The sequence below is a fragment of the Gorilla gorilla genome, chromosome 3 (genome assembly GCF_029281585.2).
Source record: "Gorilla gorilla gorilla isolate KB3781 chromosome 3, NHGRI_mGorGor1-v2.1_pri, whole genome shotgun sequence".
Taxonomy (NCBI): Eukaryota; Metazoa; Chordata; class Mammalia; order Primates; family Hominidae; genus Gorilla; species Gorilla gorilla.
In genome coordinates, this window is record NC_073227.2 from 199,511,921 (window position 1) to 199,584,009 (window position 72,089).

Here is a 72,089-nt window from a genome sequence, read left to right on the forward strand (position 1 = left end):
ATATTATAATATATATAATATTCTATACATATATAACACTAAAACATAAGTAAAATGTGGTAGTTGCAAGAATATAAAGTTTGAAAAAATAAAGTAAAAATGTAACAAATTCAAATCAGTGTCATATAAAGAAGTTAAATAAAAAACCAGAAGCTAAAAGAAAAATTAAAATGGGTAATGTACCTCCAACCCTAAACCAAACTAATTACCAAACATGTTAAAAATTAAATTTAAATAATATAATCATAAAACAATTAGAATAAAAACAGGCAATTAATGACTTTATCAAATTGGGAGAAACGTTCCAAGCAGAAGAGTGTAAAAATGGAAAAAGAAAAAAAAATAAACGCTTCTAAAACTCTTCTATATGAGAAGTAAAGGACTATATCTGAAAGGATAATGACTGACTTGCAAAAATATTAAGCTAAAATTCAATTATCCTAGCTCAAAAAAGAACCTGCAAATAAATAACATGACAAATATTAATAATAAGCTGGTAAGGCAATGAAAAAAAGATAATTGCAGGTTATTCACCAAATAGGAAAGCTACTAGTTAGTAGATTTAAAAATAAATTTAACTTACCAGAAATAGGATATTCAAATTAAAGAATAAATGAGATTCTATATGTGCTCCTATCAAATTAGAAAATAATTTATTATTATAATACTAAATATTGTTCAGGGTGGACTGAAATAACTACTCTCATAAACAGAATATGAACATTGAACACCCCTTTATTGGGGCAATTTGGATATAACTAACAAGTTATTTTAAATGTTCATATATTTAAGCTCTCAAAATATATCTTAAGAAAATTACCGTCTGTGAGGTTATAATGAAAAATAACTTGTAGCTTAAAACACAGAACATTATTGTCCCAAAATATGAAAAATGGTTGTATAAATGTTAATCTATCTTTAAATACGGTAGCATACAAGTCTAAAGTCATGTATTATAAGCATTTCAAGATATGCAAAATACATGATATTGGAATTAATGAGAAAATAACATATTCATAACTAATATAATTATAATTTTGTAAAGAAATATAAAGAACAAAAATTAGAAGGCAAAACACAGCAGTCTTATGAGTACCTATCTATTGGTGGCCATTTTAAGAATAATTTTGATTATGTATTTATAATTATTTTTCAATGAAAAATGAAGTTTGCATGTAATCATTCAAAGCTACACCATTTTGAACACAACCAGAAATAAGGATATATCCTATAATTAACTGAATGAAATGAATTTGTATCAGTATCAAGTCAATACACAGGGAAATATCTTGAAATGTAATGTTAAATGATGTTATTAAAGATGACATGTTACATATTCTGAAGTGGAAATTAGCCCTGTGCAAGCACCATTCAGTAAGGCTTTCTTTGCTACCTATTCTGGATATTAAAATTTCAAGGTTACCATCAGTTAAGATCACTCAGTTTGGGTTTCTTTATTAGTAATAGGAAAGATTATTTTAATACCCTACAACAAGAGCAGCATTAGCTGCTCACCAGTTGTTTAATGAGAATTGAACCCATGCTATGGAATCAAGAATGTTAGGATGAAAATTATTTAACATGACATGTAGTGCACTCGTATCAAACTACAAACTACAGTATATTTTGTCTGTTAATTATCAATTTTTCTGCTGAAAGAAACTACTAAGACATTTACCCAGGTGCAGGAAACTTTTTTTTTTCCTGGCCTTTTCTAATCTTTTTACACAACATTTTTCTGTACTACTTCCTAATCTTTTACAGCATCCCACCTCAGCAAAAGACCCCGCTGATCGATCTAAACCACTTTGACATTGAATAGGTCACTTTCTGTGTCAGGACTGATTGATACTAATTGCAGAGAAGCATCTGTCTCAGTCTGCTCTTTTTTAAAGTTAAGATTTTAAAGAAACAAGCACATCAATTGAATTGCTCTAGTTTTAGTTGTTTTGTTTTTAATTATTGGTGTGTAGATCCCTGTGTATGTAGGACCCTGAAGATAGGAAGTTCTTTAATAGGCAAAACAATGGCTTTCAAAGCCTCAAAGTCTCTTTTCTCCATCTGAATTGCTGCATCTGGAGGAATTTTATCAATTTTTCTGACATTTAAAGAAAAATAAAAACTCCTGATCAGAGTTCTCCAGACAGTGTCTCTTCAAATCCTGCAATGCCCTTTAGACTGCAATTACTTCTTTGTGATTCTTTCAAATGTCTCCTAATAGCAGCAGGTCTGGTTGAAACTGTCCACTTTTGGCTCACTGGGTTTTTAATTTTTAACTGCAAATGTGGTATAAAATCAGAAGAAAAGTGAATGTGCATTGATTGCAGTTATCTAAATACGTTTGTTTAGGCCTTTTTTGCCATGTGGTCAGCAATACCTGATATGGCTTCCTCCAACTTCCAACTATGATATCTATAAAATGAAAATAAATAAAATGTTAGAAAATAATTATGAAAGTCTAGCACCTTTGGGGAAATAAATTATATGGCCTCATGGGAATCTTTGCTAACTTCCTATCTAGTAAAATTAGATTAAGAGTAAACTATTTGGGCTTTCTGATATGAAATTCCCAGGCTTCCTCTCATGAAAGGGGATTCCTAAAGCAGAAAATCAAAACAGGTAAGACAGTGATTCTTGCATTCCTCAGAATATGTCTCCTGACTCTAAATGGTTGTGTACCTTTTGGAAATAGCTGCCTTTCACTTCTGTATTAAAATGCTTTCTCCCTTTCTCTCCTCTCCCCTTCTTTCTCTCTCTGTATCTGTCTTCCTTCTTTTTGGTCTTAACAGTGTAGAGTGACATGAGGTGCAGCACTTCTCCAAAAAATATTCACCCATTAATTCTGCTATTTTTCTCCATCCAAATCTAAGTGTAAATTACCAGGAAAGAGTGGTCTAAAACTGACGATGGTAGTGAAAGGTTGTATCTAAAAAAAAGTTAGATGAATAAAGTTAGATTAATAGAGCAATGTATATAAACATGGAAAACATAGAGAAGAAGAAACTATAGCAGATAATTATTCCATTCGCTTAATACTTATTAATTGAGATTTACTATCTGCAGGCAGTACTCCAGGCACTTGGAATACATCAATTAAAAAAAAAAAGATCTCTACCTCCTTGGGGCATATTTGGAAGACAGGCAATAAATAATTCACCTTTACAAAAACTAAATTATATAGTGCATTAGAAAAGGCAGTAATGGAAATGAAAAAGTAAATCAGCAAAGAGAATCAGTTGAGCTGTTATAATCGTAGAGGTCAGAGTAGACAATATCGAAAAAATGAAATGTGTCACAGTTGGGGAATATAGCCATAGGAATTAGTGGTAGAAGAGTATTATTCTAGACAGAAGGAACAACTGCAACAACGACTCTATGTTATGTGTGTTCCTACTGTGTTTCAGTAGCAACAAGCAGGCAAATGTAGCAGAGCAGAGTGAATAGGGAAAAATGTTAGAAAAGGATATCAGAAGAGTAAGGTCGGACCAAATAAGGATGTCTTGGAGGCTATTTAGGGACATTGATTCTTTATTTGGTAAAAAAAAAAAAGAGGAAAAAAAAAAGGCAAGGCATTTGTATTAGTCAGTGTTATCCAGAGAAACAGAACCAATAGAGTATATATTGCCACATAAGAGGAAATTTATTATGAGAATTGGCTCACACAGTTATGGAGGTTGGAAGTCCCATAATCTTCAAGTTGAAGAGCAAGGAAAACTTGTGGTGCAACCAGGCTGAGTCCAAAAGGCCTGAGAACTGGAGGTGGTGGGTGGCTAGTATAAGTCCCAGAGTCCAAATGCCCCCAAACCAGGAGCTCCAACATCCAAGGGCAGAAAAAGATAGATGTCTATCTCAAGAAAAGAGAGAAAGTTTTCTTTTCCTCCACTTTTTTTGTTCTTTTGTGCCCTGAATGGATTGGATAATGGCCACCTACGTTGATGAGAGCAGATATTCTTTATTTAGTCTACTGGTTCAAATGCTAGTCTCTTCTGGAAACAAACACTCTCACAGGCATACACAGAATAATGTTTCACCAGGTGCCTGGATATCCCTTAGACCACCCAAGCTGACACATAAAATTAACCATCACAGCATTATAAAGTTTTGAATGGAATACTAACACTGTTTGTCTTACGTTTATAATGATCTCTGTAAATGCACTGTTGAGAATAGACTGTTAAGGCTACAGAGGGTCAGGTTAGAGGCAATGATAGTAATGAGCAATGGACTAATAATGACGTAGAGATATTAGCTGCAATGAACATACAAATATCAGATAAAATAGACCTAAAAAAACAGCAGAGAGAGAGACAGAAAACAAACAATTTATAATTTAAGCACACATGTGCCAAATATAGAGAGAGCAAAAACAGGCACCAAACATATGGAGAGCAAACACTTATAGTAATAAAGGGAGAAATAAATAATTAATCAGTGATAAGTAGAGACTTTTGTATTAGTTTCTTAGGATTGCCATAAAATTACCTCAAACTCTGATGGTTTAACTTCCTTGCCTACTCTAGTTTCTGGTGATTTGGGGGAATTCATGGCATCCAATCTCTATCTTCACATGGTCTTTCCTCCCTTGTGTCTGCCTGTTTGTCTTCACGTGGTCTTCTTATAGATCACTAGTCATTGGATTTAGGTTTCATTCTATTTCAGTAAGACCTCATCTTCTTAAATTACAACTGCAAAGATGCTATTTATAAGTTAGGTAAAATTAGGAGGTTATGGGCATTCATGAATTTTGAAGGGACACTACTCAACTGAATAGAGTTTATTCTCTGCCCACCCTCTACCAAATTTATACCTATGTGTAGAATGCTTTCATGCAATCCTGACATTCTCCAAAGTCTTAACTCATGGCATCATTAATTCTAAGTCCCATATTTTATCTAGATTCAGACTCAAAAACTTCCAAATCTCATCATCCAAATTATCTAAATCAAATAGGGGCAAGACTTTGGGTACAATCTATCCTGAGAAAAATTTCTTTTCATCTGTGGATAAGCCAAACTAAAAAACAAATTACACGATTCCAAAATATAATGGTGAGACAGGTGCAGAATAGACATTCCCATTCCACAATGCAGAAACTGGAAGGAAAAAAAGGGGTTACAGATCAAGAAAGTCCAAAATCAAAAAGGTAAAATTCCATTAGATTTTAATGCCTTCGAATAATACTCGTTGGTTGGAGGTGGCACACTCTGGTCCTACACAGGCCACATGAGCCCCAGTATCTCAGCCCGTGAAGGTCTCATTGCCTTGACCTGTGGCTGTAATGGCCCTGCTCTCAGTTTCCTGCATATAGAATCCTAGAAGTCTGATAGCTTTTCTTAATTTTATTCTGTCTACCCTCTTCAATCTAAGATGGCAGTGTTTTTGCTGATACAATGTTCTCAAAACTCTTGTCAGTCTTCTGTGGAAGTCAAGGAGATCCATGACATGACAAAAGAAGGTTTTCCACAGATCCTTCTTGAATAACCCATCGCTATTATTGGCTTCTACCTAGATAATTCCTTGGACTCATAAATTACACATTCAATCTACTCAGAAAAAGTATTTTCCAACTATACTTGTGGCCCTGTTTACAAGCACACCATTAGGATAGGCTGATAATTTTCTAAATCAACTAGTGCTGCTTCCTTTGTGCTCAGCAGTTCCTTCACCAATTTATCTTTTTTTCTTTTTTTTTACATTTTACCATAAGTGGCAAGGAAACCCAGATCACACCTTTTGCATTTTGCTTAGAAATCTTCTCGCTAAATATTCAAGTTTGTCACTTACAACTTCTACTTTCCATCTAATAACAGAATATAATCCAGCCTGGTGTTTTGCCTTTATAAAAAGGATTGCCTTTCCTTCGGTGTTCAGCAACACGTTCCTCACTTCCATCTAAGACCTCCACAGAAGCACCTTAAATGTTCATGTTGTAGCAACATTCTCTTCATGTTGATATATGAATCATCTTAGAAGATAGAACCCTTCTCTATGCTCTCCTCACTTCTTTCTGAGCCCACAACAGAATCGCCTTTAACATTTATGTTTCTACCAACAATCTCTTCAAGAAAATCTAGATTTTTTTTCTCTTGTGCATCTCGGAATAATACTAGCCTCTATTTATCATCCAATTCCAAAGCCTATTTTAATGTGTAGTTATTTGTTAAAAGAGCACCCCATTTCCCAGCACCAAAATCCATCTTAGTTTTCTAGCAGTACTGTAACAAATTACCCCAAAGTTGGATGACTTAAAAAACAGACAATTATTTTCTCACATTTCTGGAAGATAGAGGTCTGAAGTCAAGGTGTTGGCAGAGCCCTGCCTCCTTTAAAGGCATGAGGAAAGGACCCTTCTTTGCTTCTCTTATCTTCCGGTGGTAGTTAGCTATCATTGGCCTTATTTGGCCCATGGCAGCATGACTCCAATCTCTGCCACTGTCTTCAAATAGGTCTTTTCCTTGTGCGTCTATGTGTCTTCACACAACCTTCTTATAAAAGTGGACATGGAGAGTGACCCTACATAAATAAAGCTTTATATAAGCATATTATGAATAGTTGTACACCATAAAGTTAGATAACTTAAAGTGAAAAAATTCCTATGAATATGTAAACCAGTGAAATGAACTCAGGAAGAAACTGCCAATTTGAATAGATGAAAAACAAGTGAAGAGATGGAAATAGAATTAAAAATACTATCCACGCACACACACACAAAAAAAAAAAAAAGAAAAGAAAAAGAAAAAAAAAAACCCTCAGGCCCAGATGGCTTCACTGCTGAATTCTACCAAACATTTAAAGAAAAATTAATACCAATTCTTCACAAAATCTTCCAAAATATAAAGGAAAGAACTCTTCTCAATTCATTCTATGATGTCAGTATTACTCTATCAATAGAATAAAACAAACTACATGATTATCTCACTATACATATAAAAAACATTTGAAAAATTCAACACATTTATACGATAAAAACACTCAACAAATTAGGATGAAAGAGAAATTTATCAGTCTGATAAACGCATCTATGGAAAACCCACAGCTAGCATCATACTTAAAGGTAAAATACTGAATGCTTTTCGCCAGAAGATTAGGAACAAGACAACGTATCCATTCGCACCAATTCTATTTAAAATTTCACTGTGAGTTCTAGCAAGGAAAAGTAAGAAAATAAAATAAGAAAAAAAAAAGAAAAGAATATCAATGTAAGATTCAAAAATATTGTACAGTAAATAATTCAACCCTGCTCAAAAAGTGCTCCGGCCGTTGCCCAAGGACACTAGGAGGTAATCTTCACATTCTTGGAATGTCAAGATAGGAGCACTTTTGCTTACCTGAGGTCCTTGAGCTAGCCACGTAGTAACAATGTGACTCTGGATGGGGCTTTAGGTGAGTCATATGATATCAGCTCAACCTCCTAAAGGGCTAGAGCTAAGATTGGTCATGGAGGCAGACAACTGTGCCCAAGGTATACTCTGAATATCAGAGATTGGGTAAGCTTCCCTGTTTGGAAATATTCTGTATATATTGTTACTTGTTGATAACAGGACAGTAATGCTGTCCTGACTCCACTGTGATGGAACAATTTGAAGCTCTATGTTTCAGGCCTTCCTGGACTTTGCCCTAATTCCTTCTCCTCTTGGTTGATTTTAATCTGTATCATGTAGTTATAATGAACCATAACCATGATTATAACAGCTTTCAGTGCATCCTGTGAGGTCTTGAGCATAATTTTTGGAACCACCCAAACTTAAAATTGGTTTCAGAACTAAGGGCAATCAGTAGACTTTTCCTTAACTTTGCCATTGGCTAACCTTCACAACTATAAAGCTATTGGAAGTAAATCTTTATAACCTTGGATTTTGGTAATGGATTCTTAGAAATGATGCCAAAAGTATGAACAGCAACAAAAACAAATTAGACAAATTTGACATCAACATGATTAAAACAATAAAGAATGACCTCTTTGTTTCAAAGGATGCTGTCAATTTAAAAAAAAGACAACCCATAAAATGGATGAAAACATTTGTGAATCATATATCTGATAAGGGATTTTATAATGAATATATAAAGCTCTGTTAAAATTCAAAAGTAAAAAGACAAAAATTGCAAATGAAAATTTAGCAAACGACCTGAGTAGACATTTTTTCAAAGACAATACACAAATATTTGTTAAGCAAGTACAATTGTACAGCCGCTTTAGAAAACAGTCTGGCAGTTCCTCAAATGGCTACAGAGATACTTACCATATGACTCAGCAATCTACTCTTTGTTATATACCCAAGAGTAATAGAATAATCATACATATATCTTCATGCAAAACTTGTATATGAATGCTCAGAGCAGCATTATTTATAATGTCCAAAAGTTAGAAACAACACAAATGTCTATCAACTGAATAATGGATGAACAAAATGAGGGATTTATATACAATAAAATATCATTTAGCCTTATAAAAGAATGAAGTACCCGTATATGCTCTAACATGAATGAACTTTAAAAACACTATGCTAAGGGAAAGAAGCCAGTCACAAAAGACCTTACTACATTTTTCCATTTATATTAAATATTCCGAATGGCAAGTCCATAGAGACAGAAATTAGATTAGTGGTTGCTTAGGGTTGATTGGGAAATTAGGGGGGTAATATCTGAAAGATATGAGGCTTCTTCTTGAGGTAATGAAAATGTTCTAAAATTAAATATGGTGGAGGTTGCATACATCTGTCAGTATGATAAAAACTGTTGAGTTCCACACTTCACATGTGTGAATTGCATGGTATGTGAGCTATATCTCAATGACATTGTTTAAGATTTTTAAAAATATATAAGTAGGCTTAGAACTTACACAGAATGGAACCTACAACTTCCTGCCCAGTCACCAGCTTGACAAATAGGACACAAGTCCCAAGAGCTGGGAGTGAAACACAAATATTTGTAGGCAGGCTAACAGCTAGCTGCATAAATACAATACAAATTCCACTGTAAGAAGACAGAGCCAGAACAACTGGTGATTTATACACATTCTTATATCCAGTCAGTGACAGATCAGGAAGAAGAGCCCCAATACCCAAAATCCAGCTCAGGGTGCTGCCAAACAAGCAAGTGAATATAGAAGCCTGCCTTTCTAAATTTGTTGTCTGGCTGCCCTCCTTCCAGGGAAGGGTTTTCCATAGAAAAATACACTTTTTAAAATGAAACAACAATGTATATAATCAATCAAAATATTAATTCATAGTATATATAGTATAGAATAAAGAAAAGACTGGAAGGATATGCACCAGATTAACAGTAAATACCTCTGATAGAGGGAATTGGAAAGGGGGAATAGAGTCATTTTTCTTTTCATTTTCTTATAAATTTGACTTTGCTAAAACAAGTCAATATTACTTTGTCATTTAAACATATATTTAAATAGTTTTAAAAAATATTTAAAGAGGACAATGAAGCTGAGTTTTGAAGGCATAATGATATTTTACAGTAATACTATTTCCATCCAAGTTATTTTTCACATCTAAAGTAGACATAAAGAAATTTTCAGGTATCCAAGCCTTCCAGAATTATATACCCACATCTTGAAATGTTTTCCTAGAAAATATAATCCAAGTAACCTAAAATAAAATTTAAGAGTTTACATTTATGAGTTTAAGAATAGAACAACTTTTATGAGAAGACAATGGTCAGCATTGATAACCATTAAATATTAATTGAAATAATTTCTATACTACTAGTCTCACTTGAATATTTCATAGATATCACAAGCTTTTCAAGTAATTTTTATCTTCACACACACACACACACACACTACAAAATACAGTATATTATTCTATTAACCTAAGCCTCACAATTGCTCAACCAGTGATCTAGGAGTCATTGCTTTTATGACTTGAAAGTTTTACACATTATGGGAGAGAGAAGGCAAAGTGTACAACGTTTTCTTTAACTTTTGATATTAAATCTATCAGGAACAGGACAGAGCACAAAAGATAGGCTGGCCTGTGTTATATCCAATACTAACTCAGATGAACTAAAATACTCAAATGTCTCTTAACCTCTACGTTACTCTGGCTTCCCAGGGACATGACAGTATTTTAGAGGCACCTGCTAGCATCAACATTAAAGTTATGTAGTTATGTTTTTCTTTTCTTTTTTTAAATTTATATATATATATATATTTATTATATTTTAAGTTCTAGGGTACATGTGCACAATGTGCAAATTTGTTACATATGTATACATGTGCCATGTTGGTGTGCTGCACCCATTAACTAGTCATTTACATTAGGTATACCTCCTAATGCTATCCCACCCCCCTCCCCCAACCCCACAACAGGCCCTGGTGTGTGATGTTCCCCTTCCTGTGTCCAAGTGTTCTCATTGTTCAATTCCCACCTATGAGTGAGAACGTGCGGTGTTTGGTTTTTTTGTCCTTGTGATAGTTTGCTGAGAATGATGGTTTCCAGCTTCATCCATGTCCCTATAAAGGACATGTACTCATTATTTTTTATGAGTGTATAGTATTCGATGGTGTATATGTGCCACATTTTCTTAATCCAGTCTATCATTGTTGGACATTTGGGTTGGTTCCAAGTCTTTGCTATTGTGAATAATGCCGCAATAAACATACGTGTGCATGTGCCTTTATAGCAGCATGATTTATAATCCTTTGGGTATATACCCAGTAATGGGATGGCTGGCTCAAATGGTATTTCTAGTTCTAGATCCCTGAGGAATCGCCACACTGTCTTCCCCAATGGTTGAACTAGTTTACAGTCCCACCAACAGTGTAAAAGTGTTCCTGTTTCTCCACATCCTCTCCAGCACCTGTTGTTTCTTGACTTTTTAATGATCGCCATTCTAACTGGTGTGAGATGGTATCTCACTGTGGTTTTGGTTTGCATTTCTCTGATGGCCAGTGATGATAAGCATTTTTTCATGTGTCTTTTGGCTGCATAAATGTCTTCTTTTGAGAAGTGTCTGTTCATATCCTTCACCCACTTGTTGATGGGGTTGTTTGTTTTTTTCTTGTAAATTTGTTTGAATTTGTTTTAGATTCCGGATATTAGCCCTTTGTCAGATGAGTAGATTGCAACAATTTTCTCCCATTCTGTAGGTTGCCTGTTCACTCTGATGGCAGTTTCTTTTGCTGTGCAGAAACTCTTTAGTTTAGTTAGATCCCATTTGTCAATTTTGGCTTTTGTTGCCATTGCTTTTGGTGTTTTAGACATGAAGCCCTTGCCCATGCCTATGTCCTGAATGGTAATGCCTAGGTTTTCTTCTAGGGTTTTAATGGTTTTAGGTCTAACATTTAAGTCTTTAATCCATCTTGAATTAATTTTTGTATAATGTGTAGGGAAGTTCAGCTTTCTACGTATGGCTAGCCAGTTTTCCCAGCACCATTTGTTAAATAGGGAATTCTTTCCCCATTTCTTGTTTTTGTCAGGTTTGTCAAAGATCAGATAGTTGTAGATGTGTGGTATTATTTCTGAGGGCTCTGTTCTGTTCCATTGGTCTATATCTCTGTTTTGGTACCATTACCATGCTGTTTTGGTTACTGCAGCCCTGTAGTAGAATTTGAAGTCAGGTAGCATGATGCCTCCAGCTTTGTTCTTTTGGCTTATGATTGACTTGGCAATGCAGGCTCTTTTTTTGGTTCCATATGAACTTTAAAGTAGTTTTTTCCAATTCTGTGAAGAAAGTCATTGGTAGCTTGATGGGGATGGCATTGAAACTGTAAATTACCTTGGGCAGTATGGCCATTTTCATGATATTGATTCTTCCTATCCATGAGCATGGAATGTTCTTCCATTTGTTTGTATCCTCTTTTATTTCGTTGAGCAGTGGTTTGTAATTCTCCTTGAAGAGGTCCTTCACATCCCTTGTAAGTTGGATTCCTAGGTATTCTATTCTCTTTGGAGCAACTGTGAATGGGAGTTCACTCATGATTTGGCTCTCTGTTTGTCTGTTATTGGTATATAAGAATGCTTGTGATTTTTGCACATTGATTTTGTATCCTGAGACTTTGCGGAAGTTGCTTATCAGACTAAGGAGATTTTGGGATGAGACAATGGGGTTTTCTAGATATACAATCATGTCATCTGCAAACAGGGACAATTTGACTTCGTCTTTCCTAATTGAATACCCTTTATTTCCTTCTCCTGCCTGATTGCCCTGGCCAGAACTTCCAACACTATGTTGAATAGGAGTGGTGAGAGAGGGCATCCCTGTCTTGTGCCAATTTTCAAATGGAATGCTTCCAGTTTTTGCCCATTCAGTATGGTATTGGCTGTGGGTTTGTCATAAATAGCTCTTATTATTTTGAGATACGTCCCATCAATACCTAATTTATTGAGAATTTTTAGCATGAAGGGCTGTTGAATTTTGTCAAAGGCCTTTTCTCCATCTATTGAGATAATCATGTGGTTTTTGTCTTTGGTTCTGTTTATATGCTGGATTACATTTATTGATTTGCATATGTTGAACGAGCCTTGCATCCCAGGGATGAAGCCCACTTGATTATGGTGGATAAGCTTTTTGATGTGCTGCTAGATTCGGTTTGCCAGTATTTTATTGGGGATTTTTGTATTGATATTCAGCAGGGATATTGGTCTAAAATTCTCTTTTTTCATTGTGTTTCTGCCAGGCTTTGGTATCAGGATGATGCTGGCCTCATAAAATGAGTTAGGGAGGATTCCCTCTTTTTCTATTGATTGGAATAGTTTCAGAAGGAATGGTATCAGCTCCTCCTTGTACCTCTGGTAGAATTGGGCTGTGAATCCGTCTGGTCCTGGACTTTTTTTGGTTGGTAAGCTATTAATTATTGCCTCAATTTCAGAGCCTGTAATTGTTCTATTCAGAGATTTAACTTCTTCCTGGTTTAGTCTTGGGAGGGAGTATGTGTCGAGGAATTTATCCATTTACTCTTGATTTTCTAGTTTATTTGAATAGAGGTGTTTATAGTATTCTCTGATGGTAGTTTGTATTTCTGTGGGATCAGTGGTGATATCCCCTTTATCATTTTTTTCTTGCATCTATTTGATTCTTCTCTCTTTTCTTCCTTATTAGTCTTGCTAGTGGTCTATCAATTTTGTTGATATTTTCAAAAAACCAGCTCCTGGATTCATTGATTTTTTGAAGGGTTTTTTTGTGTCTCTTTCTGCTTCAGTTCTGGCCTAATGTTAGTTATTTCTTGCCTTCTACTAGCTTTTGAATGTGTTTGCTCTTGCTTCTCTGGTTCTTTTATTGTGATGTTAGGGTGTCAATTTTAGATCTTTCCTGCTTTCTCTTGTGGGCATTTAGTGCTATAAATTTCCCTCTACACACTGCTTTGAATGTGTCCCAGAGATTCTGGTATGTTATGTCTTTGTTCTCGTTGGTTTCAAAGAACACCTTTATTTCTGCCTTCATTTCGTTATGTACCCAGTAGTCATTCAGGAGCAGGTTGTTCAGTTTCCATGTAGTTGAGTGGTTTTGAGGGAGTTTCTTAATCCTGAGTTCTAGTTTGATTGCACTGTGGTCTGAGAGACAGTTTGTTATAATTTCTGTTCTTGTACATTTGCTGAGGAGTGCTTTACTTCCAAGTATGTGGTCAATTTTGGAATAAATGTGGTGTAGTCCTGAGAAGAATGTATATTTTGTTGATTTGGGGTGGAGAGTTCTGTAGATGTCTATTAGGTCTGCTTGCTGCAGAGCTGAGTTCAATTCCTGGATATCTTTGTTAATTTTCTGTCTCATTGATCTGTCCAATGTTGACAGTGGGGTGTAAACTTTCCCATTATTATTGTGTGGGAGTCTAAGTCTCTTTGGAAGTCTCTAAGGACTTGCTTTATGAATCTGGGTGCTCCTGTATTGGGTGCATGTATATTTAGGGTAGTTAGCTCTTCTTGTTGAACTGATCCCTTTACCATTGTGTAATGGCCTTCTTTGTCTCTTTTGATCTTTGTTCGTTTAAAATCCGTTTTATCAGTGACTAGGATTGTAACCCCTGCCTTTTTGTTTTCCATTTGCTTGATAGATCTTCCTCCATCCCTTTATTTTGAGCCTATGTGTGTCTCTGCACGTGACATGGGTTTCCTGAATACAGCACGCTGATGGGTCTTGACTCTTTATCCAATTTGCCAGTCTGTGTCTTTTAATTGGAGCATTTAGCCCATTCACATTTAAGGTTAATATTGTTATGTGTGAATTTGATCTGTCATTATGATGTTAGCTGGTTATTTTGCTTGTTAGTTGATGCAGTTTCTTCCTAGCATCGATGGTCTTTACAATTTGGCATGTTTTTGCAGTGGCTGGTACTGGTTGTTCCTTTCCATGTTCAGTGCTTCCTTCAGGAGCTCTTGTAGGGCAGGCCTGGTGGTGAGAAAATCTCTCAGCATTTGCTTGTCTGTAAAGGATTTTATTTCTCCTTCACTTATGAAGCTTAGTTTGGCTGGTTATGAAATTCTGGTTTGAAAATTCTTTTCTTTAAGAATGTTGAATATTGGCCCCCACTCTCTTCTGGCTTGTAGAGTTTCTGCAGAGAGATCCGCTGTTAGTCTGATGGGCTTCCCTTTGTGGGTAACCCGACCTTTGTCTCTGGCTGCCCTTAACATTTTTTCCTTCATTTCAACTTTGGTGAATCTGACAATTATGTGTCTTGGAGTTGCTCTTCTCGAGGAGTATCTTTGTGGCGTTCTCTGTATTTCCTGAATTTGAATGTTAGCCTGCCTTGCTAGTTATGTTTTTCACTTCCATTTTAATACTTATCTTGAAATTACATTTTATGCTAGTGTATATTCATATGTATATATGGTTACATAAACATACCCACTTATATGTTATATATCCACATGAACTGTGGATATATACAATTTGGGGTATAGTTTTGAAAATTACATTGAAATAATAAAAATGCCGACATTAAAATAAAAGATGAGAAAAATAGATTAATAGAGAAAATTGCAAATATAAAATATAGATATATATTTTTCACATATAAAATATATGGCAACATTACAATTGATATTCATAAATTAAATTTTTTTAATTAAATGTGTTATTTGGGAAACATATTTTTTGCTTTTAAAGAACTATTTAAGCACTATTCTGGAAATATAAATTATACTACCGTTAATTTAATCTCTGGTATAAGTTGAAATCCTCGTGCACTTATCTAAGACTATAGATAACTAATGTATTGAAAATTCATTATATAAGATATTATTACCTATGATTTACCTATTACATTATACACAGGATAGTAAATCTCAAAATTGTATAGTAAAATTTAATGATACAAATAGTTATAAATTTGCATATAAATATTTAATGGATTTACTATGCATAATAGGAATAAATTAATTTTCAGCAGTAATGTTCATCTATATCTAACATCAACCTACAAGTAAACTGGATATATTCCTCAAGTCTTTAAAGCATTAATTTAAAATTTTCCAAAATACATGTTACATTTTAGTTTCTTAGATTTAGACAGTACAGAATATTTCCTAGGATAATTTTATGCAATGAATCTAATGATTGTTATCTAGAAGAAGTTACTTGAAACGTCCATATTAATGTTGATAGATATTTTCATCAGCAGATATCGTATAAAATCAGTTTTGTAGAAAATAGCCAAGAATGATCAATGTTATATTCTTACACATGTGTAAAATGTGAAATAGTAAAACTCTCCATTTTAAACACTTGTTCACAGAACATATATAAAATAACATGTGTTTCTCAGATAAAGTCCTACTCCATTAAAATACTCTTCCTGAATAAAGATTACTTAACTATATCTTCGAGTAGGGCAAATGTGTCCTTTTACAGATCTGGTTTCTTTCAATCAGTCCTAGAATTAAAATGCATTAAATTCTCTTCCTAAGAATCTATATATTAGTTTCCCACTATTACTTTAGTGTTCTCCTACTGAAAATTGGAATACATAGGACAATGTCCTCAAATTCTCTGAAATGTACTAATTGCTCTACGCATCCTCCACTGAAGACAGAGTTACATGCTAAACACCTAGTAATGTGGGTTCCTAGGGCCCTTCTAGTCACTAATGTGAAACAGTAACTGTATTTATTTTCAAATACTTCTTTATACACTTTATCCATTATTAAATTGGTATAGATGTACATAATTATAGAACTGTAGTTTAGAGGAGACTTTATAAATTATTCTAATTCATTTTCTGTACTGGGAATTGTTTCAGTTGCAGATGAAGAATGTAAAAACAGCATTTCATTTATAAATGCCTCTGTTGGAAAATTCTTTCTTAAAGCAGACTAAACTATAACTTCCTAGTATTTTATAACCATATATTCTAGTTCTGCTTTCTGTTACACATAATAAACATATTCTTTTTGGCAAAGCACAGCTCTTAGATATTTAAAAAGAATGATCACAAATGCATGTCTTCTCTTGCCGTGTTAAATAATGTGGGCTTCTTCTGGAACTCCTTATGCTACTACTTTATTTTCTAGCTTTTTTGGCTTTTGGTGACCCTTTCCTAGCCCCACTTCACCCTGTCAACTTCCTTTCCATCATAGGTAAAGAATACAGAGTTCAATTTAATTATTTCCTTTATTTGAAAATGGAACTGTATCTTGAATAACAGGCAGTACCCTTCAATTACAACTGATTTGTAATCAATTAAAAATTTCATGTAAAAACATTAATTTTAACACCTAATTTTCTTTTCAACATATATGTAAGCATTTAGGATTTCACAAATAAATTCACTATTCTAAATTTTTAAAAATAAGTTGTGAGCATCAATACACTAAAAGGTGTGGAAGTAAAATTTATAAGTAAACCTTAAGATACCATATTCAATTTGGCATTATAATAACTTTAATTTTAGTGAACAATAGAGAAGAAAAGAGTGGATATAAGTTTATATTTTTAGTTTGAATTAGAGGAGTTTGTCATTAGTTTGTTTATGAAGCGAAGTGCAGGGAACAGGTTTGTGGAAGAGTGGAGTTTAATTCTGAACGCACTGAGCTTGAGTTCCCTGCAGGGTTTCCAGGCAAAGAGGTGAAACATATAGTTGAAGAAAAGATCAGACAGAAAATGGAGAAAAGATCGGACAGGGCTCAAAAGTAGACAGAAGAGAATGGAGGGATTTCTGCTTTGAGAGAAATCATACTCATCAATGCATATGATTTGTAAGTTATCTACACAAGATTTTGTGAACTGATTAATTTTGTCCTGTTAAAATAAGCAAACTATACTACTTTCTGTTCTTCCAGGTATGTTCAAAATTATCCAGTGTAAATTTTAAACATATCTACATTATCTGCATAGATGTGCTATTTGAAGATATAAGTAGGAATGTGCTTTCTAAGAAAGAGTGTAAAAAGAGAAGACTGCGAAGATGAATTCAGAAAAACTTTTATCGTGTATTTAATAAAATGAGAAGGATCCATAGGAGAGGCTGAAGAGTATCCGAGGAATTAGCTGGATGCTCAGAAAGCTTATTTCTATTATTCCCAAACACTCCACCAGCAGACATTTTCCAGCTACCTGGTAGTTATATTTAGTCGTGTTACTGATTTCCGGATAATTGAGAGTTTTATGGAAATGAAAAAAGTCAGTATCTGACTTCCACACATCATCTTCACTGTTTCATTTTTCTAGTTTCTGGTAAAGGTGCTAAAGGAAAATGAAAGGACCTTCGATCACTGGATAACATCCTAGAAGGGAGTTTCCCAGTGTAGCTGTCTAACCTGGAGCATCCACAAAATGAGAACTATATTTTTATATTGCCTTATTATTTTGTTACATCAGTGCATACAGAGAAAATTATTTTCTGTTAGACTACCACCCAGATTATTTGCTTTAATTTCACTAGCTACATGTTTTTTAGACTTTGTGTGACATTTTTCCACTTCTTTGTATGTCCAAGGATTTTTTATTTAATACTAGACATTAAGAATATTGCACTGTAGAGATTCTGGTTTGGAGACACACTGAAAGGAGTTGAAGAGCTATAAATAATTTTTAAAAGTAGATAAAGGAAACCTAAATTCTTCAGAGACCTTTGGAACCTAAAGGAAGAAGAGATATAGAAAGTAACCTATGGAAAATATAATTTTTTAAATCTAGCTAACTTATTTGCTTTAAACAAGGCTCGGCCACAGAAAATAAAATAGGGAAATTAGAGAATGAACATGGAAGAAAAGGAAGAATAACTACATATTTCTGGAAAAAGCAGAAAATGTTTACAATAAGAGTACAAGTAATTAATATGCATTTTGGTAATACATCTTCAAAGGTAAAATGCTGTGGTCTGCTGATAATTGACACATTAAGAATCATCATGTTTTGAGTATGATCGATGAAAGGCATAAATATTCCTAGCTAAAACATATATATGTCATAATTTTTCAGTATTAGCTATAATGGTATTATAAGGCATTTAAAAAATTTGGCTAAAGTTGACCTACACTATTATAGTAATCATAGTAATTGAACGTTAAGGCAGCCTGCCATGACTTGTTTAGTGAACACGTATTTATTTCTATTATTCTTTCTGAATTTAATTTTCTGGCCTTTCAAAATTAATCAAGCATATTCGTTTTAAGAAATTGTGCCATTGGGATCAGAATATCTATCCACTTATCTGCTTGTGTATGTGTGTGTGTATGTGTATTTGAATTTCCTGAAACCTGCACATTTAAAATCTGTCAAATATCTGTCTAGAGTCCAACACCCCTTTTATTTGATGCTACTAAATCTAACATGGTATTAGAAAATAGGCAGAAAAATAAGAGAGACAAAATTCCCAGTCAGGTGTCATATAGAATTTTGAAATTTTTGAGATAGGATGATAACAGTGTGTTGTGTGTGGAATACACTTGGGTTGAATAATTGAGGGTATTAGCGGGCACCATGGAAAAGAGGAGATAACCAAATACACATTTCACCTATTTAATGAAGTGTTGCAATGTCAATTCTGTTTGTTGTTATGAGGACTGTCATTATTCAGATTTCTACCAGTGTTTTCCAAGCCTCAAGATAGATGATGATATATGTGAAATCATTATAATATCCTGTGTTAAAGAAAGGTATTTCAGGGTGCCACAAACATAGCTTTAAAATATATGACTTTCTTTCTTTCTCTTTCAGTTGGATTTATATTTTCACCTATTTTCCTACACTTCTGTGTAGGAAAACCCAAAGGAAATACACTTATTTTTTAAATCAGTGGTTTTTCAGCTCTGATTCAACATTTTTCACAAGACCAAGCCTATTTTTTTGAAATGCACAAAGAATTATAAAGCATTACAGCACTTTGCTGCTAGCGTGCAACTGATTGAAAGTTATATCTTTTAATATGTAGTCCAGAAGACTGTTTTCCTAGATGTCCTAGAAACTTGACCAATCAGAGAAGATCCTAAACAGCATTTTATGTCAATTATGTGCAAAACCCTGCCAATTATCTTCTCATATAATCCCCATCAATAACCGAGAAGCACAAAAGATATAAACTCAAACCATCTGCTCTCACTACAGTAGGCAACTGAGAGCTTAGACAATAACTCACACAGTAAAATACTCCAGTACATTTATCTGGGATCATGCTGTTTAGGTGGGATTTGTGATAAAAAATATTACCACTTTGGCCTATCCACTATTAGAAAATATGTTTTCCCTTTTTAGGAAAAGCACTGTCATTTCTGTTTTATTACAATAGTAAATTAAGAGAACTACTGCCAGCCATCTATAAAGAACAAAAACTGCACTTCCAGTTTACGCTTCACTGTAATTCTTTTTCCTGTTGATGTTAACAATACCCAGGCTCTTAAAAAAAAAGAAAAGGAAAAAAATAGCCTCCAGAAATTCATTGCTTTGACACCTGTGTAATTTTTGAACCATGCTAAATGCCAAAATAAAGCTGTATCAAAATATAAAATGTTAACCGAAAGTGCCTATATGACCTAAGAAAAGGAAGTATTTAAAGATAACAGTCACCTAAGATGGCTGATATTTAAAGATAACATAGTGTGACTTTTTCTAAGCGTTTGAGGCACAGAACTGGCAGTTGGCAAAAATAGATATGATTCTAAACGCTGTTGCAATAAGAGTACAGAAGACAGACAATTCCCTCCTGTTTTCCATCAGTGTCCTTATCTTACATTATACCATATTCGACCTGTCAAGATATTTCAATATTTCCCACATTAACAACAAAGATATGTAAATGACAATATTACACTGTCAAATCCCCTAAACATCCCTGTGTTTCATTTACAAATTCTCGAGTCAGTTTGCCGATGAATTAACATTTACAATTATAATTCCTATGCATCTTACAGAAACTATATTTTACTTATTCCCAGACTTCAATAATATAATTTTGCAATCATGGTTTGAAAATTATACTGCTTGACATATTTTGCCAATTGATGAAGCATTACTTTAGAGTGGATTTTCTTCACTCTGTTACCAATTGAATTTACATTTTAATTAGAATAAAAAATTATACCCTTGATGATAGATTGGGGGATGAAGAAATATAGTAGCTTAAATATTCAGAAAAGCTATGTATTGTGCCATTTCACAATAAGATATTCACAAGTGTTTGAAAAGCAAGGCAAGATTCTTATGGTTTGTGCATGAGCACTGTCTTATTTGGCTACCAGTATGTACATATAATTATGATATCATACAGTTTAGTATTCTCTTTTACACATGAGGAAACTGACAAAAAATAAGTGAGGAGGTGAGCTTGGATCAGATGCACACATTTAAAACAGAAATGTAATTACAAAAATCTTTTTAGTTATAAGGTACTATGAACAATGTAAAAAATTCTGTCAAGCAATATTTCAATTCCCTCAAATTGAGGTTTTTAAAAATTGAGGTTGGAAATAAATGAAGAAATTATGTTTTCTGACTATTGTTTCTAAAGCAGTCTCTTTTTTTGCTGAAGTCAGAAATACATTTCATTTTTAAATTTTTTAATTTTAATTTTTATTTTTCCATAGGTTATTGGGGTACTGGTGGTATTTGGTTACATGAGTAAGTTCTTTAGTGGTGATTTGTGAGATTTTGGTGCACTCATCACCCGAGCAGTATACATTGCACCCCATTTGTAGTCTTTTATGCCTTGCCCCCCTCCCACCCTTCCCCCCAAGTCCCGAAAGTCCATTGTATAATTTTTCTGTCTTTGCATCCTCATAGCTTAGATCCCACATATCAGTGAGAACATACGATGTTTGGTTTTCCATTCCTGAGTTACTTCACTTAGAATAATAGTCTCTAATCTCATCCAGGACGGATTACTACATTTTCTATGCTATTTAAAAAAAAAAAAGTGATCATGCAAAAATACCTTCCACAGCAATGGATGATAATAATTAACAAAATTATAAAAACTGTTTCAGATGTTTGAATGTATTAAGCTACTAGCAACAAGAAGGTTTAAAGGTATCCCTCAAGACTCCCACCCTCTGGTGTATATGCTCTGTATAATCAACTCTCCTTGACTGTGGGTATGAACTGTAAGTATGACGGGGTAGCCGCTCCCACTGCATAACTAAGTTCTATTATACAGCGCAGGAGACTTTAAGAAATGGAGATTACCCTGGTGTGTTGATCTGATCAAGTTAGGCCTTTGAAATAAGAAGCACGTTGATTCTTGCTGGTGAAAGAGATACAAACCCTGAGAAGACTTGAAGCCCCAGAGAGTTTCCAAGGCTGGTTTGAAGATGTGGGAGGCCATGTGAGGCCATTGAGAGTAACCTGCAGCCAGTGGCCGGAGAGGAACTGTATTCTTTCACCAATCTCAATCAGCTCGGAAGAGGACCTTGTGCTGCCACTGAGAATGCAGCAGGTCAACACCCGATTTCAGCCTTGTGAGTACATGAGCAGAAAACACATCAACTTTCCAAATTTCCGACCTCCAAAACTATGAGCCAATAAGCAGCTGTTGTTTTAAACTGCTAAATTTGTGGTAATTTGTTTTATATACAGCAATAGTAAACTAATAAACCGCTTAAAACTGTGTAAAACCCAAATTACAGTCTACAGTGGAATATGTTGTTATGACTCCATCTTAAAGAATCCTAAATTAGTTTTGAACAATCCAAAGTGACATTGATATAGATTTCTTAAAACAAAATACCAGTGTCCAGAAATGTTCTCCATTCAACAAATATTTGTTGAGCAGCTTCAACAACGGTTTCTCGATGTGTGGGTTCTAGCAGCGAAGAGTACAGACATAGTCTCACCTCTCATTGCCTCTCCTGAGAGGCCCAGAGACATATTCTTTCTTCTGGAAACTGAGGCAGAAGTATGCTTGTCATTGTCATATTTATTAAAGTATGAGCATTATTGGAACATGTCTTCATTAGAATGATTTGTTTCCCTACACAAAAATAGGGAAGCAAATTATTATTATTTATTATTTATTCCCTAAACTATTTTTATGGCCAAAACAGACAAGGCAAGCTAAGCAATTGCCAAACTTCTTAATTACAGTATAAAGCAAATTTTCTTTTTAACAGAAGTATGAGTTTACTAATTCTGTTTAACTAAGAAGTTGTCTACCAAAAAATAATAATAATGCCCCGTATCAATTTTGATGATGCTAGGAGTAAAGAAGAAATTAGAAGCTGATAACAGAGTTTTACTATACACGAGTCTACAAAAAGAGGTAAAATGAACTTTGGTTTGATAAGGAAATTTGGAATACAAAAAAATAAGAAATAAAAGAATACATTGTCTATAATGAAAAACCATTTATTGCTTAAAGCACACCCATCCAAAATATGTGATTCTCAATTTTTATTGGTTTTGAGCTATTTTAACAGTTCTGTAAATTGTAACTAAGAGCAATGCACATAATTATTGTTTATAGATAGGCAAATATATTCTTTCTAGTGAATGTTCAATTGACGTCCTCCTATTCAGTTTACAAAACTAGTTCCACACTCATTTATAATTTATTTAATGTTCTTTTACTTCATATAAATTTGTGGTTCTTTATAATTTATTTAATGTTCTTTTACTTCATATAAATTTGTGGTTCTTTGAGTTCTCAATTGAGTTGGACAACAATCTTCCAGTTTCCTCATTAATAATGAGTTAATTCAAATCTTTAATACATGTTCATTTTATATTCACATGAGAATCATTATTTTATATTTTTTTCTTTTGAAAATAATTATTTAGTTCTGTGAGGAGACAGCCAAAATTATGAGACTTCCAAAAACATTAATTTTGTATTTTAATGATATTCACAGTAAGTCATAATTTCTTCTCAGTTAATCCTCTTAGATTTTCATGGTTTTGCCAAGATTGAGGAACTTCTTCAATGTACCTAATTTCTAATTCTGTAATTCAGAATTTTCAATTTAGAAATAAGAATACCATTCGTAAGATGAAGAATTCCACCAAATAGACACCCAATATTAATCCATCTCCTCTGCCCTTCTTTTTGAGATTTATTTTTGAACATTATTTTCTATCTGCAGTAGGCTGAATTAGTAGTTCCCCAAAAATATCCACATCCTAATTCCCAGAATATGTGAATACATTACCCAATATAATCCCCGGGTCCCGTGAATACGCTATTTTGCTTTGCCAGTATATGAAGGATTATGAGAAGGGAATATTATTCTAGATTATCTGGGTAAATTCTGTGTAATCACAAGTATCCTTCTGAGAGGGAGGCAAGAGAGTGAGAGTCAAAAAAGGCAACTTGATGATGGAAGCAGATGGAGAGAAGGAGACTGGAAGATGGGAACAGGTCACAGAAAAAGACAGTCAGATATGATGATGTCACAACTGCTAGCCTTTAGGATGGAGAAAGGGACCCGCAGTCAAGGAATGCAGGAAACCTCTAGAAGCTGGAAAAAGAAGGGAAGAAGATAGTCCTATAGAACTTACAGAAGGAACTCAGCCTTGCCAACCTATTAGAGATTTCTGACAATTTTTAAAACTGTAATACCTTTTCATTGCTTTAAACCACTAAAGGTGTGGTAACTTATTACAGCAGCATCAATAAACTAATACTCCATCTAAAATGACTGTGAGCACAGTTGCCATAGAAGCCTCTTTTACACTAAGGTTTTCATGGTGGCATCAAAACTTAATATCTAAGAAGTTCAATGGTGTAGGTAATTATAGTTAAAGATCTTTATCAAGTTTTGAACATTTTAAAGGGTATCGTTTTACACATCGATCCATTTATACAGCAGTGTGTCAAATATTACAACAGTACTTAATTATCTTTATAGAAAATACTTTCACACGCAGGATTTACTAAGTACACATGGGGTACACGGCTTTTCAGTAACTTACGACATGCTGACACTGCACCAATGCTTCACGGATACTGGGATATTTATGGTTCTAAATTTTTTTTTTTGAAGAAAGAGCCAGTTTGGTTTTTGCTAATTTATTTAACTTTCAATCAGTAGTTTATACAATTTAATTCCCAAGTAAAATATCATCTAAAGACTGATTGTTTCTTTTGTATTTCTGTCCTCACTCAGAATCATGAGTAATGTTCAAAGACAGCAATGGTATTTAATAAATGCTCATTTGTGTGTGTATGTATATACACACAAGTGTGTGTGTGTGCGTGTGTGTGTGTGTATACATATATATGTATATGCACACATTTTTAGAAACAGGGTCTCACTGTAACACCCAGACTGGAATGCGGTGTCTCTATCATAGCTCACAGCAGCCTTGAATCAGGGTCTCAGTATGTCACCCTGGCCGGAGTGCAGTGTCTCTATTATAGCTCACTGCAGCCTTGAATTCATGGGCTGAAGTGGTCCTCTTGCCACAGACTTCAAAAGTGTTGACATTACAGGTGGGAGCCACCACACCTGGCAGCTCTTGCATATTTGAGTATTTCCAAAAAATGCAACTGAGACATATGAAAAGAGCATCCTATTTTTTGGCCTTCTCCAATCATATGGCATGCATTATATTTTTAAGTGAATACATATAACCTTTTATGCCCTGATCATTCATTGTAGAGAAGGAAAACAAGGAACACAAAACAGTAGGCATATTTATGTTGGCTACAACTGAAGTTGGCCAGAAAATAAAACAGCCAAGAGTTTCAATCCTAATCCCATAAAAAATGTGACTTTTATTATCTCCAATATCATGCACCTCATTGAGCACTCAAAACATCTTCAGAACCTAAAAATCAACGCATTTCTAAGTCAAAGCTTTCCAAAAATAAACATTTCTCTACAAATTTAATTTAGTTTACATATGCAGATTTATGTGAGTGAGACTATAAATATATTACCTGTATGTTAGAAATGATATCATAAATTAATTCTGATATCATGAGATTTGGAAAAATCACGTAAGTATTGAAATATTAATTGTATAGTATATATGTATGTGTTTATATACCTACTTGCATGTAAGGTTGTGTATCAAAAGGTTTTGTGTAACAAACACTTTTATAAATCAAAAGCTAGCTGCATCTATGTCAATGTGTTCCTGCAGTTGAATAACCAGATTGGTCTGTGTGACATAGAATCTGGTTCTCAGCTGGAAACTTAGGTCTCCTAAAATGAGGAGTCCCTCTAGTATTAGGTATGTGGAACAATTCTTAAATAATGGCACTGTGAGGATTCCACCTCATTATTATTTAAATAAGTTCATAAATGTTTTACTTAGAATTCAAGAATGGAAGCTTTACATCTTGCTACACTAGTGGTATGGCTTCCCATTTAATTTGTTGTTGTTGTTTTAACAGATGTAGAGTTACCATACTATCATAAAATATGGTAAAAGTAGAGCAATATCCTAGAAAAAATGCTGAGGCTAATATTATAATGTATAAAACCAATCATCTCAACACATTCCCAATCCTTTGTACTCAGTTTTACCGTGGTGAATCCATGAACAGATAGGAAGGAGAAAAAGAACTGGGTGACTATAACTGTAGATTGGAACCTTCTAATAGTAAAATGTTATTAATTTAAGACATGCATAAACAAAACTTGGTAAACTAAGGCTGTCCTAGGAATGTTAACTTATCCTCATTTAATATATATAACATGTGGTATTTTAAATTACCAGTTAGGTTTCTAAATACATACTTTATTGTGCAGGCAGTATAATGCTGATGATATAATGTTACCATGAGAACTGTAACTTTTCTGTTCTGACATATATGTTCAAATTTGTAACCTTGTTGTCACATTAGCCTTGAATTGCATTTCAGATATATTTCTTGTGGTTCTGAAAGAGAAAGTGAAGAAAAAAATCATTTCAAAAAACACACTGAATTGTGGAAATACACATACTAAACAACAATGCTGAATTTAACAAATCTATAATCAATAGCACTTCAAAAGATGACAACCATATTGAAAATTAAATAATATGCCATATTGAGATAAAATTTCACTTTCTGCCTTTTAATTTATTACCATAGAAATAAATATTTTGAAATTTATATCCTTTCTTCCTATTTATATTTTAATTCTTTAACTTTCAATGTCCCTTGACATGTGCACAAACTAGTATTTATCATCTGTACTTTTGAATTAATGTATTTAAGTGTTAGATTCTATTAATGCACTTTAACACTAACTGTTTTTGCCTCAACAAATATTATTTAAACCAAATATAATGCAGAAACATTGATTAAAACATTTCTTAGATAATTCTTTTAATTTACACACATTTTAAATATACAGCAGAAAAAAATAGGAGGTAGGATTTACCATACGCTCTGATTTCACTTAAAAGACAGTTAGGATTGGGTAATTTTTAATGTTAAGTACATTGATGATATTTATTTGTTTTGAGAGTTGATAATGAAAACAAATTTGGATTTTTGATCCTTTGTGAAGCTGAAAAGTCTCAAGTGTGCACTGCTGTATAAAATAATATTTTATAAACATTTGCAAACCAAGACAAGTTGAAAATCATTTACATATTTAAAAATAATAATACTTCAGTTCAAAGGCTTCTAAGGAAAGTCATCTGTCCTCTGGTTGTGTTTCATCTCAAAACAAACAAATATAAAATCAATAGATACTGAACAAGAGAATTAAAGCTCAGAGCAATTTTATTTACCAAATTACAAAATAGTCACTGAGTTTAAATGTAACAGTGCATGGGGAAGAATGGAAGAGGCAAAAAAAGTTATCATACTCAACTCCCAAATACTTGATTTGTGCTTAGAAAAACAATACAGGTTGTCATTATCATTAAAATTATTGATACCTTTTTGTGAGTACTGCACTATATACCAAGTTAAAATAACTGAGAGAAGAGCCTGTGTGACTCTGTTGTTTTGCTAGGGTAACCTGCTGTATAACTGAAATGACCATAAGAAATAGATGCCAAGTCACTCGGAGAGTGCCTGTATGAGCATTTCTTGAAAATTCAACATGGAAACTATTACCTCTCAAGAGATGAATAGACAGGCTTCTTGGGGATGAGTATGTTTCACATGTGAGCTCTCAACTGGGGGAGGGAATATTATGGTGAAATTTTTTAGGTAGAACACTAGAATGTGGTATATTGACTAAAACTAGGATGGTTAGTTCTTAACTCAGGAAACCATGTAAAGTTAAAATTGGATGAGCTTATGCAGAAGAAAATAAAATGAAATATCTGTTGTCATTGTAATACTAATGTGGCTACTGGTAAATTTATTTTTTTCATTCCTCTTGTTTTCAAAAACTCAGTGTGGGAGATTAACATGTCAATAGATCTATTGCAATATAATGTGACAGGGACTTAATAATATGAAACGATGCCATCAGGATTGGGTTCTTTCAACTACAAATCTGTTCTACATAGTACAAAGACAATTGACATAAGTCACTGAGTTGAGTTTTTTTGTGTGCGTGTGTGTGTGTGTGTGTGTGCAGTTGTGTGTCTCCATGTATATTTGCAGTACAGTAAAAAATAAAATAAAGCAAAAGAAAATAACAATGTAGAATAAAAACTTGTGTTTTGGGCTCCTGATTGAAAAGAAGGCAGCTACTGATAAAAAAAATTTTTCATACTACAGGAATATAATGGGCATTATTTATTGAGAATGTTATTGCTTTAAATGTATATTTTATTTAAAATAATGTGTTCTGTGATTTTAAAAAGCAGATGCTATAGGAATTATAAACAGTATAACTATTTCTCCAGATATTTACTTTTTGGAATATTTTACAAATACTCAACGAATGCTTAAGTTACATGTTAAAAGAAAAACATTAAACCTGGATTATTTCATATGCACATAATTTCTACTAATTTCCCATTTTTTACATTCTGTGTCTTATTTATCCACAGTTTTACTTTCTTTCATTTTATCTCCCCATTAAAGGCATCAATAATATTGCACCATCCCTTAACTCTCACTGTAACACCGTAGCAATGTACCACTAAGTCAAGCTCACTGCTTCTACATGGAAAGCGGCAGTATAGCATAAGCATTACGAGATGTGTGGAGCTAGACTTTCTCTGTGACTGGACATTCTTTCTAGATAATTTAAATTATATTTTAACCAGTGCTATTAGATAATATTAAATAAGCTGATAGAAACAACATACCTGGAACAAATTCAGCAATACAAAAAAATTAAATAAATTTTATTATGATTATTATTCCTGTTATTTCATTTCAACTTCTAGTACATATCATTGTAGCCTATTACTATAGTTTTGAAATAATGGAAGAGGATTACTGAGGAAGTCTAGGAGTTTGGCAGAATTCACTTAGAAATTAAACTGTTTTGTCTTGATTAGATTAAATACCTGAAGTAAATATTTGGTTGTGAAATGTATCGTGCCGTAGAACATGGGCTAGCAGAGGAGTACAGGAAAAGACAATTAACTCGTTCTCAATATGAAAGTAGATACAAGTGATATTATCTACAGGAATTAAAGAGTATATAAAAGAGTAGGAGACACTATGATGATAAATAAGGAGAGTTACCTAAAGAATACGACGACAGCATAGAAACTATGAACAATGTTTCCTGGATAATAACATCTATACAACTACATTCACTATTGTAGGATATAGGAAAGATTTGAAATGGAATAAATGTTCTCCATATAAATAACCTCACTAAACTGGTTGTATTTATGTACAATATTATTATAAATGTAACCTCAAGAGTTATTATTTAATAATTTCTTGTATCTGTACAACATTATCCTATCCAAATACTTTGGGCTATGTCTTTATTTTTCATCTAAAGCAAGCACATTTTACTTCAAGGAAATTTGAATTTATAAGGCAAACAGCAATCTGTCTTTAAGCTTTGCCAAATCCTTGGCCTCGTAATTATTATAATTCAGAAAAAATAGAATTGCATGTATATGGGGTCTACATTTACAGGAAACTTGAGCAGTAAGTGAAATTCACTTAGATTAAAAAAAAAGAAAAACTTTAAAAATCACTTGAATCACCCATTAAGTTTACCCTGTGTAACATTGCATATGTAACCCTATAAAGAAATATGTATAAATGTATACTTCAGAATAAGCAATGAGGTCATAAAAATAAATGCTACATACCACATTTATTAGTCTCTTCCTTAGCCTGACAACATTAAATTGTGTTTAATTTTTCAGAATACGTAATTTGCATTAGCAAAATTTATTAAAGAGAATATGATGCAATTTCAAAGAATAATGTTTAATTTCAATATGAGCTTCTATGCTTATAATATCTTTAGCTTACATGAGTATTGTTGATAAATAATAATTAAGGAAATTATTATTACAAAATATCAAGTTTAAGAGCAAAATAAACTACACATTGTTCCAAAATAACTATGTATGTGTAATATACTAAGCCATAATTAAAACAGTAATGTATGGTTTTAAGTATAACTAAAATATAAATGTAGAATAGTATCAAAATCTTAATCCATACAGTAGAGTGGAAATGACAACTGGTTCATTCATTCATTTATTTAATTTTATATATAATTGAATAAATAATACATAGCCTACTGTTTGCCACCCCTGGAGATGGAATGGGAAATGGCAGAAAAATCTCTGTCTTCAGAGAGCTTGCATCAAAGTAACCAGAGGCAGCACTGAAAAAACAAATAATTGTATGACATATTTTCAACTAACAAAGAATATTGTAAATAAAGTTTCAAGGGATAATTGTACTCAATAGTGACAGTGACTTTGACTTTGATAATGACTACCTTACTTTAAATAAGGTAGTTAGAGAGGGAAGACTTCGTAAATCTATAAAGATTTTGAGATGGTTAGAGAAAATTGTTTTGGCCAAGACAGGACTCAAATGAATCAAATGTTTATTAAGATGGTCTCACTAGGGCAGCTCGCCAAGGCTCATACTGGTAGTCCTCTCTATTTGGGAAGCTGAGATGGGAAAATCACTTGAGCCCAAGAGGCAGAGGTTGTGGTAAGTGGTGATGGTGCTACTCTACCTCCAGCCGCCTGGGTGACAGAGTGAGACTCTGTCCCAAAAACAAACAAACAAACAAATAAATAAAACCCAGAGATGGTCTCACTAGAAAAAGTAAATAAACTGGAACAATATGCAGAGTAGCCTATTTAAAATGGAAATGTTGGGGATGGTGAAATAATGAATGGTGTCAAAATCTAGGATCTGATTCTATATGTTAAGAGATAAGAGGGTGATAAGGTCAAAGATTACTAAGGGGAAAATTTTCTAATTTCAAATCATAGGCAAGAGTTTCAGGTGAAACGCTTGCATCCATCTGTCATTAAGCATGAATGCTAGTAGCAATGCAGGGAAATCTATTTGGCTTTTTTCTGAAAACTTACAATACAGTAGAATTAGCCTGAAGATACTTTAAGTGATCACAACAAAAGGTGTTTGAAGGAAAAGTGATAAAATTTGGAAGCAGCAGCTACAGTGGGGGAGTAAGAAAATACCTAGCCCACCAGCAAACCTGTGCTTTAGGGTACCTTGGAAGGAAAAAGCAAACCAAACCAAATGATTCAAAAAACATTTCTTGCAAGGGGCAACAAAATCAGTCACGAAAGCTGTGGAAAACAAGGTTCAGTTAAATGAGAAACGTAGGGACTCTTCCAAGCTAAACACGACGGTGATTTGCTGATATCAGAGCGTGACTTCAGAGAGTAGAAGTTTGGGAAGTTGGAAAGGGTGAAATGTTGGATGGGATGAGATCCTATGGGTTAAGATCCTGGCAAGGATACATAAGCTTGGAGCTTAAATATTTGTCGGAACAGAGGAAAACAAGGCTGAGACCTTGCTGTATTCATTTGCAAGGTTACCTAGAGGAATGTGGAAATTCAGTCCAAATTATAACCTTCTTTCCTAGGAAAGATATGGGGACTTAGATTCTAGTACTTTCTCTCCCAGTAATTAACTGTACAAGATACATGAAATTTTTCTAAGCATCACTGTTTTTTTTGTAAAATCAGAAGGTGTGTGTGGGGTGTGTGTGTGTGTGTGTATGTGTGTGTGTGTGTGTGTAGTGGTGAGGGAACGGGAAACAGAGAGAGAGAATGAGTCATCCACCTTTTTTTTTTTTTTTTTTTGAGACTGAGTCTCGTTCTGTCGCTGAGGCTGGAGTACACTGGTACGATCTCAGCTCACTGCAACCTCCGACTCCTGGGTTCAAGTGATTCTCCTGCCTCAGCCTCCTGAGTAGCTGGGATTATGGGCACATGCCACCACACCCTGCTAATTTTTGTATTTTTAGTAGAGACGAGGTTTGACCATGTTTGTCAGGCTGGTCTCGTACTCCTGACTTTGTGATCTGTCCACCTCAGCCTCCCAAAGTGCTGGGATCACAGGCATGAGCCACTGCGCCCAGCCCCATCCATCTTTTAAATGTAAATTAACATTACAAATAGGGATGAACATATTTGATTACCACATGTTAACTCCCATGGTGTTCTTTATTTTCTTCCTATAAAATGCACTTAAATGGTACAAGAACACGTTTTTCTTTTCACCATAAAATTTTAAAAAATATCAAGTGCCTCCTTTGGAAATAAGTATGGCATATAATTATCAATGAAAGCCAAAATCATATAATTGTATAATTTTCACTTATTTTATTCTACATGTATTTATTGGATATTTAATCTGTAAATTTACAAATTGTTTCTAAGTAAGATTTTTAACATACTGTATTATCCTAACTTATAGAAAGCTGTAGGAGGTAGTTTTCATAAATGCTTAATCAGACATAATTTGTTATGTATTAGATTGCTATATGATATAATCTGTGCTAAGTATTACTTTTAGTAGACTTAAAAACATAGATTTTTTTCTGGGTATACAGAAATGTGAGTTGTTTTATTTAAGTTTCCTCATGGCAGTAAGATTTATATCTATTCCCTGAAGCTAACATGAATAAGATCTATAGATTTCTGTTTACTTTTAACTTCATATATTCTAGAAAAATTTTGACATTTAAAATATTTGTGTGGATGTATTTTATCAGTTTCACATTGACATAAATACATAAACAAGAAGCTTTGCCACCATAATTAAAGCTCTCTTTAGTCCTAATGTCTAAACGTATTGAAAATTATATGCTTTCCAACATCTCAAAATAATCCTAGGAATAAAACGTTTTAAAAAGGACTGGGACGTGAGCAGAGTAACCACGAAAGACAGCAATGTCAGGGTAGACACTCAGTGGCCTATTATGGTAGGTACAGGTACTTTTAGTATACTGTACTGCAATATTTTTCATGAATAAATACTTCTAAGCCTACATAGAAGAGCCATTTCTGAAAGATTTTTATAAAGGTTCTTAACGGAGAATTTAATGTCAAATTCAAGTGTGGGCCACCAATAAAAATGCTGAAAACACTAGCTACATTCTTTTTTCCATTATGACTAACTTTTTAAACATCTCCTGTTTTTAAAGCAGCACTCAAATTACTGATAACATTACAAGAGGCTGAGGGAAAGAAATTCAAGTTTAGCTCTCATTTAACTTGAGGTAGAATAGTGGCTGCACTACTGTAACTGATGAAGTGCGATTCAGGTTCTCTTTGAATACAAAAGAGAAGGCTGGTCACCCAGTGATTTATTTCATTTCACAAATTATTATATAGTACTTCTGTTTTAAGACATAAAGCATCCCTTTTCAAAGTACTTTATGGATTGATGGGTATGAGGTAAACATTTCCAAGTAATACTTAGTGTTGAGCCAAAAATATTTTTCTACTTCTAAATTACTGCCATGCAGACAGAGAAAAGTAACTAAATGCAGAGGAAAGTCAGTCTTGCTGATAGCTAAGAGGGCTTTTTGTTGTTGTTCTGTAAAACTTTCTATAGAACTTGAAAGAAAAGGAAAGAATAATTCTAAAAGCTTTCTTGCTTGTATTATAGGAGAAAAGGAAAACTGCATTATCAGCTCTCAACTTTGTTATGAAAATGTACCATGTAAATGATATAAATTAGCACTGACTACTTTAAGAAAAATATTTTAAAAATGTTGACCCATGAAGCTGTATTTCCCCATGTAATATCTTGCATATATTTACATAACGTAATACATAATTTTCTATGTAAAAATGCCTTTAAATATTCAAAGTGTAATTACCAGTTTTTTTCCATGGGTTGCTTTTAAGCTGTTTTATTTCTAATTATTCTGACATTTATTTACTTGTTCTTATTCCTTTGCTGCTCCATAGTCATCTTTTTGCTCACCACATTGTGAGAATATCAAGAAAAAAATGTATGTGTAGATTTCCTTATCTCTTATTTTCCTCTGATTTGAAAATTCATCAATGGTTGCTGCAGAAGCTGCCTGAGGCCTTTGGGAACATAAAAAAGTTTCAAAGTTGCTTGTGGAATGATCTAGATGAGAGGAAATGATAACACTTAAATTGATTTCCTATTCCGTAAAACGAGCATTCTGTTAGAAAGATATTCCACATAAGACTGAATGAATTTTGTCCTCTAATAGTTTGACAAAGACAGATTCAACATATCAACTAGTTATATGCCAAAGTCAGAAATCCCTCCTCTTCTCATTTGTTCTCATTATTTTCAACATATGCCTTCCACCTCTGTGACCTATTGATGCCTGGAAGTGTAACCAAAAGTGATTAGTTAATGATGAGAAACAATTTCCATTAAATGGGTATCACTAATTTGTTAACACTTCAGAAATGTAACTTGGCCTATTGAGGCCAAAAACATATTTTATTCAGCTTTCTGGATACGATCTGTAAAAAGAAAGAAGTTAGAATCACAAATTATCTCACAAAAAAGTGATGTTTGTCCATGAAAATGGTTGAGTGTGGTTTTAGGGAGTTTGGTGAATCTCACCCTCAGAAATGCAAGTGAATTATTGAAATTTCCATTATTTTCTGTTTATTATTCTGATAGGAAAGTCAAAGTTGCAGACAAGCATCATATAACTCTATAATCTTTTTAAGTTACCTTTGTTTGTAACTCACTCATGAATTGTCCAATTAGCCCCCAAATCACTACTGACAGTGAGCTTCATTTGCTTGTCATGAGGACTGCAAAGAGTAGGGAGAAGTGGTGTAGACTACTTCTGCTCAACAGTCTCAGGCAGGAAAGTACTAGTAATAAATTCAATGGCGGTGTCTTGGAGAGAACAGAAAACAAAACAGATTGACGCACTGGTACTGCTTCAGAGAAAGAGTAGAAAACAAACAGCAGCTCACTCAGCACCATAGAAGAAAACACACATGCTTCTTGACCTACAAGGGGGTCGCTTCCTGATAAACCCATTGTAAGTTGAAAATATTGTAAGTCAAAAATACGTTTAATACATGTAGTCTACTGAGCATCATTGCTGAGCCTAGACTACCTTACACATGTTCAGAACACTTACATTTGCCAACAGTTGGGCAAAATCATTTAACACAAAGACTGTTTTATTAGAAAATGTTGAATATGCTATGTAAGGGCATCCTGTCGCATATTGCCGGCCCAGGAAAAAATCAAAATTCAAAGTACAATTTCTACTGAATGCATATCACTTTCACACCATCATAAAGTCGAAAAGTTGTTAGTTGAGATATCATTAAGTCAGGGACCATCTGCAGTTCCGCATTAAAGCACTAACACTTGCCATTACTGTTATTCTTCATTTTTCTTCCACAGAAGGAGGGTATCCTTACATGAAGATTGACTGATGCTAAAGGGTATGATAATGGTAATGATGATGTTGATAAAAATTGCTATTATTTACTTAGTATTAACTATGTGGCAGTCTAATTTTCTAAACATTTTGATGTGTTAATAGATTTCATCCTTTAAACAAACTAGCGAAGTAGGTGTAACTTTCATCACATTTTGTAGTGAGAAATATTAATAATAAAAAGGGTTAGCAAAATATCAAGGGTCACAAGCTAGAAAAGGGCAGACCTGGCCTGAGATGTGTCTATTGTGATTGGGTTTCAAACTTCATTTAATCATTAACTTAGAAGCAGCTCTTTCAAAACATTGCTAAATTCTGAAGTTACAAAGAAACAGAAACAAATTCCAATTGATTTTGTATTTTTGACAACCAAGAAATATCTCATGAGAGAATCCTTTGTATTGGACATCTTCTAAATACTGAATACATAGTAATAAACAACAGATAGAGAGCCCTGTGCTTTGGTAACATGAAATTGACCAGGTGAGTATTAGTATTTCTTATGGCCCAACCATATGGGTTATTGATTTGTTCTACTCTATCCCCATTTCCTGGGTGAGCTCATGTACTCTAATTATTCAAAGTGGATGACTCACACTAATTAATTGCAAAAATTATTATTAGTCTACAGTAATCAAAACAATACAGAATTAGCATGATGTGACAGACAAGTCAATTGAACAAAATACTGAATCTAGAAACAGATACGGTCAATTGAATTTCAACAAAGTGATGACGGCAATGAAATGGAGAAATAATGACCTTAGGAAAAAATGAGACTTTAATCTTTGAATAGTCATGCAAAAACAATTTGAGACTTAAATGTAAAATATAAAACTATAGAGAATGTTGAATAATATATACATGATCTTGGGTTAGGCAGAAAAATTTTCAGTCAAAAAAGCACACATAATAAAATAAATTTAATTTATAAGTTGTACTTTTATCAAAATTAAAAATATCTGCTGTTCGAAGGACATTTTAAATAAATCAAAATGATGTGCCATGAATTAGATGAAAATATGGGCAAAAATATGGGCAAAATACATATCTGATAAGTCTGTTATTAAGAGTCTATATGTATTAGTCTGTTCTCACACTGCATAAATTACCCTGTCTCAGGTATCTCACATAAAGATAAATTACCCAGTCTTGGGTATCTCACATAAAGATACCCGAGACTGGGTAATTTATAAAGAAAAAGAGGTTTAATGGACTTACACTTCCAAATAGCTGGGGAGTCCTCACCATCGTGGTGGAAGGCAAATGAGGGTCAAAGTCACATCCTACATGGCGGCAGGCAAGAGAGGTTGTTTGGAGGAACTCCCCTTTATAAAACTATCAGATCTCCTGAGACTCATTCACCTTCATGAGAATAGCACAGGAATGACTCTCCCCATTATTTAATTACCTCTCACATTGTCCCTCCCACAACATGTGGGAATTATGGGAGCTACAATTCAAGGTGAAATTTGGGTGGGGACACAGCCAAACCAAATCAATAAAAATAGCACTTCAAACGCAATAATAATGAGACAGACAACCTACTTTGAAAAATAGAAAAATTACTTAAAAGATGCATTGCCAGAGAATATATATGAATGCCAAACAAGCATATGAAAAGATGTTTAACATCATTACTTTTTAGTGAAATGCAAATAAAAACCATAATGAGATCCTGCTATGCACCTACTGGAATGGCAATAAAAGAAAAAGAGGAGGATGAGGAGGAGATATCACAAAATTGTGATGATACCGTCCAGCCATAGAACTCTCATGAATTGCTGGTGAGAATACGAAATTGTCCAGTGACTGTGTAAAACATTATGACAGTTCCTCACAATGCTAACTACTTACTAATCACATTACTCAGCCTGATGGGCTTTTAGGTAATTATCTTATAGGAATGAAATATATGTCCTTGCAAGCATCTGTACACAGATGTTTACAACAGCTTTATTCAAAATTGTCCAAAAGTGGAAACAACCCCTACTCCTATTAAGTAGCGAACAGACAGACAATTTATGGCCCACTCATACAATGGAACACTCACTACTGAACAATAGGAAGCATGAAGCTCTGATAGAAGCACAGGATATGTCTAAACCTCAAAATCATCAAGCTAAGTGACAGAAGAAAGACACAAAAGCTGTATCATGTACAATCCAATTTATCTGGCGTCCTAGAAAATTAAAAGTAAAACACCTACGTGGATGGAAATCTAATCAGTAGTCACCAAGGGTCAGGATGATGGGAGGAGAGAACACATATGAGCAGAAGGGAACTTACGAAGATGATGTAAAAAAATCTCTATCTTGATGGTAGTGGTAATCAAAGGGCTGCAAACATCTCTAAAACCTGAACAAACTGTAAACTTCAATATAACTTTTATTGTAGAAAGTAAGTTTGAATTTAAAAAATAGTTTGGAACAAAAGTTAAACATGTTAGGAAGGTATGAGGGAGTGATTAATATCTTGTAAGAAAAAAACTGAGTCCTTGTTACTGATTCATATTTTTGAGTGTGTGTGTGAGAGAGAGAGAGAGAAAGAGAGAGAGAGAGAGACAATGACAGAGATCGAGAGCTTGAGATTGTGAGACAACATGAGATGGAAATGGAGATAAGCATGGCATGGTATGAATATGAGGCCAGAGTAACAAATTGATAAAAGACAGGGAGGATACAACAAGAAATGGACTTGAAGTCTGCGCGTGGTGGCTCACTCCTGTAATCCCAGCACTTTGGGAGGGCAAGGCGGGTGGATCACCTAAGGTCAGGAGTTTGAGACCAGCCTGGCCAACATGGCAAAACCCCATCTCTACTAAAAATACAAAAATTATCTGGGCGTGGTGGCAGGCATCTGTAATCCCAGCTACTTGGGAGGTTGAGGCAGCAGAATGGCTTGAATCCGGGAGGCAGAGGTTGCAGTGAGCCGAGATCGTGCCATTGCACTCCAGCCTGGGTGACAGAGCAAGACTCCATCTCAAAAAGAATAAAAGAAATGGATTTGAACAAAAGTAATGGCATTGAAAACATGGCAGGTCATATCAACAGTGACTTAGAAGATAGACTAAGTAGAATTTGCCAACTCAATATGTATCATTTTATAAGTGAAAAACTCAAGACTTCTTCCAGCATATCCAATTTTGGAGTATAATCCTAAAGATCAGAGCTACAGAGGACACCTTGGGAGAAAAATAAATTCAATTTGGACGTGGTAACACCTTCCATAGCCTTTTTTTTTTTTGTCATTATAGGTTAAAACAATTCTGAGTTGTTCTGTACTTTCTATTATTTTGGTCACATGAACAAGATATAGTTTTCTGTTGTTAGCAGATGCTGGGATTTGATAAATGTTATATGGTTTTGTTACTGTGGTGGGTAAAATTCTGAAAAATATCCAGCACACCTTTAGTATTCATTCCCAAACTAACCCAGCCTAAAATCAAATACCAGAAGCCATGCAATCCCTCTCCATAACAGGCTACTTGTACTCCTACGTAAACTCTCCTAATCATAATTCTTCACTTTCTCCCTTTGGCTGGCTGTGTACTCCATATTGTGTTTCAGCCTCTTGAAATACAGTGCCATTTTTTTTCTTTCTGACAAAGCAGCATTTGGAAACACTAACATATTAACATTCTGGTCAAGAAAACATCTGCACAGTTTCTGATACTCTTTCGTTTTCCCTTTGCTCCCTCTGCATGCACTGGATAAAGGCAAGTTTGCATCTATAAAGATGATCATTTTATTATTTAATGAATAATGAAAACAGAAACCTGATGAATATTGAACAAGTATTTTCTCATTGAAATTAAAATTTAAAGTATTTGAAATTATAGAAACAAAGTGACTCTATTAGGATGTGTGATATCAAAAAGTTACATTTAGATTAAAATATACAAACTACGAGCATATACACTGACTAAAATAAGCTTATAAAAGAGTCTTGCTTGAGTAGGTTATTTGCAATCTGTTTGATTGTGGACTTCTCTCTAAATGTGGTCTTAGTTGTTTTCACCAATGGTGGCTGAAACAAATCTCAGGTTTGGTATTTTAGTGTATCAACAGAAGTGAAATTCAATCTATGTGGAATAAATTGCTTTTTTATTGGCTTCCTATCGTAAACTTCTAATTGCAAAGACTTCCCTTGCAAGGTGGCCCAAGGGTGTATCTGCGCGTCTCTTATTTGCTAGACAATGGGAACTGCTACATAGACATTTCCAATAAACCTCCTCTGCCCCAATATTTGTCTCACCCAACTATCTTAACAACCATCTCTTTCCTTTCCTAGAATTTCACTCTTCAAATATGTCCTTAGAGTTTATAGAAAACCTGAGAGAGACTATCTTGGTGTAGAGTCCATTTGCTACTAAAAAAAAAAGTATGAAATTACAAGATTCCGATAAAATGAAATACAAAACATTCTTTTTAAGAATGAAGATAAAATAATAAAAGTACGGAAAGCATGGAATGGAGGCATCCAGCATAGCTAGTATGAGGGAAGGCACGACTACAGTGAAATGTGTTAGTACAGCCTAGTGTTCTGGGAATTCCAAGAAAAACATGAGTCTATTGGGTCGGCAAAGTCAGGTTTAGACAAAAGCCATCCGGATACAGTTCCAAAGAAAGTATTTCAAATGGAAAGGCATTAGGAAAAACACACTAAAACTCAGTAATGGATAGGACTGGGTTTGAGTGAAAAGAGGAGAAGGCGGAGAAGGAAGAGTGACTTATCCGGCTTCACTGTGCCACCTGGGAGGTGTAGAAGGGTATTTATATATTTTAGCTGCATAGGCTATTGGCATTAATATTGATTATATAAGAGTTTGTTATTCAAACAAAATTGTCATCCCCTATCTACTTCTCTCATTCTCTGCTAAGAATCTACATCTCCTCAAAACAGAGCACTCTTGAATGGAAATACTTTTGCCTACAGATTTTTCTACTGTTCTTCATATTTGGTTGTGTGTGTTTGTTTTAACAAAATTCACCAATTTAAAAAAATCTTCTTAGTTTCAAATTTCTCTTATGGGAACTCGGAATCCTCACTAACAGATACAATGACAGGTTGGATATTTGGATAATTAATGCTGAGCATATTGATAGTGCTGTAAATCTTAGGATATTAAACCTTGATAACAGGCTAGGCACAGTGGCTCACGCTTGTAATCCTAGCACTTTGGGAGGCTGAGGTGGGTGGATCACTTGAGGTCAGGAGTTCGAGACTAACCTGTCCAACATGGTGAAACACCATCTGTACTAAAAATACAAAAATTAGCCAGGCATCATGGTGCATGCTCGTAATCCCAGCTACTCGGGAGGCTGAGGCAGGAGAATCGCTTGAACCCGGGAGGCGGAGGTTGCAGTGAGCCAAGACTGCGCCACTGCACTCTAGCCTGGGCGACAGAGGGAGACTCTGTTTAAAAAGAAAAAAAAAAAAAAGAATAACAAATCATGTGGATAAAAACAAAGAAACAAAACAGCAGAAATCTCTCTTCTCTCTCGGTGACTCTGTTGTTATTGGAGAGAAAATGGAAAGTACTGTAGAATTGGAGCCTACATATTTTTAATGAAGTTCTGTTTCTTGGATCCAGGAGATAAATTGAGCATAGCATGAAGAATGGTGAATTATTAGTGATTTATAAAATGTTATAGGATCCTTCCAGTCATGAGGTTTCTCTCATGTCCCCAAAAAGCCATGACGGCTATGAAAAAGCAGTCATGGTGGTAAAATTGTCAGTGTATGGTAGCCACAGCTTAGAACTCAGTGAAACTTAGTGCAATTTAGTATTGATGTCAGGGGGCAACTTCCTTCAGTGTGAATCAGTTGATCCAATTAAAAAGAGGTGATATGATTCCCAGTTGTCAGGCACCAGTTCGGTTACTTGAATGCATAAAACAGAATGTTTGAAAACAGAATGAAACTCATTTCTTCCTTAATTGTTAAAGTCACACACTAGTCATGCACTAAAGTAAGTTTCCAGAGACATTTAGCTGTGGGGAGACTGCTCATTTATTTATACATCGCTATTTTTGATGTAATCATTTAGAGATATTTTTTCTACCAGAATTATGTAGATAACTTGTGATGGTTAATACTGTCAACTTGACTGGATTAAAGGATGCAAAGTCTTCTTCCTGGGTGTATCTGTGAGGGTGTTTCCAAAGGAGATTGACATTTGAATCAGTGAACTAGGAGAGGCAGACCCACCCTCAATCTGGATGGGCATCATCTAATCAATGGCCACTGTGGCTAGCCTAAAGCAGGCAGAAGAAATAGGAATGAGACTTGATTCGGTGAGTCTTCAAGCCTTCATCTTTCTCCTGTGCTGGATACTTCCTGCCCTCAAACATCGGACTCCAAGTTCTTCAGCTTTTGGATTCTTAGGCTTATACCAGTGGTTTGTCAGAGGTTCTTGGGCCTTCAGCCACAGACTGAAGGCTGCACTGATGGCTTCCTTGCTTTTGAGGTTTTGGGACTCGGACTGGCTTCCTTGCCACTCAGCTTGCAGACGGCCTATAGTGGGACTGCGTCCTATAATCATATGAGTCAATACTTCTTAATAAACCCCTTTTCCTATATACATCTGTCCTATTAGTCATGTCCCTTTAGAGAACCCTGACTAATACATAATTCTATTATATTGAGGATAAATATGAACTTCTTATCAACTTATATTTTCTTGGCATTTTTATTCATATGATATATGCATGTGACATAATTCTTAGACAATGAATTTTTCCTAGAATGTACAATACAGACTTCACCTTACTCTTTCCTTAAGGGCAGGCGGTTAGGTTTCGGGGGAAGAAAAAAGATTAAGTTTGGTTTAAATCCTTGAGAGTCTTTATAATAATTTTTAGACACTCTGAAATTAATATAAAATACGTTTTTATAAAGAAAAATCTCCAAATTATTTTTGCAATTAGCTACCTTGGGCTAAATAAAGCAATGTTAGGCTGTCTATTAGAATTATTTATTGTAGATAATTTTTTCTATTTGAGAAAGAGAATAATCTATGGCCCAAATAACATTCAGAGTTTAATTAAAATGAGTACATTTTAACTTAAAACACATTCTGAATCAAATATAACATTCTGGGGGGCAACATAACCCAATCATATGATAAGATTTGTTAAATTTTTGTTTCTAAATAAGATATTTACCCATAGTAGTTAGATTCTACTCTCCTTTGTTTTGATTTTTCACAATCTGTAAGTAATAAGTTCTTCTCTACAAGAGCTTTCTCAAATGCCACTTTGGTTTTAGAACAATGGCTTAGAAACTGAATTTTTCCCCACTATGCAAAAGTGGGCTTGTATGTGTGCATGTATTGTAGACGACACTATAAACTAAGTAATTCTTGGTCACAGAATGGAGCTTTATTAGTTGGAGTTCTTTCTACCCTGTTAGGATTATTCTATGGGATCCAATATTCTCTTCTACCTCTCTCTGGGATTGGAAACGCAGGGAACAACTCATGCATCTGAATCAAGGTTCAGTAAAGCTACCAATGTTCTATCTGCCCAAAGCACTTCTCTCTTAACAAGAAGCATGAATAGATTGGGAAAATTATTCTGTCTTGCAGCATGAGCAGCAAAATGGAGAGATGTACGTTTGGCTTCATGTTTATCCTTTCAAAGTGATCATGTACTCATCAACTACCATCTTTCCCGCATTTAGTCTCTGTGATAAAAAGTACACAATTTTTTTGGATCATGAAGATGGTCTAGAAATAACTGTGGTGAGAATCTACTATTAAGAGTAACTCCGAGAAGTCATCTTACAATATGATGGCATTTTATGCAAGTTAAATTTATATAAATGGTCACCGCAACCATTTGCCTATCACTTTCCTGGTCTTACTGAAAACTTTGTGAGACACCAATTTACTCTCAAGGAGATAGGGGTAAATTTATTTGTTTGTTTCATACACAAGGCAATCTTTTATGTGTCTAATACTCCTTCAAATGATCATTAATGCCTTTGTTTATTTAAATTACCTGGCTGGAAGCTCCTGAGCATCTCCTTCTGAATCCTGCTTTCAGTTGTGGTCTCAAAGATGCTGAGTAATTTTGGTGGTGATAAAAACAGTGTTGTTTTCCCTTAATCAGACCGAATACCCATAGTTACAGTACTATTCTACCCATGAGGACATATAGCCAGAACTTTTCATTTTACATATATTTTCAATCAGTCCCTAATCAGATATGTCATCTCAATATGGGGCTGTGTGGATGTGTTGACTATGAGCTTTAGATTTATTCCTAATATTTTATTGCAAATATCTTAAAATTCCAAACAAAAATTATTATATTTTCCTTTTGTGTTTTATCTATTACATCACAGAAAATGTTTGTATATCTCAATATATATTTATCAAAAAGTTAAAGACATGACTGCATGTATTTGTTTTCCCATTTGTATAATTACTGACCAATTCCTTCTTTTTCTCATTACTCCCTGGTGAGGAAAATCAGCCCTTTCCAAACCAACTCAAGTTTATATCACATATGCAAAAATGTAAAGTAACTGTTCTCTAGGCCACTTTTCCATTTGTTCTTCTTAACAAATATTTAGACTCACTTATTTTCCAAATATATCTAAATTACTTTGCAGATATATTATACTTCACATTGTTTATGGTGATTTTCCCTGTTTTGAAAATCTATATTTAAATCTTTTCAAATGCGTATGTTTCAAATATGTTGCTTCCATTTTCAAGTATGTATATAAATCCTTTTGCAAACATAATTATGATCTTTTTTTCTAACAAATTCTTCTTTTTCCTTTATATCCTAAAATAGATTCTGAAAATGGACTAGGGTATGTGTGTGAAGAGGAGGGTATTAGATTAAATTCGGGCACTTACACAAATTCTGTGAAATCTATGTGTACTGCATTGTGGCTGATGACAAATCTCACCCATTTTTTCCTGCATGCATATCTTGAGGAAAATATAAGAGCTACACTAAAAAAAAAAAAACAAAACAAAGCAAGCAAAACACGTACCCATTGGATTCTCTGACAATTTACATACCTAAAATTCTGCTTCTTGTAAAGTAAACATAAGTAAATTTTTATATGCTAGAATTTTTCACAAAGGAATACATTTTTTGAGCGGTAGTTTTCTGTTAAGACTTCTTTAATCACAAGGGAAAGTTATGTTGTTATTTGTAGTAAAATATTAACAAGGATAGGTACATGAGTTAGCTCTCACTGCAATAATAAATAAGCTAGAACTGAAAATTTTAAAATCAAATGGCTTTTCTCTTTGAAAACTATACACTCATGCACAAACATGTCACAAACACAATCTTTGTCATTTTACCTTATTATAAGCAATATAATAAAGGTGGGTATAGGCTAGCCAAATCATATGTTTATGCAGTAATTCTTGGCAGGATAGGAAAGAAAAATTCCAAACAAAAAAGCATTATGATATTTTCGCTCTGTGTCTTACTACCTATTACATTACATCTATATGTTAATTGGAAAATGTTTGTGTGTCTGTTAATATATATTCATCAAAAAGTTAGACATTTCTCTTGTAAAAATATAAAATAAATATATAAAATACAATAAAATATAATAAAAATGTAAAATAAATATATATCAGCAATTTCATTTAACCTACTGATTAGTGAAGGAACTAGAAAGATGGTAAGGCTTGTTCAAAGAGCACATGATGAGCCGAGCATTTATGGGCAGTTAATAAAGCAATGTTAGAATGAGGTTGCTATGTGAGATGTAAAATTGCTTAATATTCTGCAGGACAAAAACTATAATCTTTAGAGTTATCTTTTCTACTGAGAATCATTCTGTAACTTCATTAGTCAATAGGAAACAATGAGTCAAACATATTACATTGTCTAAAATAACGCTTCGGTAAACTATTTAAACAATGTCTTCATATGGTATGAATCAATATGTTTACAAACACTTGTTTTATTTTTAAGTTTACAATAAAAGTTAGTTTAACAGAATATATGTATTGGCCTTTACTATTTAAAGTTATTATATAATATTTAATAAATTCACATATATAGATTTAGCTATAGATAAGTATGAAACACGGATAAATTATGAATTATGTTATAAAGATTAAACAGACCACCCAATTTACAAATATTCATGCTGTAAATATCCTTGGGTCATCTCTGGTTTCTTTAAATCCTAAGGCTTGATAATTTAAATTTTCCTTTGTTTCCGTATTATTAGTCAGGGTTCTCCAGAAAAACATATATATATATATATATAACCTATTTCTGTATAAGACCAGAGGTAGAACCATGGCTAGTCAGAGCCTCATGTAGCTGATAATAACCTCCACATGAGAAAGGTAGGAGGAGAGCAAAGAAATTCAAAAAATTAACAACACCCTTAAAGACAACATATAGATTAGATATTGCATATAACAGTAAAAGCAAGAGGGAGGACAGAAGCAAAATTGAATGTGCGTGTGTGAGTGTATGTGTGTGTATGAATAAGCTTATTTTGAAGACTGAGCCCATGTGACTATGGAGACTAAGAAGTCCTCAATCCTCCAATGGCAAGCTGGAGACCCAGGAAAGAAAGTGCTGTAATTTCAGTTTGAGCCTGAAGGCCTGAGAACTGAGGAAGCTGATTGTGTAAATTCCAGCCCAAGGGCAGGAGAAAATTGATATCTCAGCTCAAGCATGCAGTCAGTAACAAAAAGGACAAGTTCATTCTTCCACTGCCTTTGTTTCTATGTGGGCCTTCAATGGATTGGATGATGCCCATCCACATTGGGGAGGGCAAATTATTTTACTGAGTCCACAGATTCAAATGCCAACATCATCTGGAAATACCTTCCCTGACGTATCTAGAAATAGCCTTTAATCTGGGCACCCCTTGGTCCAGTAAAGTTGACACATAAAATCATCCATCACCATTCCTATTAGATTCCCAAGGAATTTCTATTTAATGAATTTAATTTCTGCATTATTATTCTTGCTTTACTTGAACACATCAAGCTTGTTCCCTCATCACTGTTGTGCATTTGCAATTTCTTCTGCCTGTGACTCTCTTTCTCTAGGTCTTCTAATGGCTTTCTTCTCTTCATTTGGGTCTCAGTTAAAAATATCTGCTTAGAGAGGACTTTTCTTACCAGTCTCTACCTCTAGAGCTCTATTGTATTTCCTTCATACCTTCTAAAATTGCTTCGTGTATTTATTAATGTTAAGTTTCTCTTTCACCCCACAAAAGTATAAATTCTGTGAGGATTGGGATTTGCCTTGGCTCTTTTATTTCTGTGTTTTCAGCATGTAGAATAGATACTGGGATTTGGTGGAAACCCAGTGATATCTTCTGATTAAATAAAAGCTTTGTTTGTTTTGTTATATTCTACTCTGAAAAACCTGAAGGACCAGAGGTAGATCCATGGATAGTCAGAGCCTTATGTAGCTGATACAACCTCTACAAGAGAAAGGTAGGAGAAATTCGACCTTTCTCTGCTTTGAAGCAGAAAAATTCAAAAATTGGTAATACCCTTAAAGACAAAAAGTAGGTGTTGTATGTGAGAGTAAAAGCAAAAGAGAGATCAGAAACAAAATAGAATATATGTATATATGTTTCTATTTTATCTTATTTTATATTCAGGGGGTGCATGTGCGGGTTTGTTACATGGGTATAGTGCAAAATGCTGAGGTTTGGGCTTCTAATGATCCTGTTGCTCAAGAAGTGAAGACAGTACCAATTAGGTAGTCTTTCAACCCTTACCCTGTCTGTCTCTCTTCCCTTTTAGAGTCCTCAGAGTCTATTGTTCCCATCTTTATGTTCATGTGTACTGAGTATTTCTCTCGCTCCCACTTATAAGAACAAGTGGTATTTGGTTTTCTGTTTCTGCATTAATTTGCCAAGATATATATCTAACATGGAAAGATGGATGGCATGACAGGAGTAATGGGATAATTCAATTTAGTAAGTATTTTTCTCATTTATTATGTATAACTGATTGGTTAATACTGAGATATTATTTGGGGTGATGTTTCCAATCTATACGCCTTCACAATCATTCTTAATCTAGCTGTATGTTTTTTATCATTGGATTCTTCTTTGTTTGCTTTTCCTTGTAGCAACACTGAGATACTTGAAACAATTGCATTAAAAAAGTGAAACAGATAATTTTATGACTTTTTAATATCATGAATCTTGAAAATGAGCCAATATTTATAATTCAAGCTAGCTATGTGGCTAGTAAAATATTTGACTCAGTAAAATATGCTGATTAGTAAATATCAAACTTCTTCCCAAGGTATTTGTTCATTTCTCAGATCTCTAGTTTAGAGTAACATTCAATAGTTACTCTGTTGTTGAAGTTATAATATTTTATCGTGTGCTTTTGTTTGCTTTAAATTTGCAAATCTCCACTTACCTCTAAGATGATTAAGGGAACAATTACATTACCAATTCCTTACTATTCAATAACTACTGCTATGCAATAACTACTAACCAAGATTTACATAGAAGAGATTAACCTGTGTCAAAGACTTGGAATATATTTCTATGCAGGAAAAACAGTCAGTCATTCAGTGACCATTTGTAGTCTTGAATTCAATGCATGCTGCATCTTATTTTAGGATAAAAGCTAAAGTCACTTTTGAAAATAGCAGTTTCCCCACTCATATGGAACTCTTATCCTAAATAAGTCTTATTTTGTGAAGAAAATTATATCATCTGTTTACTAAAAAAGACAAAACTAATAAAAAATATACTTTGCATTTAATAATAATTTATTCTAACACTTAGGTATTATTGAGTTTTTAAAAATTATTTTGTGTATATATTTATGTTTAAAATATTTACAGATATATTAGAATGATTTAATCAGTTATTTTGTGGATTTTAGCTGAAAAAATTTGGAAGTTTGTGTATATTTTAAATTTTAACTTAATTGTTAATATAAAATATTTTCCTAATAATAATGATCATATCCTTCCTACTATAATTTTCACTAGATAATTATCACACAATTGATGACAAAGCTGAAAATTTCCCACAACTGCTGGATATTGTCAGCAGGAATGGCAGTCATGCAACATATAAACACATTGTATCCATCTTTCTGTGTAATTACCAGAGTTTCTTTTTCTCCATAATGATATTTTCAAACGATAGTCAAACTAATAAATTATATGTTCCATATAATTAATAATATTTGTAGGTAACATTTTCATAATAACAATCATTTTATTTTTGTAAGGAATATAATGAATTAGCAACTTACGTGTATTAATGTATGCTCAGTGGAGGGGATCACAGGAGTTTACTTGATTTAATAGAAATTATACTATAAAATGTGTGATTTTCTTTGGCTTAAGTTATACACTCCCCGAGACTTTCATGTGTAAGTGGCTCCATGATTCCTATTAGGCATTTAAGCAAGAAACAATGACCTACTGAGTTTAAGAAATTAATTCAGTGACATAGCAGGGAAAGAGGAAAAACAACAACAACAAACCCTGCCTCATCAGGGTTCTGTAATTTCTCAGTACCAGTATGCTCAGTTTCTTATTAAATGGTAACAGATCCTACCGAGGAAACATGGACCATATTAGAACAATCACATTAGCAGTTTTCTCTCTAGAAAAGGATACTGTTCTCGTTGATTCTTGATTCTTAACATTTTCCAATTAACCGATCTTAGGCTTTATATTGTCATGTGTTCCTCCCATTTTTTTGTATGTAATACTCAGTGTACCTTATTTCAAAATGTCCAGATTTTTTTGTCTTAATGTTTTAAGTTTTAAATGGTACATACTCACACATACACATGACTTCTTACACAAATGTCATTCAAAACAAGGCAGAGAGAAGACCAGATGTGGCGGCTCACACCTGTAATCCCAGCACTTTGGGAGGCTCAGGTGGGCATATCACTTGAGGTCAGGTGTTTGAGACCAGCCTGGCCAACATGGTGAAACCCTGTCTCTACTAAAAATACAAAAATTAGTCAGGCGCGGTGGCATTTGCCTGTAATCTCAGCTACTCGGGAGGCTGAGGCAAGAGAATCACTTGAACCAGAAGGTGGAGGTTGCAGTGAGCCGAGATCACACCACTGCACTCCAGCCTGGGCGACAGAGTGAGACTCAGTTAAAAAAACAAATGAACAAACAAACAAAACAACAACAACAAAAAAAAACAAGGCAGAGAGAGAAAAAAAAATGTGGTATAGCGAAAAGACTATCAGGCAGTAGATCATGAATATTACTTCACATGTATATTCCGTGAGCAAAACTGATGATTTCTAAAACCACATCACTTAAAGATTTTATTATCTATAACCTGTCTATTTTTAAGGGTTAAATTTACAAGTTACCTATAGCCTCAGGTAGCACAGCCCCAGGATTTGATATCTTATATGCTTAAATGATTAAGCAGAAATGTAGTTTTTGTTTTATGACCAAAAATATCTGGGTAATTTTTTAAAATGTGAGCATGTTGGCTGGGCACGGTGGCTCACATCTATAATCCAAGCACTTTGGGAGGCCAAGGCTGGCAGACCACTTGAGGTCAGGAGTTCGAGACCAGCATGGCCCACGTGGTAAAACCCTGTCTCTACTAAAAATACAAAAATTAGCTGGGCATGATGGCGGGCACTTTCAATCCCAGCTACTCGGGAGACTGAGACAGGAGCATCACTTCAACCCGGGAGGCGGAGGTTGCAGTGAGCCGAGATGGCACCACTGCACTCCAGCCTGGGCAACAAGAGTGAAATTCTGTCTCAATAAATAAATAAATAAATAAATAAATAAATAAATAAATAAATAAATAAGTGACCGTGTTATCCTATGTATCGATCATTCTCTATATATCATCCATATGGCAGTTCTGGTTGTACACTGTCCAACATGTAACACAATGCATGGCAGTCTGGTTGCCATTTCAAACTGAGAATTTTCCTATAATTAATTAGCAATTGAATGTAACTATAATTTTATCTTATGTCTGTATTTCTAGATATATATAAATACACTAGAGGATAAAATAACTATTATGTAAATACAGATATACTTTATTATCTCAAAAATTACTTATTCTTTATTTTCAAATTTGATGAGAAAACTACTTAGAAAACATGTTTAGCCTTTTCAACTGACAGTACAAATTTGAGAAGATTTTTTTCTCTTTTGCTGCTACTGAGAAGAGTACCCCCATGTCAAGATACATAGAATCAAATATTATCAAATTTTCAGAGACTTCCCAACTCACGGAAATACTTGAATTGATTTATTAATAAGTTCAGCACTAAATTATTTTTATTCTCAATGTATGCATAGAGAAAGTGATGTATTCTTGCCAACATGAAGTTATTCATTCACAGCTTCCCTTCTAATAAACAAAGTGGTACTGGAGCGAAGTTTACCTGTCAGTGATATGTAAACTACACTAATGGTTCTAATTTGGCCAACTAATAATAAGGTGTTATATTTTAAGAAAGGTTTTATGAATGTGGTGGTGCACACCTGTAGTCCCAGCTACTTGAGAGGCTGAAGCAGGAGGATCCCTTGAGCCCAAGAATTTCAGGCTACAGTAAGCTATGAAAAAAAAGCAAAGCTTTTTGGGTATGTATTTTGATTCGGCATTGACATTAGCAAGTAAAGGGTGGAGCAAGTAAGTTTTGCTAGTATTAGTTTTTGCTTGTTTGTTTTTAATTATAATAAAATAAAATTAAAGAAATAAGAGTCTCACACTATAGTTAATGGATTCAAGAACAATTTCCAGAATTCCACTTTGTTTTTATGACATGACTGTATTTTTATTTTGAAAATATTTGGAAGTAAAAATTACCTATAACTTTATTAGCCAAAAATTCCAAAGTTATTTTATTTTAACATTGATTTTCTATGATACTTATTTTTATTGTCATATTATTCATGTCAGAAGCATTATATATTTCTAACTATTCTTCTTAACCTTATCTTTTTAAATTGTGTAATATTCTATTATATAAGTGTTTACACTTTTTAAATCATTTTCTTTCGATGAATCTTTATGTAGCTACTAATTTTCATATTACATATAGTGATGCAATAAACATCTTTTATAGAAATACTTTTTCATCCTACAGTAGTTTCTGAATAATAAATCCTGTGAAGTTGTACTCCTGTGTCAATAATTATGAATATTTTAGAGTGTAAAAGGAGCTTTCTACTGCTACAAAGAAAATTTCACAGTTCTCTGTCCTTAGCCTTCTCTAAAAGTTTCACTCATAAAACATTATATGTGGTGAAATTTGACAATGAACCTATATGGAGCCAATGAGTGTGTATATGTGTGTGTGTATGTACATGTGTGTACACACCTTGAGCTTCTGTGTGTGTCAAGCTACAATTGTTTGAAAAGTTTGAAATATCCATAGGACACACACACACATACATATTGATTGAGTACATTATTTTTCAATCTCAATTGTCTCCAAAATGTGATCGGTTTTGGAAAATAAATGTAAATGTATATTGTAAGAAACAATATTGACAATTCCAACACCTTTAATTTGATTGAATTTAAAAAATCATTCCAGTAATGTAAAAAAGAAAAAATATTAAAATGTGTAATATACCTCGCCTTTACAGAATAGAATTTTAGGTTTATTTAATAAAGCGAGAGAGAAAAAATCAGTTTGTTTGTCAGTACTATTTAGCCATATTCACGTGACCCATATAGGAAGTACAGTTTCCTCCACAGAGGCAAACTGTAAGATCAACAAAAAAGAGGTTCAAGTAAGAGGTATGTAATATAACCCTTAAAAGAGAGAGGATCATTAACAGATAAAACTTGGCTGTAACTTGATTGAATGCATTGATACATACAAACTGAAACATTAATCAGATGACATGAATAACTAAAGTAATTACATAAGAAGTATTTCTAGAGGTAATCACTGGTAGTGCCTATCTAAAACACTGTCCAGGGATGAATGTGTCCTAACACATAACAATGTCTCTAGCTTCCAGCTCTGTTGAATTCATAGTGTATCTACTGACATAACATGTATACCCATTGGAACTTGAATTTGGACCAATACAAAATTTACTATAATTTCCATGTTTTAATCCCAATCTGCTGCACACCTATATTTTCTGTCCTTTGATTTTAATCCTAATCTATGCTGTCAACATGTTTCTATTTGTTCAGGCCAGAGCTTTATAATCATTTTAGCCACAGTATTAATTTTTAAACACCTGTAAAAGCCAACATATATTTTGAAATTACCTTCAAAACATCTCTGACTTTTTCTTGCCCACACTATTTCTATAATTATTTAGTTGAGATCTCATATCCTTGACCTATCTTCCCTAAAAATGTTGAAAAAACATCATTATTTGAGTTAACATATGCTCATGTTGTCTTCTGGTTTAAATCATGCCAATGTTTACTACGTTTCTATTAGCTGTGTCCAAGATGCCTATCAAAGCACACAAAGTCATTCACAATGTAATTGGCCTGACTGGTAAGCTTCTACTCAGCTTCTCAACCCTTAGTGTTTTATGATCTAGCAATACAAAATGGTTTATTGTTGCAGGACAATAGCACAATGTGTCACACAGCCAGAAGCCTTGCTGGATCCCTCTTCTTGTTATCCCAGGATTTGCCTGGCTGGCTACACGTCTCTATTCTGTAGATATGTGTGCCCAATATGCCAATAAACACTGTTTTATAATCTCATACTTTTTTTTGCTATTGCATTATTGAATTGTATATTAATTTATGTCTTTATCTCTTTCCCTTAACATACAGTGGTATTTTAGAGAGTAGCAACTTCATATAATTTTCTGCTAAATCCCCAGTATTTACTCTGGTGTCTGTCATGTAACCCACACTGAATAAATATATATTGACTTAAAGATAAAATGTATTATTGTCATCATTAACCAAAACCTCTTTGAAAGTATTGTGGCATTATTTTTTTTTGAGACAGAGTCTCCCTCTGTTGCCCAGGCTGGGGTGCAGTGGCACAACCTTGGCTCACTGAAACCTCTGCCTTCCGGGTTCAAGTGATTCTTCCACCTCAGTCTCTGGAGGAGCTGGGTTTACAGGTGTGCGCCACCAGGTCAGGCTAATTTTTGTATTTTTGGTAGAGATAGGGTTTTGCTATGTTGGCAGGATTGGACTCAAACTCCTGGTCTCAAACCATCCTCCCACCTCAGCCTCCCAAAGTGCTGGGTTTACAGGCATGAGGCACCACACCTAGCCTGCAATATTTAACTCTTTAAAAATCCCGGTCTACTAAATTTAAGCAAGGTAATGCACAATAAAATGAAGGTCCAGGAAATCATGTAAGGTTTTATCACGATACTTAATCTGTGTAGCAATTACAGTTCACATGAAGAGAATAAAAATCACTTTATATACTTCAAGCAGAAACTGATTACAGAGATTTAGGTGCTTACAAAATTGTTGAGAAGGCTGTAGAGGCAGCCTCTGGTTTTGGCCTGGGCAAATGCCTTTCTGTTCGTCACCACAAAACTTGCCCACCAAGAAAATTACTACTAGGTACTTGTTCCAATTGCCAGATACATGACTGCACCATTTTATCCACATTCTGTAGATAAAATCAACTTTCATAAATTTTGTCTTCAGAAACACACATGCTTCAGTCTGGGAATTAGGAAGTAGATTCCAGATCACTTGGCTCCAGAACATGCTGTTTGGAATCCTAGCTGTCAATAACATAAGAATGACAAACATTGCATAATTCCATTTATATCAGCTATCTAAGCCATTCAAACTCTTAGTAGCAAAGAATACAACAATGGTTGCCAGGGGCACTAGAGAGTTGTTGTTCAATGGGCATAAGTTTCAACCGTGCTAGATGAATAAATTCTAGAGCTCTACTGTGCAATGTAGAGCTTACAGTTAACAATATGGTATCTTGCACTTTATTTGCTAAGAGTTTGGATCTTGTGTTAAGTGTTCTCACGAAACAAAAGCAAAAAGAACCCCCAAAGGTATACAAGGAAATCTTGGGAGGTGTTGCATATGTCGATTACCTTGGTTGCAGTGAGGGTATCACGGGTGCATGCATATTCCAAGCTTATTGAATAGTACACATTTACATATGTGCAGTTCTTTGTATATCAGTTATACTTCAATAAAGTTGCTTTTAAAAAATAAATCCTAGTGCAAGGTGGTTTAGGAAATGTACTGTATATCTTTTCTGCAGTTGCTGATGACAGGCTGAAACGAAATTGGAACAGATGGCTTATCTAACATTTCTGCCATAATCTCTCTTTGCAACAAGAGCAAAAGCAACCACATCATAATGATACTGCTAGAAAATATGTTAATATTTATTATTAAAAGTCGCATTATTAGTTGTATGTATGTCAAAAATATGAATTTAATTATCTATTTTACAGTTAAAATCAAAAGAATATTGAATATCTTTTCTGCATAACACACTGCACCAAATGTAAGCAAAATATCTATACCTCCTAAACTTGCAGTCAAAAAGTAAACTTCAGGCCAGTCATGGTGGCTCATGCCTATAATCCCATCAGTTTGGGAGGTCAAGGAAGGAGGATCACTTGAAGCCAGGAGTTCCAGACCTGCTTGGGCAACGTAGTGAGATCTGCTCTCTACCAAAATTTTCTTTATATCAAGTGGGGTGGCACTAGCCTGTAGTCTTAGCTACACAGGAGTCTCCGAGATGACGGAATCACTTGAGCCCAGAAGTTTGAGATGGCAGTGAGCTATAATTGCATCACTGCACTCCAGGTTGGGTGACAGAGTGAGCGCTTCTCTTTAACAATAAATAAATATGTAATAAATAAAACCAAATAGATTTAAATTTTACTGGATTCTTCCAATAATATATGCTATACAATCTTAATTTCACATACATAATTCACATTTGCCAATACTCCTTTTCCCATTATAAATACTTTGGATTTCTGAGTATATATGTATGTCTTTGGAATCTCCTTTTTCATTTGTCATTTGGAAATATAGGCACATACACACGTGCACACTTATTTATTTTATAAAATCTATAAATTTCTATACCTATAAATTTATTAAATTATCAAATAATTACATGACATGTAATTATGATTTCTCTAGCTTAATTTGTACTCTTTCCTGAAATTCTCCACCTTCAATTTCAAACTCTTAACCCAAGATTTAAACGGCCACTTAGTTTAACTCTTGTGCAGGACTTGAATACAGAGTCAGGCAATTCTTGCTATACAAAAGCATGATTAATGCTTCATGTAGCTTCACCTAAGAATGTCTTTACAAGCCTGTGTAATCATTTAGCACAGACGGTGAAAATCTGTAACATGGACCAGTTACCATAAGCACAGTTGACCTAATCAAAATTAACACTCACATTAGAAAAGTTTATTATCCATTCATAAAATTCAGTGGTATAACATAAGTGTCATGCCACCTTAGGTCTTGCATCAGTAATTGATTTGTTTATGATACAAACTAATTCTCAGTATTTTGTCTCTTTCCTGACAATAACAAGTAGAATCATGAACAGGGAAGGTTAGTATTTACTAGCCACAGCTCAATGCACCATGTAATCAAATCCTTTGTCAGAGCATCTTGCCACATAATCAGATCGTGTGAATTGCCAAAGGCAATTTTATAAATATATATTCATTTAAAGCCTCGGTAAGCTTGTTATAGTGTAGGATAAGTTCGTTTTTCTTTTTTTTTTTTCCTCTGTTGTTGTATTCTGAATTCTTGTGTATGGAGTAATTACATTTCCTAAAAATATAACTCAACTGTGAAAAAATAATAAATTCTCTATTCACCTATAATAAATATTCCCCTTCAAAGCCCAACACATTAAATTATTATGATGCGATTTGCTTATAATTTTCTCCCACGATCACTTCTTTACAAGATATTTTAAATGTATTTTTCTGAAATTTCTATAAATATTTTTGCTGAGCCACGTTAGAGTTTAATAACAATGCACTACACGGTCAAAAGCTTATCAAAATGTGTTTGGGTATATTTGCGCAGACACTCATACCCACACAAAATTACACTAGTTTACAAAGAGCAAGTTTCTATGTGATTTGTGACTCTGCCTTAGTTTGATTTGTACCTGACAGGCAGTTGAACATTCTTCAGGCTTTGTTTAACTTGGTAACAATGAGCACCTGTTTTCATAAGGTTCATGGTATTGATTAAAATGACTAAGGAAAAAATCAATCTACACTTCTTTTCAGAGGCCAGGTGACTCACCACTAATAATGAAAAAGGTATTTCATAGTTATTCTTCCAGGACAGAAATTATATCATCTCTGAGAAATAATAGTGAAGAGATAAGACTCTAGTCTCTTAAAAATTACTTATGTGCCCCAGAAAATTATCCAGGAGACATTTCTTCATTCAACACTAACTGTACAATTATTAAATATCTATTATTGCACTCTGGGCTTTTAAGAGGAAATAGGACATGGGGGATTTAATCTATGTCCTTAGCGAGTGTAGGTTAATGAAATCTACACAAAACAAGAGAACAAGGAGGGGGAAGCAAGTGAAAGTAGAGAATGAGAAGGAACAGATGTTAGTGGTTCTGAAGCAGCCACAAGGGCATTTTGGGCAAATGGAAGTGTTCCAAGAAGGAACTAATTGATAACGGTTTGGGAGAGAAAATGTAAGTTAGACTTTCTAGGTAAAAGCTCTTGGACGTGGCCTCATGTGTTATAGGATTTAGTGAAAGGGATAGAATGGATAGAATGTTTTTGGTTGGGAGAATCTCTTTACCTACTTTCATACTGTCTTATGTCCAATGATAATGTAAAATAATTATAATAATTATTTAATATAACAGTTATGTGTTAATGAAAATAAAAATATAATAACAGTAACAGGGACTTCCTCATGTGCAATAGTCTTGATCTCTTGCCTCAGACTCTTAATCACTCCCTGTGCTAAAGGCAGTCACATATATGATGGTGACTTGGGCACAAGCAACGGGCTTGTTTGGAGAAGCCACGTCGTATCACTTTATGAAGATCCTCTGCCTGATGGCAGCATGTTCGTCTCTGCTGTATATGTGGGCAGGCCCATGCAGGTTGGCTATAGTTGTTCTCTACCTTCAGTACAGCCTGTGACCAGAAGGCATGTATAAGTTAAGTTCAAAGTACTGTGATAGAGTAATTGGCCAGGGATCTCCTTTTTCAGCTTTGGAGACCCCCTCCCTCTGTCTCTGTACAGGGGAGCTTCTTCTTTCTGCCTTCACTTTTCTTTCTGGCTTATTAAACTCTGCTCCTTAAAACCAAAAAACAAAAACAAAATAAAAAAAACACACAATAAATAAATAAAGTAATTGGACAGTAATTTTATGGCCAAACAATAAAATTAGTAATAATTGGCCTGGTGCAGTGGCTCACGCCTGTAATCCCAGCACTTTGGGAGGCTGAGGCAGGATCACCTGAAGTCAGGAGTTCAAGACCAGCCTGGCCAATATGGTGAAACCCCATCTCTACTAAAAATACAAAATTAGTCGGGCATGGTGGCACACGCCCGTAATCCCAGCTACTTGGGAGGCTGAGGCAGGAGACTCGCTTGAACACAGGAGGTGAAGGTTGCAGTGAGCTGAGATTGTGCCACTGGACTCCAGCCTGGGCAATAACAGTGAAATTTTGTCTCAAAAAAAAAAAAAAAAAACCTAGTAATAATCTCCATTTACCTGAATGCCATATCTGTATTTTTAATCCAGCTTATCCGTGATCAGAGAAAACGCAGTGTAATTATCCACTGGGCTCCCCAAATGCCAATGGGCTTGTAATTTAATAATGAGAAAAGCTAGAACACAATACTTCTAAGGTCTTTTCTATATTTTGATGTTTGTGATTTATCCACATTTAAACACAAATGCCAATTTCAATCTCACAAATTATGTACATATAGCATGAAATAGGCTTATATGTCTGTTATTACTAACATACAACAAATCTGTAAAGTAATCCTTGTTACTCAGAAAAGATATTTCTGGGCTAAACTTCCTGCTTGAAATCATACATTCATCTACATACTGTTTGATGATGATACGTACTACAGAGTTCTACAATCCAACAAGATCTCCATCTCATTGTAAGAAATAGTGACATTTTAATTTTGTTCTGTGATTAGATGAATGCTACAAATGTACGGGCTTTAAACAATTTTTGGTTTCCTCTTAAATAAAAGTGACACATTTCCAAATAGGAAAATTTTGTCTCATTCTCTAAAACAATTTTGTGCACTTTTTTATTTTAAAAATTCAAATTTATTACAAACTATTAATTAGTTATTAGCCTTTGCTTTTTGGTAAAAGCATTAGTGCAAAGTTTAAAAGCATATGAATTTGGAAACAAATTTATTTTCTTCCATTTTAAAGAGAATTTTCTTAATCTGAACAATGCCAGACAGGAACATGTAATCTGTATTCTTTTTTTGAACTAAAATGTGACCTTTTACCTATGGAAGAAGTCAAGGGTAATTCACCCTATCGGGTTTGAGAATTTAGGTTCTCTTAATAACACCACCCGTAATAAGCATGAGGAAGACACTAATGGCGTGGATCCTAGAAAAGTTACTTCAGCAAATAAGTCGAGAGAGAAAAGTCCATTTTTGAGACCTCTATTAACTGAACTACATGGCCCAGACTTACTCCCCTATTAAAAACAAGCAGTAGGCAAAGCATGGTGGCTCATGCCTGTAATCCCATCGCTTTGGGAGGCCAAGGTGAGAGGGTCACTGCAGGCCAACGCAGGAGGATTGCTTGAGCCCGGCAGTTGAAGACCAGCTAGAGCAATATATTGAGATCCCATCTCTACAAAAAAATTTGAAAATTGGTCAGGCATGGTGCCTGAGGTCCTAGCTAATCAAGATGAGGTTGGAGGATCCCTCGAGCCCAGGAGTTTTAGGTTACAGTGAACTATGATCACAGCACTGCACTACAGCCTGGGTGACAAAGCAAGACCCTGTCTCAAAAAAAAAGCAGAAATTCTGGACAAATACAAAAGTCATCTGCATTTGCATTAAAGAGCTAGCAAAATAGTCAGAAATTACCAAGTTAAAAGAAGGACAGTGCCTACTTTGGGGACCTGCTTTTTTGCTCAAAGTGGTTTCTAGATTCTGGGGCAATGGCTGAGGTGCTGAGCAGCACGCTTATCAGACCTTGGAGAATGGGTGCACTAGGATTAAGGGGGACGGGAGGAAGGTAGCTCTGTTCAGTTTTTTAGGCTCTCAAGCAAAGCTTTAGTTAATTTTTGCGATAAGGAAAGTGGTAAATTTAAACAAAACAATGAGCTTACTTATCTGCACTTCTTTTTTCTTCTGATCTCAGTCCAGCATTTCCTTGTTGTTTCAGTAACTTTCCTGTACTTTAAAAAAAAATTATTTTAAATGTTCATTCAGATAGTCTATTGAGTATGTCAGCTTAGTCTGCAGTTGCCTGAAGAACTCTCTCCAAAATGAATAGATGAGAAATAGATGATAGATAAAGGTGTAGACGCTTGCTAGCTATAACCACAACAATAGACATAGGTATAGGTACATATAAATGAACAAAAAAAGTCCGGGCGCGGTGGCTCACACCAGTAATCCCAGCACTTTGGGAGGCCGAGGCCGGTGGATCACCTGAGGTCAGGAGTTCGAGACCAGTGTGGCCAACTAAATATACAAAAAAATAATAATAATAGAAATAAAAAAAAATTAGCCAGGCATAGAGGCGTGTGCCTGTAATCCCAGCTACTCAGGAGGCTGAGGCACGAGAATTGCTTGAACCCAGGCAGCAGAATTTGCAGTGAGCTGGGGTCATGCCACTGCACTCCAGCCTGCGGAAAAGAGCGAGACTCCATCTAAATAAAAAAAGGAATATAAATAAATAAATAAACAAACAAAAAATACAGTGATGCAAAAAAAAATTCATGGTACTATTCCATTAAGGCAAAAAATCATTAAAAATATTTAACATACAAGTTTATTCATCTTCTCTTTATCTTATTTCTGAGGCTATCAAGTGGTCTTTCTTTTCCCAAAGATCAATTTCATGTTCATCTTTTACTAAGAGGAAAGCTCTGAGATGGCTTTTCTTCTTTAGTAGTCTTTTTGTTGCAGGATGAGATGGAAAACAAGAGATGGAAGAAGAATAGTCACCGCATTTGAAATCATGCAGAAGATGTGGGAGTTAGGGAAAAGGAAGCAATGACTGAAAAATATTACTGAAGTTTTGGTTTAATAAAAAATTCCTCTTTTCCCTTCCCCCTTCCAACCCAGCAAGCAAGCCCTTTTAATTAAACATGCAATGAAAAAAAGTAGGGTGGATGTATTCAACTTCTTTGATTTCTACACCATACTCCGAATTTCAAACCTACATGATTCATTACCTGTTTATTTAAAAGAATAGTTGAAGGTTTAAATGGAAAGAATAAAGACCAGAAAAGACAAAAGTCTTTTATTTATGTATTTATTTATTCATTTATTTATTTTTTGAGATGGAGTCTCACTCTGTCGCCCAGGCTGGAGTGCAGTGGTGCGACCTCAGCTCACTGCAACCTCTGCCTCCCAGGTTCAAGTGATTCTCCCGCCTCAGCCTCCCGAGTAGATGGGAATACAGGCACCTGCCACCACACCCAGCTCATTTTTGTATTTTTAGTAGAGACGGGGTTTCACCATATTGGTCAGACTGGTCTCCGACTCCTGGCCTTAGGTGATCCACCCGCCTCGGCCTCCCAAAATTCTGGGATTACAGGCGTGAGCCACTGCACCCTGCCAATAAAAGTCTTTAAGACTGAGAATTAGAAGCTTTAAGGTTAATGGCAAAATTGTACTCTTCAGCTTCCCCGTGCAATCCAATACTTAATTTCTATAACGTTACTCATTTTATCCACTAGATTCAATGAGGGTGCTCTGTGCTTCCCGCCACCTGATATTAATTGTGTAAGCTGGTATTCTATTGGCCAGATCTGACAAATGTGAGAAAATCAATAAATTACAATTTTGGCACATATTTTCACATGTTAATATTCTCGATCTAGAAACAAAAAGAGAAAAGAAAATAGTAAAGTGGAGAGGAAAACAGGCTCTTCTTCATATATGATGCCTGTTATGTCTCCTGCTGAAAGAGAACGACAAGAAAGAAAACATGGTTTCCAAATTAGCTGAGAAATATTTTTTGTCATAGTGATATTCTTTGTCTTAATTGTAAAACTTCTTGTTTGAAGAAAAAACATATTAAGGAATGTAGTGTGACAAAACCCATTTCACAATTAATAATCTTAAAATGTCAATGATATAAACCCAAAATAAACTTTTGCCAAAAGTTTAGATGTTTCAAAGGCCCAGGAGTAAAATTAAACACTGCTGTGCGTGCCAATAATTCATTTTCTGAAATTTAAGACAAATGGGAGTGAATAAGTAAGAAATGGAATAACAGAATTTGTTAAATATTACATTTTGTTAAAGAAAATATAGATTACTTTCTTTAATAAACTGATTTGCAAACACTTTTATTTCTTTACTCTTAGAAAAAGTTTGGTCACGATATGTATTAGTCCATTCTGCCAAATTACAGGGGAGGCACCTCCTCTCCAGGTAGCAGGAGAATGAGTGCCAAGCAAAGGGGAAAGAGCCCCTTATAAAACCATCAGCTCTCGTGAGAACTCACTCACTATCACGGGAACAGCATGGGGGAACCACTCCCATGATTCGGTTATGTCCACTTGGTCTCTCCCTTGACCTGTGAGGATTATGGGGATTATAATTCAAGATGAGATTTGAGTGGGGATGCAAAGCCAAACCATATCACTACTGTTTTACTCCTACTGCAATTAATTTACAAAACCTTAATATACATATATACACCTACACACATAACAGGGACCATACACACAAAAGAAGAGGAGAGCAAGGGAGAGGGGAGAAAGAAAAAAACAGAATTGCATGGCAATAAGGCAATCCCAGTCACAGGATATCGGCTCCAGGAAGTCAATAGACCCTCTTATCCTTATTTCAATGATGGGGAAACAGGCTAATAAGAACAGTTAAGTAAACTATTTTATTAAAGTTTTATGTTCATTAAACTAAACCAACCCTTTCTAGTGATTTGGGTTTTCCTAACAATGTACCTATCCATTAAGTATTAATTACTGTATGCAATTTCAACATGAATGTTGTGTAAGCAATAGAAATATCTAAGCTTCTGTTTCTTCCTCTGCTAAGTAAAAGAATACTAATGTGTACCAATTTACCTCTAGCTCTGTAGGAACTGAAATAGCTAGTGTTCTTTCTCTACATTAGATAGAAAGTATCACAATATATCTATTGAAAGTAAATTGATGTGTGATAGCACTGGTTCTTGAGTTTTACCTCGAATTTTGCTAAAAATATGCTTGATGTCCATACCCAGAGCTAAAGATTTAGATACATATAAATAAATATACTACTGCTGATCAAGATATTTTTATTATGAAGGATTATAGCCAAACAATGAAAAAAATTCATATAGAGAACAATTTAACTTAATTTGAGTAGCTATACCTGCCGTGTCTGCAAGTATAATTTAATTAAAAGTGGAAAACGTGATATTTGGGTAATATGGTTTTGAACCTTTTATCTAATTACCAACTGTAAGTGCACTGACCTCATGCTGCTACTAAACAACTAAAATAACACAAAATATATTTCCCTAATGTTTCTTACAAAATAAGTGCAGATAGCCAATTATAAGTAAGTGTTTACTTTCATATTTCCATTTAAGCTAATATATAAATATTAAAATTTAGAACCTTAGAAAATGTTAAATTACTAGACTACTGTATTAACAGAAAACGTTTATCAAAGCATTATTTCAGAAAAGATTTCCTGCCTTTCATAAACTTGTTTGAAGCAAATGAGGATTTGAAATGAAGATAAACTCTGTGAAAATAAACTACAAATGTCAAAAATGTTGTACTTTCACAAAAGTTTTAAAATTTTCATTGTTTTGTGTTTGTTCTCACAGAGATAATAACTGATACTTTGGTACTCAAATGCAACCTGCTTGGAGATGGTCAATTTATTTATTAAATTTGGCATCATATATACTCTTAACTGAGTGTGTTAGATTTTATGTAACACATTTATGCTATGTTGTCTTCTGATATCCCACTGTCAGGTTATGAGTGTCAGAAAATTAGAAATTTTATTTCTAATGAATAAGAAATGACTTACCTGTATTCCAACTATATTTGAACCAAAATGTGAAGATGTTTCAATGATATTATGTGATTTTATGGTAACAGATGATAACCAAGGAATTGACCATACAGCTACTCAGAAGTTTTTTTACCCAGGCCAGTGATGTTTTTATGGAGGCCTCATTATGTAGCATGAGTAATTAAACCTTTGGCCATTGGTGATCAACTTACCTTCAACCACTGTATCCTCTCAAGAGGTTTAGGGGGTGGGGCTGCAAGTCCCAACCCTCTAATCAAGGCTCTGTCTTTCCAATGACTAGCTCCATGTCAACATCAGCATACAAAAAGACAGAACTTCAGAGACTAAGAATTTTAGGAGTTGTATGACAGGAAAAGAGCCCAGGAATCTTTTTGCCAGTTCTTCCTTTCTTAATCTCCTGCATTTTTCTCTTTATTTATATCCTGTTTCTTATCTCCCTTTAAAGTTTAAAAAATGAAATATTTTTGTATCTGTTTATCAGTTGCTCTACCAAATATCAATTCAAGCATAGGTTAGGTGCAAATTTTGCACTTTTTAACTTACTAAAAAAGAGACAGTTTTTCTTCAATATTAATATCTATGGATGTATCTATATATATTAGATTCCAATGTTTAATCATTTATGAAATGCATACATATTTTATAATATATATAAATAACATACTGTCTTCTAGGAACTAATCTCATGATAGAAATGCAAGTATATGAAAAGAAAGTTTATTTGTCATCAAAATCAAATAATCTAGACAACATAAAAACATACCTAGAACTATAATAAAAAAACTTACAGATTACACTGGAGAAGTGTACCAAATTGTCTGAGAGTACAAGAGAAGGAGGAGGCTCTACATCTTCCTGGAGGAATGGGGTTACAGGTAGGGAGCAGAAAAGAATAAAATATTTGAATGGAAAGCCAGAAAGTAGTGTGGTTTTTTTGGCGGGGAGCGGGAAACGGAGTCTCGCTCTTGTCACCCAGGCTGCAGGCTGGAGTGCAGTGGTGTGATCTCAGCTAGCTGCAACCTCTGCCTCCCGGGTTCAGGTGTTTCTCTGCCTCAGTCTCTCGAGTAGCTGGGATTACAGGTGTGCACCACCACGCTCGGCTAATTTTTGTATTTTTAGTAGAGATGGGGTTTTACCTTGTTGGCCAGGCTGGTCTTGAACTCCTGACCTGAATTGATCCGCCTGCCTCGGCCTCCCAAAGTGCTGGGATTATGGGCACGAGCCACTGTGCCCGGCCGGGATAGTAGTATTCTGGCAGGAAGACTCGCAGTGCCGGGTGCTCAGATGAGGAGATGGACGTGAATCCTGCCTAACACTGAAAGATGAAGGTGAGGTCAGGGGGCCCTGAGCCCACGGGTGTATCTAGAGCTTAAACTGTAAAAGGGGGATATGGTCAAAAAATATGATGGAAACTTAAGCAAGCCTGCAAGCGGTAATATGTCTGGACTTTGTTTTCAGAATAAATGAGAAGTCCCAGGGAAAATGTGGAAGGCAATATATGATTTGTTAAAAATAGCTCTTCTGCATTTATGGGAAGCATTAATTAGATTGAGGGAGTGGAGCCAATGAGACGCTGGGGCAGCGGGGATCCTAAGCTGGTAGGTTACAGTGGAGTCATTTCCACACAAGGATTTGAGTCTAAATTTATAACCTCAGGTATAAAAAACCTATAGTCAATATTTCCCATGAAAATTAGTTAGAAATATGAGATTTTAGAAGCCAAAATAACATTTCTCCAGAACTATAAAATTCAAGCTTCTGCTAGTTAGGATTTTACCTTTGTTATTCACTACTGCGTTCCTAGTGCCTGTGATGGTGATGCCTGGCACACGCCTCATGCCTAGTAAATATTGGTTGAAGAATTAGTTAACAGTAGACAAGTTGTCTTCTTGTGTTGGTAGAGAAAGAAAATAACTCTATTTATTTTTCTGCTTAGCAGTAGTTGCAGTAGCTAGCTTACTATCAAGGTTCAAACTGTATATAGAATACATTTTTTCATAGCTCAGGAAGATGTTCAATGACAAAATATTTACATAGTGGGAGACATTTGGGATCTAACACTGAAAACCAAAAAACAAAAAATCAAATCCTGGTATTATGCTCACTGAGAGAAGGGTATCAACCCACCGAGTGAAATGGAGAGATACATGTAATGTGTGACCCTTTCCTTTCTCTTTTCCTCCCTTTCAATTTCTCCTTCTCTCTCCACATAATGAGTTTAATTGTAATACACAGTGTTCATCTTATGTGAATCCATTGTTTTGCAACTATTTTATACAAAGATTTATGATGACTTCAACATGGCTGTTCCAATAGAGGTACAGAAAATGGGACAATGATGAGGAATATTTTAGCGATTGAACAGATAAGACAGTGAAGCAATTGATTTGTGTGAAAGATAAGAGAGGCGCTAGTCAGAGATGTTTGTGGCGTGGGCAAATTGTTGGTCAAAGCTGCCATTCATGAGTATGGAAACATATGAAGAGGGGCACCTTTGTTGCTGGAAAGAATTCTAATGATCTACTGATCTTAACATAAATGTGTTATTTTTGAATAAAACTTCTATGCAGATTGATTTTTTTAAACTCAAGAGGTCTGAACTGAAGAACAAAATGAGAAAGTCATTAGTGTATCTGGTGGTATTTGAATTCATTTATTTGGATAGGGTACATCAGGGATAATATAGCATGAGAAGAGAACTCTAGAGACAGAGCTATGGGGAGCATCAAAGATAAAGGAGTAGTAAAAAAAAAAATCCCAAACAAAAAGTAGCCCCAAATCATGGGGACTTAAAGGAGAAACAAAATGAATAATTCCATAGGAGAAGAAAGCTTTTAAAAACAAAAGTTAGCCAAAAGTAGTATGAAGTGTGAAGAAATGAAAAAAGAAAGGATCCAAAAAAATACTTGTTCTGGCACTATGAATTTCCTTGTAACCTTGGTTAGATCTTTTCAACTAAAGTCTTAAAGAAAAATCTGGCATTTTCCCTTCTGGTCAGAAGAAATCCTATAAATTTACTTTGCTGCAAGGACCTAGAATAGAGCTTTCCAAGCTGGTGTTAGAAATGAGCGCCACAAATCCTCAGCTATTGATCCTCCCCTTCTTGTTCTCGGGGACCCGAATAGATCCTGAGGTCCTGGACTACACCCTCTCCCTTTATTCTATCTAGTGGGCCAGCTTTGCATGTGTGTCATTCTGTGTGTGGAAAGAGTGAGAGACAATGTGGTCTGCATGATCTAGCTATCATGTGCCTCTATAATCACACTCTCTCTGATTTTTTCTGTTTCTCATTCTTGTGAGCCAGGCTGGCCTCCCTGCTAGTCCTAGAGAACAGAGAAGAAAAGTTATAGAACCATCTGATCCTCCTGATCTTCCCACCCTACACACGTGACTTAGCCATTTCTTTTTAGTTCCTTATAAAATGCCACCTCCTTATGAAGTATTTTCTTACCTAGGATAGCATCCCCCATACTGTCTATTTTTTTTCTTCATAGTACTTACCACTACCTGACATAGTTTAAATCAGTGTGCTTCTTTATAACATATTTCCCTTTCCATGCAAAATGGAAGTTTCAGGAGACTAACGTGTTTGTAGAGTTTACTATTGCATTCTAGCACTCAAAACAATGACTAAGATATAGTCAGTGCTACCTATTGGTTGACCAAACAAAAGAAATGAAGAGTATGGAATTCAGACAGCAATGCTTTATGAGCAAAAACCAAAACTAAATGCTTAGGGTTGAAAAAATTTAAAAAAGCAGACGATTCTATAATAGACTTGAACTGTAAAATTAATCCTTGTTTCAGCACATTTGTGTTATAACATCCATGCTGTATTTGTGATTGCATGTGTATGTATGTGTGTGTCACAGTCATTTCTCTCAAATTTGCTACAACTTACTTTATAATGGAAGAACACATCTGTATAGTGATACTCAATTGTATCATTTAGATAAGTGCTTACCAAATAGAGATGATTATCATAGTCATCTGACAAGATTTCAGACGTGTTCCCAACTATAGTCCCAGTGATTCAGACTGAATACACCTGGGATTAATATCTGAGGATCTTCATTTAAAACATCCCTGGGTATATCACTAATCCTCTAGGTTTGAACATCATTGTTGTAATAATCACTATTTAAGGGTCTGACATATGGAGGAGATGGAGTCAGAAATAGCTGATGACTTTTCCAAAAAAAATTAAGAATTGGAAGGAAGGATAGGATTTGGATAGCACTCAGAAATAGGGAGAACTAAGGAGTCCTGATAAGGTAAGTTAGCAACAAGGAAGAGGGGGCTCCAGGGTGGCAGAGAACAATTGTTCTGAGAGATGGCTAACCACAAACAACTCACTGGCACATTTTGTTCCCAAATACCTTGCTCCTCCACGTAGCCCCAGCAACACAACCCTATCTGCATACAGCCTCTCTAGCATGACCCTGTAAAACTTCCCTCCTCACCCTGCCTCTTGGCAGATAGCACCCTCTCTGCTGTATTGCCTGTTGTACTTTTTCAATGTATTTTCCTAATTTCTCTCTAATATACTTACTTCCTTTAACTCACTAATGTTTTGGTACATTCTTTTACTGCCCATGGCACTGACACCAGTCCCAGCCAGTCACAACCCATGACATCTTGGTGGCCCATACAGGGACCTCTCCCCTACTCTCCCCTTTTCTCTTCTTTCCAGGGCACAGGGTCCAAACCCAGAAACAACTGATTGTCCCTGCCTGAGCATCCAAGCCCAGAGACAACAGATAGTCCCTGTCTGGGGCTACTCCTTGATGGATCTGGAGGTCCTGGTAGAAAGATGTCTGACCACTGTGGCCTGATTGGATGAGAGTTTAAAACTTACTTTCCTTTCCACTCTTCTAGTGGATGATCTCCAATATCTTTTTTTTTTTTTTTTTTTTTTTGAGACGGAGTCTCGTTCTGTCTCCCAGGCTAGAGTGCAGTGGCACAATCTCGGCTCACTGCGACCTCTGCCTCCTGGGTTCACGCCATTCTCCTGCCTCAGTCTCCCGAGTAGCTGGGACTACAGGCACCTGCCACCATGCCCGGCTAATTTTTTATATGTTTAGTAGAGACGGGGTTTCACTGTGTTAGCCAGGATGGTCTCGATCTCCTGACCTTGTGATCCACCCGCCTCGGCCTCCCAAAGTGCTGGGATTACAGGCGCGAGCCACTGCGCCTGGCAATCTCCAATATCTTTCAGTCAACTAATGGTAATGGGCCAGGGCCATTCTTTGGTGTAGCCTAAAGGCCAGAGGGTGAACAGCTTTGGCTTCCTTCTCTGGAAAGGAGGAAGACTCTCTCCTATTCTCTCTGGTCAAAAGTCCCCCTTCCCTATGTGTGGCACAGTTGGCAGTGGTAGCTTGACCAGGGCAAACCTACACACATTTTGGAAAACTCACACCCCCTCTTCTCACTCTAAATTCTCCCATAAAGACAGTCAGCCAACCTGTTTCGGATATTTTAAGCCAGGCAGTCTCAAACAGCACCAGGACCGTGAGTCTTTGCTCAGTCTTTTCCCCTTGTACCTGAACTGGTCATCCAGAGTAATTCTTACCTGCACTGGTCTGGGGTTGCTCACCCATTGTTCACTCATCATAAGGTCCTAGATCTGGGAGATCCTTTTCCATAGGTGGGATACACCCTTGGAAAGTGCATCTCAGAGTCCCTCAGCAGACATAAGTGGAGCCCCCTTTCCTCAGTGGGATGCCCCAAGAGAAATCATGGTTAGAGTCCCCAGCAGACATTCTTTCCCACCCCACCATGGGACAAATCCCCTCCATTTTCTCAGACTTGGCTCTGGGTTGCATTTTAAAACATTGGGATAAATTTGACCCTCAGACTCTCAAAAAGAAACATCTAATTTTCTTGTGCAATACAGCATAGCCACTTTATAAACTTCTGGATCAGCAATCCTGGTCTCCAGGTAGGAACCACACCACCAACAATATTCTTTAGCTTAACTTCTTCTGTTGCAACTCTTCTGAATCGTCTGAAGTTTCTTATGTCCAGCCTTTCATGACTTTTTCTTGGGATCCCGATCTCCACCAAATCTGTCAAATGTGCTTGGCCAAGTTCTCTGGCCCCACTGACTCTTCTGCCATTTTAGACAACGCTTCTTTCATTCTCTCTCATTCTCCCCAACTGGCTGGGCCAGTTGAGGACACACCTTCTTCCCCTGACAAACCACCTTTACATTCAATTACACCTACTCTGTCTGCTCCTTATCCCTCACTTTCCCACAACATCCCAACCCTGGATGTCATTTTCCAGGGTCTTGTCTGTATCAGAGGCCCTTCTCCCCTTCACATACTAGGTCAGGGGCCACCTACGATCCCATTTTGGCCTGTGCGTCTTCAACTTACTTGTCAAATTTGTCTCTTCTAGAATTCAGCAGTTTAACCTTCAAATGATGCTGTGAATAGGATATCAGTCTCTCCTCAATGATGTCCGCTACCTTTATGAATTTCCCCTGGATTCAGCTGAACACCAGTTTCACCTTGAAATCCCCCACCCACCCACCCTTGAGTCCCTTCCTCCAGCAAGATCCAATATCCTAAGTTCTACAATTCAGGACAATGACCCACAGGGTCTCCTGACAGACCAACAACCACAGGTAGGGTCAACTCTATGCTCCAGGCCAGAAAGAAGCCATTGGAGATGAGAACTTTGCCCCAGTGCCAAAGATTCATCATTTTTGTTCCGCTGTTGGTTGAGGAGAAATGTGGAGTCTTGATAAGACAAGGTAGTGAGAATGAGGAGGGGGCCCCAGGGTGGAGGAGAACAATTGTTCTGACAGATGGCTAACTACAAACAACCTGTCTGCACAACATTCTGTTCTCAAATACCTCACTCTGCCAAGTAATCCCAGCAGCATGGCCCTATCTACATGTAGCAGCTCCAGCACGACCCAATAAAACTTCCCTCCAGCCCCTGCCTCTTTGCAGACAGCCCCTGCCTCTTTGCAGACAGCCTCTGCCTCTTTGCAGACAGCCCCTTCTCTGCTGTATGACCCATTGCACTCTTGCAACATATCATCTTACTTTTTTTCTAATAAATTTGCTTTCTTTAACTCACTACTGTTTTGGTAAATTCTTTAACTGTCCGCAATGCTAGCCCCAGCCAGTCACAACCCACAACAATTAGTCAAGAAAGAAAAATATAAGAAGTGGCTTCTACTTCTTTAAAAAGATAAGCCATCATGAGCTACTGTTCTTTTACTTCAAAATCAACATATAGAAATGACAAAGGAAGAAGGAAATTGAATCACAATAATGAGCAAAATTAGCCATTATCTATGGCTTACAACAGAACACCTGAAACTGGGTAATTTATAAAGAAAAATACTTTATTTCTTATAGTTATGGAGGCTGTGAAGTCCAGGGTCAAGCGAGTACATCTGGTGAGAGTCTTCCTCATGGCAGGGTCTCTCTGGGTCATCTCCAAGCAGTGCAGGGCATCACATGGAGAGGGGCTGAGCATGACCTGTGCTAGCTCAGGTCTCTCTTCTCATGAAGCCACCAGTTCGCCTCCCATGATAACTCATTACTTCATTGGTCCATGAGTGACTCTGCCCTCACAATTCGGTTGCCTTTTACAGGCTGCACCTATCAACACCACCACATTGGAGATGAAATTTCAATATGAGTTTTGGAGGCCTCCCCCCTTCCCATAAACTTGAAAGTGTAATTGCATTGGGGTGAGTGTGGGGTCGATGACTGCCGCACAGGGCAGTGTGAGCTGGAGGAAGCAGTGAGAAAATGCAAGAGAAAGCTTTTCAGGTTCTGCCACTGCCTCTTCTCAGTGCTGTAGAAATGGATGGCAACAGCTCAGGCTACAGAGGCAATGTTCTACAGACAGAGGTGTACACAGTCTACGTTGGGGCCAGGAGTGGATGACAACAGAGAGGGACAGAGGAGACAAGCAGGGACCATCATCCCTTTATTCTTCATCTGACAGTTGTTCTCCCTGAGAGTTTTTAAGGTGAAACCTGGGACCAGAGGAAATACACTGGTGAGGTGGCTGCAGAAGGGAGAGATGAGCAGTCTTCTCTAGTGTCTGGGAAATTCTTCAGTGGGACTCTTTCCTGCTTTTCCCCATAAACATACCCTTATTTTAAAACTCAACATAAACGGTAGTTCTGGCTTCACATTTTCTGAAATATAATACCTTCGTAGAAACCAGAGCCACCATGTCTAGGAGAGTAGGAGCTCATGGGCTATAAAGAGACCCCTGCCTGAGAAGTAAAACTCTTCGAAAAATAGAACACAGACTAAAACAATTGGTATCATCTGACACAAAATTACTGAAACATGTGAACTAAGAATTTAAAATAGTAGAATAAATATACCTAGAGAAATAAGGGAAGACATTAGTAGTATAATAGAGAACAAGAAGGCTTACGGAAATATTAGAGAGGAAATGTATTTGTTGAAGTGAAAGACAAAATAGATGAGAAAATCGTGGAACAGATTTTGCTGCAAAATTAACTGTTAAACTGGAAAAAGGAACACTTTCGAAGGCAGTAAGAGAGAATAAAGAATACTAATATAGTTTAAATAAATGAAACCAGAAAATAAGAATTTTGAAGAAAAATATGATACATATAGATAAGGAGGTACTTCAAGAAATATGGTAATAAGTTATCCATAATTTAAGAAAAATTAAATTTCCATTTAAAAGACTCATAGAATGCCAAAAAGAAGAGAAGAAAAATCACACAAGCAAACAAATTTTAGTTAAATTTAAGAACATTAACACATTTGTAAAGCTTTCAGAGAA